Here is a 60948-nt window from a genome sequence, read left to right as displayed (position 1 = left end):
AAGTGCATCATCACTGTGATGAGTGTCACCTGGCTGAAGGTCATGGCAGAAAAGCCTGCTTTTTTATGGCTTACAGTACTGGACTTTTCGTGGGCTGCTGCTGGGGGTAGACTGCTCTCAGCTGCCTCTCAGGAGGCAGGACTCCTCAGCTTGCGGCAACGAGGCTGGGGCCGGGCCGGGGGTGGGGGGAAGGCGGTAGCTCCTGCGCAGCCGCGACAACGGCCCGCGGTGGGGCGCGCGCCCAAAGGAACCGCCCTCGTTGGCGCGCGGCAGTCGCCGACCAATGGGACGGGGGGATGTGATGTGACGGGACGGGACCGGCGCCCTGCCCGTAGCTGTTACGCGCGTACAGCGGGAAGGCGCCCGAGGTTTGAAAGCGGCGTGGCGTGGCGTGGCGGCGGCTTGGAGGGGTCCGGTGGCCAGGCTGTCTCCGTCGTCGTCGCGGAGGCCCAGGATGGCGGAGGCCTTGGTGAGAGAGCGTGGGAAGAAGCGGCGGGAGGCGAGGGAGTGCGCTGCGGGCAGCGGCCGTACCCTTCCATAGCAGTCGGGGCGCAGCTCTCCTCTCACTGCGCCTCTGCGGGCTGTGCGGGGCTGTCCTTCCACCCCTGACGGCGCGGTGAGGCTCTGGACCCCTGAGAAAAGTGGGGCTGGTGTTAGTGCTGTGCCCTCCCTCTTTGCCACGGTTGCTGGCACGAATAACTCCTGCTCTAAGGGCTTGTCTGTTGGGAGACCCATTACCCTTAGGCTGCATGCTGCTGCGCCTGTTGCTGGTCTCTGGAGATCTTACTTTCACGAGTTAGCGTGTAAAGAACCAGTTACGCATGTCTAGCCATGCTAAAAGCGTACTCATCTTCCTCCTATCGTTCTCTGTCAGAGCTAGGCGGGGAGCTTAAGTTTTAAAAGCTATATGTGTAGTGGGGTATGAAGATTACAATAAGCAGACTGTTAAAAGCGCAGTTATGGGAATTTTCCATTTTCTTACATGAACGGTTGCTTGCCAGTTGATGATACTGCACTCTGCTGCAAGGAGAAGTTTAAGCCTGAGTGACTGCTTTGCTGTGGAATATGGTTCTGCACTGTTTCTGAAGTGATTACTTTTGGTCAGTTGTTTTCTTGTGTGACCTAGAGTTTCTTCCTGCCATTTTGAGCTGGTATTAAAAACGTGCAGTGGAATAAATCCTGTAGTTTTGGTTATTATAAGTAATATCCAAAGAGGAATCACAAAGAAGTGTAAAGTAATGCCAGTATGGCAACATAGGAAAAATATGCAGAATTCTGTTGTATTAGGATTAGATAATCTCCACGCTGCATGTGCACTGTATTCTAGTTTACACAAATGAAGAAAGGGTCATGGATTTTTTTTTTTCAGCTAAATATTTAGGGGGGTTTTGAGGCATTTTCTTGTCACATTGGTGAAAAACTGCACTCTGCTTAGGTCTTTAATTTTTCTTAACTTGCCTTTCCTTGCTGTTTTTGTCCTCTACAGTCTTTGCCTGTTTGTAGCTCAGTAGGCTTTATTTCATTTATTGGTATGGAAAGTAATGCTGATAATATTTTTAATTATTACTGCACTGGTTGTGGTAATAGATGACTGGAGTCATGTCTGCCATTCTAATTGCTTTGAACATACGTGGGCTTCTAGTATATGAGGAAGTGCTGGGAGTTAATCGAGACTTTAGTTTTACCATGGAACAGCTGATGTGCTGTCACTGGCTGTCGGTGTGATCTTGCCTGCTAGAAACACAGGGTAAGAATCTCCATGTGAGCAGTTCTCACAGAGCAGCTGATGTGTTGTAAGGTTATGTCCTAGCTTGCTTTGTGGTAGTTCATTCCTTTTTCTTACGTAAAAGATAATTTCTGTAGTCATAAGAGAAATGTTAAGCAAATTCTTAGGCTCTCTGTGATTTCTTACATGTAAGTTTTTTTTGTAATGTTCTCTGACTTTAAATGCGACAGGTGCTTGATGGTTCTTGAGGAAAACTGAATTTCTGGCAGTTGTTACAGGGGTTGTAGCTACTGTGATGTTCTAAGAAAAACTGGGCTGCAGTAGCTCCTACTAGTTTCAGGTGGTTTGAAAATCCTTGAGACTTGCTTACATGGGAAACAGGAGGTTGGTCACTTATTTGTTTTTCTGTCAAGTGTCATTATGCTTATTCAAAATTTATTCCTATTCACAGAATAATTTCAAAAAAGACTACAGAGCAAGATTCTGCCATGGAGGAGGGTAATTTACATTTAAAACTTTATTCTTAGATAAGATTGTAGATAAGAAAACTTATGTTGTGTTTCATTCTAGAGCTTAATGTCAAAACTACTGAGTGTATCTTATTAAAGTGATCACATGATGTTTTCCAAACTTGTATTTCTTGGTGGCGGGAGGAGCAAATTGTGGTGACTGGTAAAGTGCCAAGGATTTCCTTTGCATTCCTTTGCTGAGGCAGCTGACTGTGGTGTAGCTATACCTAAGCTCCCCCTAACTAGGCTGCCTGAGCACAGAAGCAGTAGTCTGTGCAAATGTTTTGCCTTTTAAGAGGTAGAGAAATGAAGCTCACGCAGAGTTCTAGCTCATTTGGCCCTTGCTGGTAAATGTTAGAGATGAGTTTGAGTATTTGTACTGCTGTAGCTTTCTTTAAAGGCACGTCAGAAGTCTGTGAGCTTTTCGTTACTGGAATCCATTTTTAGACATACATTTAATGAGCTTACCAAAGCTTTTAAAGGCATATAATAATCATTATGGAATAAATACTCCATGGCTTTTCTCTTGTTATTTTGGTTTTGATCAACATGGTCTGGCTTGTGGATCACTTCTGCCATTTTCATTTGTCTTGAGGAAGTTTGAGATAGAATCATAGAATGCTTAGGGTTGGAAGAGACCTTCAAAGGTCATCTAGTCCAACCCCCCTGCAAGGAGCAGGGACATCCCTGACTAGATCAGGTTGCTCAGAGCCTCATCCAGCCTGGCCTTGAACGTTTCCAGAGATGGGGCCTCCACCACCTTTCTGGGCAACCAAGCAGCTGAGCTGTTTGCTTGCTTACAGATTTGATAACTCAATCCAATTTTTGCTGCTGAAACTTTAGTAGAAGCACAGAATAACTGTGAATAAGTAGTCAAAAGAGAAGCAGAGGATGACTTCTTGTGTAAAGGGATAGATGTACAGCATACACATTTCATTTCTGGGTTGTTTGAGACTGGATCGCTCTGCAGGCAAGATTACTTGAGGACTGATTTTTAAAAAATTTATTTATTTCTAATAAGAATCTCTGTTCATCCCAAAGCTCTTTCACCTGAGGGCTGTTGCAGTAGTTGTGTATTTTCTTTTAGGTAGAGAGGTTTCTTCATTCTCATCATATTCTATGACAGTGGGGCTTTTTCTTCTGGAAACCTTATTTAGACAAGTTTATTTGCAGATATCTGTGCATGGAAATGGTATGTAAAATATAGTTGGGACTACTGGAAATAAAAACTTAAAATATTGAATAATAAGAACTTTACTACTTTTGTATTGCTAGGGTAGGAATGTTTAGTATTTTTGATTTTAAATGGTTTTTTCCCTCTTCTTTCTAGAAATAAGATTGATGTACAGCCAGGTCAGAACGTACTGAAACTCATACAGGATTGTTTCGAAAGTAAGCTTTTATTTGGTGTTTTGCTTAGTTTGCTGTTTAAAGAAAAAATTCCATTCTTCTTTGTATTGTATTTAGTGGTAAATAAATAGAAATAAAAAACAGAGTTAAAATGATGAAAATAAAGTGTGTATCTCAGTCTTTAAAAGCACACCCTTCCCAGACACTTAGCTGTCTTATGAACTTTTTCCGAAGTAGCTGGTTTCTTCCTTGTTTGGATTTGTGTAACCTTAACGAGCCTTAGCCACTTGTTAAATTAAATGAAACCTGGCCAATTCCAAGAATTCCTTTATTTATGGTTTTTTTCGTTATAGATTGTGGCTGTGATTTCACAATAAGCTCTCCATGTGCAACTCATTGCTCAACTCCTGTTGTCAGAAATGAGAGGAGGACTTCAATACAGAGCCAAAGGGTAAGTTAGTTGTGGCAGTGTTGCAACATAGCTTTGGGTACAGTTTCACTTGGGTACAAGTTTAGTTCTGTAGGATTTAGTTATGAGTGTTGAGTGAATAAGCTCCATGTCACTTGTATTAGTATATAGGCTATAATTTAACCTTCTGTAATAGTTGTTGGTAATTTTTTTTTTTTAGTTTGTTGTCCCTTAATAGTAATTATTCTTTAACTAGATTTATTTAATAGCTTATTTCCTTGGGTTTTTTGCTAATGAAAGATTTTTTTGAGCTTTTTATCCAGGATAGTTAAAATTTTTCATGGTCACAGGTTGAAGTATCTTGCCTTGTAGCTGGTAGTGACAGCTATGGCTGTCTTGGGCTCCATTGGGATTGGTCTCAGTCACTTTGCCAGATATATGGACACAGTTCTTAGCTATCCAATGGATAGTAAAATTGAAATATGATTCTTGTGTAAAAGCAGCTTGTCAACTACTGATAAACAGTTATCTGCACAATAACTTTGTTTATCTGTAACTTTGTTGAAGTGTGGAAACAAGGTGAAGGACTTGTTAATGTGCTGTCTGAGAGAATGATGCCAATAATCTAGTTTGTATATTTAGCTTTAATATTCTGATTCTATTAGTATTTGGTAAAAAATAGGATATTCTACTAATGGCAGTGTTGAGAATGGACATTCTTTATAATAGTGTTTGTTTATTTTAGTCTCATGTTAGAATACCCTATAATCTCAAAGTAATTCCTGCAAAACCTCAGCCTGACTTAATCAAGGTGAATTAAATTGTTTAAATTAATTCATTCTAATGAAAAGAATAAATAGCTTGCCAGTGGACTAGCAGGATGTCTATTCAAAGCTGCAAATTTATTTTAACTGTACACACTGTTTTACCTGTTATTTGAAAATTACAGTTAAGAAAGTCTTATGTGATAGAAAATTGAAGTCTTTATTTAAAATAGAACTTTGCTTCAAATAAGTAAGAATTAAGGGAAGGAAATTATATCATGTCCTGTAGAAATCTGTATTCCTGTCAAAATACTGATTCTTTATCAAATATTTTACTTTGTCTCATTATTTGTTACTGACTACGACAGCCGATGGCAGAGTTAATGAACTCTGTGAAAAGAGCCTGTAATTCTGCAGAGTCTTTATGTGCATTGCCACTAAAACCAGTCAGCAGCAGAGGTTGGTAGCACTATTATTAAATTAAGGTTTTTTTGGGTAACTGTTTCTTGAGTTTTTGTAAGGTTTTGAGTAGAAGAATTAAACCTATTCTATATATATATGGCAGAATGGTCACATGAATCACGCCTGAAGCCTACAATACATGATTACATAGCTGATTCTAAAAAAATAGTGTTTCCTGTGTCTAAAAGAGAGAGAAATAATACATTAAAAGATGCTGAAGCACTATGCAAAAGTCCTACCAAAAGTCCTACCATGTTTTCAGACCCTGAGGATGATCATGAGTCTGTTGGATCACCTCTTCTTGTGGAGGAAGCCAAAAGTTCTCCTCTACATGTGTAAGTAGAGCTGAATGTGGTGGTGGTGGTGGTGTCATGTCCCCTCAATGATGTGAATACTTTGTCCCTCCTTTCTTTAGGTATTCAGCTTCAATATCACCGCCATCACCTCCTCCTGTGAAGGATCAAGATATAGAAAGAGAAAGTGAATGTGAATTTTTAATTGATGAATCCGATGGTGTATCTTTTAATTCTTGGTTTTCAATACCCCGTAAGAAAAAAAAATCAAAAAAAGATGGCTCTGCTACTCCTGTTTCTATATCTCAGCCCCCTGAAAAGAAGACCAAGAGTAAGAAAGGCAAGAGCAGAAAAGTACATGTTGAAGCACTTACTAAACAGAAAATGGATGATTTGGATGTCAGTGTACATGACTTCAGAGGAACATCAGAATCAGATCCAGTCTCTAACAGTGAAGGAAAGGTCCTTAAATCTCAAAGGCAAAAGAGTACTCATAGGGGTAAGTTATTTAACAGGTCTTTCGACTTCTACTTCCAGGTCATATTACAGCATTTTTTTTCTGGTAATTTGTTGGGAAATAAGGATAAAGTAGATGAGAGACATTAGTGGATTTCTAATTGATATTTCAGATGCACAGTTAAGCTTGAGTGTTTATAAGGCAGTGAGACAGAGTGTCTTCATTCTTCCCTGGCCCTTCCTGTTAGGACAGTAAAATTAAGTTAGCAGTGTTGCCTTTTCTTATGAGCAGACAAAGAAGGTAGGTACCCACAAGCTTTTGCTCCTCTCTCCATAGAAAGGAGGTTAAGATATGTGCTTTGAACTGGAGGGGATCAGTTTTTAGGAATTATTTGAGAAGGGTTTTGTAGCAGGAAGCACTGAAAACTGGAAAGCAGATTGAAGGTAACACTTCTGCCTTTTTTTTTTTTAATTTATTTTATTAATTCTTTGGTTTATGCATTCAGATGTCAACATATATCTTCAGCTTTAATAGGAAAAGATATTAATGTCCAAGTGTTTTATGTATTGATAGGAAAGACTAAAAAGGATACACTTAGACAAGGCTCTCCAAAGCAGAAGAAGGACACATCCTGGAAACCAGAAGGCAAAGAACTGATATTGTTACAGTCTGTATTGGAAACAAAAGCATCTATTGCAGAACAATGTAAAACAGTGATGCCAAGTGAGGATTCTCTTAAGCCCTCAGCTGGGCATCAGCAAGAGCGGACTGTGTCTCCAAAAAAGAATCTCAGGTCTTCCATGTATCTGCAGTCAGCTTCAAAAGCTTCTCAGCATTTAGTTCACAAGAAACAAACTGCCAAGCAGAAAATTCAAAAAAATACAGTAGCTAAGAAACTGGCAGAAAGTCCAAGGAAGAAGCTTAAAAAGTCTGGCAAGAAAAGTAGTAATAAAAATCCTCAGTTACAAAGAGAGGGGAGTTCTGACAGTGAACCTGGTGAAGAGCTTGAAAGAGAGCCTGTGAAACTGAATGAACTGTTTACCTCACCCCTGCATCGGAAATCACAGGCTTCTGTGATTCAGAAGTTGCCTAACTCTGAAAAGCCTAAAAGTGTATTGCACGCATTGGAGTCACTTGATGGTGCAAATAACAAAACTCCTGTAAAAGCACTACATCATGTCTTAGACAATGTGAAGAATTCTGAAACGAAATGTTTGCCAGCTAAGTCTTCAAGGAAGATACCCAAAAAGATTCATTGCAGAACCAGTAAAGGTGTTTGCTCAAAGCCTGAGGACACGGAGTCTCAAACAGATTCTGACAGCTCTTCTGTACAGGACGTGGCAAAAAAACCCCAAAAGTTATCAGATGTGAAAATAAAAAGTAACAAAAGAAAATGTAACATGCAACATGGACTACAGTAAGCTTTTAATGTAATACCTTACAAGTGTGGTATAACTTGGTAGATAATTAAACATGTCATGTTAACTTTTAAGCAGTGATGGCGAATTAAACTATGTGACTGTTTCAGACTCTTTGAATAGCTAATAGAGAAACCAAGTAGTGTAATCAATATCCTATTTGCAAAGGCAGGTGTCAAATCTCATGTCTGCTTCTACATAAGGATACTTACACTGGAATTTTTGAAGTGTTCTTTTGAGACTGGAATAGCAGATCCAGTTTAAAAATAAAAAAAAAAGACAAAAAAAGATACACATGCACACACAGCCCCACCACCTGTATAATAACTTTGCTATCAGGCTTGTTACTTTGTTTATAAATTGAGAAAATACAGTGCTTAATTTTTCAACTGTATTTATTTTTGTGCAAGTAATTTTACTAATTATTGATAATCAAAAGAGGAAGTTCCTTTAACCAGTGTAATTGAACTTTTAATCACTGTTCTTTGCATTGCTTTAAAAATTTAAAAAAGTCTTTTTTATTGTTCTGTTCAGTATGTAAAATCATTGACTTACAGGTTTCTTCCAGTAAGTACAACTGACTTAACAGTAAACATAATAATAATTTTTTCTCTTCTAGTGATTCCTTTGCAGCTGAGAGAGCTACAGGTCGTGAAAGGTAATTTCCTGAGTTGTCTATAAAAATTGTATTTAATCCCACTTCTGCCCCACTGAGACAGAACAGCTGTTTGGTACTACTACTGTGTTCTACTAGCGAAGAACCTATTAGAAAAGGGATCGTGATTCATGCCTGAGGTGTTTAAATATCATGCTAATACAGTTAATAAACTAATAAAATTCTTCCTATCATGAATAGGGGGTTATATTAAGTTTCTTGCCTTTGAGGACTTTTTTTCCCTGAGGCTTGCTTCCACATTAGTGTGCGATTATTGACAGCAATACAAGTGCTCCTAAAACTAATAACAACTGTATTAATAGAGTTGCTGTTAAGTAGGGTATAGAACTGTATGTACTATCTAAACACTTGTTTGTGCACGTCGATATGCACATATCTTCTCTTTCATGGGATGGGAACTTAATAACAAAGCAAACAGGAGAGGCAGTCTGTGAATTTATTGAATTTTTCTGTTGTAATTCTGCTGAAAATTTTATTTTTTTAATTATAAGTGAACCTACTGTAGACTTAATTGGACAAATTTGTTGTGTAGGTTTGCTAATCTGGCATTGAAATGCATCTTTTGGAGTTTAGGTGGATCACAGCTGAACTTCATTGGCATGGTAAAAGCACTGAAGGACAGCCACAGTTGGGAGAAGGAAGAAAGGTTAGGGATACTAATGCTAAGGCTGTAAGAGAAGTTCTGTTATAAGTGATTTGATTGCTAGAGAATTTCTGGTGGAGTTATATACATGTTAATTACTGTCATTTTATAGGGGAGATTTTATGACAGAATACATATTACAAATTACAATTACAAACTGTTTTACTGTCCTTTCCTTATAGTATGTAAAACATTTATTTAAGGCACTTCTGTAGTCATGGTGTCTGGAAAATTGTTTGAAAAGTAATGCTACAGAGGAGAGGAGACAATCTGCTTCTTCCAGAAGGGAGAAAAAAGAAAAAAGTTACAAGATTTTTAGGACACCTGTTTAGAGAGAAGGTGTGCACACTAGTTTGTCTGCCTAATAACTGAGTAGAGGAGCAATTGATGAATTTCAGACATGTGATTCTTAACTAGCAGTCATTTGTTTCAGTGTCTAATCAGTACAGATAGATGTTTAGAAGGACCCCCCCCACCATGTGATCTGAAAAAAACTTGAATTTGCTATTCCTGGCAGTGTTGTAATGTTCCTTTGATATTTAACATATTCAAGCAGGTGTATTTTTTTTTCCCTTTGAAGTGGGCCTCTTCTAGAACATTATGACAAAATTGCTTCTAGAAGTAAATCTTGTGAACAGGATAATACATCTTCAGGTAATGTTTAAAGTTGGTATTTTCTTGCATTTTATATATAAGCTTCTTATAAGCTGTAATTGATGGTACAGTAATTTCTGTTGTATTCTGTGTGTCCAGAATAAGAAATACAGATTGTATCGACTGTGGTCACATTTCTGCCCAACTATATGATACACTATGCTAGCTGTATGTTGTGTTAGTTTTGGAAGGACAAATACTACATGGTTTGGCATCAAGCCTACCAGGATAAAGTTATCCTTCTGAAATACTTTGAAAAAATATTTTGGACTCAGTTTTGACCTGTTTGGTGTGTTACCATGTGATGGTACTATGTATGATCACTTCAGGCCACCCTAGACCAAATTGTACAGTCTTACGGACTTGTGGCCTAAAAATATTTTGTTTTTTTTTTTTTTAAGTTTCCTTACACAGTTGCACACATTGTCATAATGAATATGATAAACATTAGCAAAAAGACTTTCTGAGAGCCAGTTGTGAACGTTATTAGTTCATGTAATGCTTTCTTCAGAGACCTAGTTTTGTGTGTGTTCTGGTAAGAAGTTTGTTCTAAAGTTAGTTAGGCTTGAGTGGATAAAGCTGAATGACCTTGCACTTTGAACATTATATATGTAGTTATAATTTGCTGATGTTTGTTTTATCAAAGGAATGGGCCTGAGGAATACTTACTTGAATGTATAGTTTTCATGTAATTTTCAAGCTTACACTGTTTAAAAAGTATTTACATTTACTCTTTATCTACATCAGGTTTCATATCTGCGTAAAGAAAAAAGTATTGGTGGGAACACTAACATTGGGACTTCTGCTTTTATATTACCTTTGGTTGCTTCTAGTGAGTATATTGAATAGAAGTCAGGAATAGTAAATGCCAATAGTGGTGGTTTTTTGAATGTATTTTCAGATAATTCTGAAGACTTGTTTCAAGCAAGAGATCTGCTGTCAGATAACATAGCAAGGCATAAAATAGGTAAGATTATTTAAAAATATCTGAATGTAAGTGCATAACTACAAATGTATTTACAACTTTGCTGAAGGAGATAGAGGAAAACACCTAGAAGTGGGCTCATATGTTAATAAGTATTTACAGATAAGGCTTGTTAGTTCTTTAGGGTACTATAACCCTCCTCTAATTTTTAAGTAACTTTAAAAAACTTCAAGTATTTCTTTTTTTATTACTGTATTCAACAGTTATATTTTTAACTGTCAGGCTTCCATATTTCATTTAATATTGAGTCAAGACACTGCTCACAGTTCAGTGAGAACAGTAAGAGTTTGAATTAGTTTTACACAGTGTAACTGAGGGTGCAAATAACCTGCCTCTTATGGTAGTCTGAGTCCAAATAGGATGGGACAATGGGCATGCAGTGGATTGTAGTCCCATACTAGTCTGGTTTTATTGGTTTTTATTCCCTTCATTGTTATTTTATGCACAACACTATAGTTGTCTACCTTCAAAAACTATATAGTTGTCTGCCTTCAAAAACTATTTAAGCAAGCTTTTTTTTTTATTTACCACTTTATTTTCAGCATTTAAATATTCTTGACTAATTTGCTCTCTGCTCTTAAGGGGGTTCTATTCTTTTTTACAAATACTAAAATACCAATTCTTACTGTATTCATATATGGCAGCTTAGAAAAATTGAAAATTGAGACTATGTAATAAGTAAGTCTGAAGATAAATATCTGAGAAATCTTAGAAATGTATGGGATTTCTCTTGGCAAAAGTGCTCCCCTTCTGGACCTTGGAGATGGGACTTAAGAATCTGGAAGAGGAGGAGAGGCAGCTTGTGCAGTCTCTGTTACTCCTCTCCTGCCATACCCAAGGCAATGCCTTTTCATTGTAGCTAATGAAATTCCTCAGATTTAGGCGGGGTTCTTAGTCTTTGTCAAGAGCTTTATCTTCACAGTTGTAGCATGTTTATTGCTCCTTGTGCTTGAGCCTCTAATGCCCATATGTCAGTGATTCACTAAGATATGTAGAATAAAATCTAATGTAAAGTCAGCATGGTGACTGTTAAAAAGGAGAGTGGAAAACTGATGCATACAAAAGATGACTTTTAGCAATACTTGATTCTCTTTTTCCTGTCATGATAGCAATGTGATATAAGTATCAAGTGCTCACATCCTGATATGGAACAACAGGAAAGGACATCTAATGTTTTCCATTTCTGAATTTTCCTTTTATACTTAATGGGAATGATTTCATCTTTTAAATTAGTAATGCCTTCCAACACACCTAATGTTCGTCGGACAAAAAGGATACGACTAAGACCTCTGGAATATTGGCGAGGCGAGCGTGTAAACTATGCAATGAGGCCTTCAGGTACTAGTTCCAAAATACCTATTTGCTTTCTCCTGATAGGTCAGTAAAGAGAAATCTGTGGGTTGATCTTGTGCCATGAAAGCTTTGAGATGCTTGCTATTTGGTAATTTTTTAAAAAGTAGATTATTTATGATCTCCAGCTATTTAGTGATCTTCTTGTGTAGTCTTTTCTCTCCTGATACCCCTGTGTCAGCTAGAGATGGTATTAGCACAGCATGTTAAGTATCCTTGCTTTAACTGTTCAGGGAAGAACAAAATGGTTTCTCTATACTAGTAGGTTTATTACATGAAAGATTTTGTATGGTACCGGTGTCATAGTTCAGCCCCGATCGGGACAACCGGACACCGGAAAAAGAGACAACCTACCAATTCATTGCCGCATTTCTCTTTGTGTGGGGATTGTTCTTCACAGGAAACACTATAGTATTTTATCCAGTCTCCCTGTTAAATTCCCTAAATGATAGAATATATCTTGTTCTCAGGGTTTTTTTTTTTTCTGACAATTCAGCCTAATTTGGTCCATTCCTAATTAATTAGTCTGCTTGAAAATAGTATTTCTTGTATCTCTAAATTTGATATTTTATCTTAAAAGTTGACTCTCGTGTCATGGCTTTCTGAAATGTTCTTTGACTGAAATATGATCAAATTATTTTCAAAAAGTCTCAAGTTGCATTGCACTTCAAAATACTTTATGTTGAAAAGCCTTTTGGTTTGTTCTGGCTTTCTAAAGCTATCTGAAAAGTTCAACATCAAGGAAATATATTCTTAAGTGAAACCCTCATTAGTTGTGCAAGTCTGCATTCTTGTAAAATTATAATGAGTTAGTGAACTTTGTTTAACTTGCTTTTGTTTCAGGAGGGCTTGTGATTAGTGGAATAGTGTGTCCAGAAGCAGAATCTCACAGGAAGATTAAACAGAGGAAGGGTGGTCACAAGCGGAAACGAGATGAAACAAGTATGAGCACAAACTTTTTTCTTTTGATACTTAAAATAAAAATCTTTAGTCAAATACCCTATTTCTGTAAGATTTTTCTTCTACAAAAACTCGATTCTCTCTAGTGAAAATAATTTTATAATGACGTGTTCACGTAATTTAGCATGGAAAAATCTGTTCTTATTGTATCTATAGCTATGCTGTATAATCTTGTAAAAACTTTGTTCTCACCGTTAGAGGTTGAAGAAAATAAGCTGTATGTCTGTCCTTGTTTAGCTCGTCGATGAGTGATGCTGATGTGTTTAGTTTCATAATGCACAGTTATGGTATAAAAACTTCTGGTCATTTTACTGATAACTGTAATATCACACCTGAAAAGGAAGCATATTGTGCCAATAGAGTTTTAATCTATTGTAGGTTAAATACAAAAACATAACAAGGTAGGTGAAGAGAAAACTTCAAGAACAGTGAATAAAATGGTTAAAAGTGGACAGTAAATCTATGTTTTAACAAACAGGAACAGAAAGCTTTGCTAGAGTCTCTGTACCCAGTAGATAATAAATATGTAGGTAGTGCTCAGAAAAGGGAGATAGAGTCAAAGTCCAAAAGCCAAATTATTTTTGCTGTGCTCTCTGTGGAAGATATTTTAATGCTAAAGAACCATTCTTTATGGGGACTTTCTAGAGCTTTTGTTTGAGACCAAAACATTTCCATGGGAAGTTATAGAACAAATAAAACAAATACTAACAAACGTGGAAAATGCCATATGGTCCTGACACAGTTCTAAAACAAATCAGGGCTGAAATAATCAGTAGGGAAATAAGGAAGAAAACAGTCAATTTTGGTACAAATTTCTGACTTTCTACAGTGTTGCATGTAGATGTTATTCCTTACCTCAAAAAAGAAAGTAGTAGGACAATAGAAGGTTCAGAGAAAGCTTGTCAGAAACAGGGAAGGACTTCTGTACAGGAAGCAACTACATGATGAAGGCTCCTCAGCCCTGAAGAGAATACTGCAGAGGTGTGAGAAAGATCTATAAAATCATGAATGGCATGGAGAAGGGGAATATAAATAAATTGTGGTTTGTTTTGTTGTATTTTTTTTTTTGTTGTTTTTAACCACAAGAACTAGAACATGTGGAAGGAAGATAGCAAGAGCTGGGTTTTTCCAACAAAATAAGGTGACTCTTCGCAGTGTGTGCTCATTGTCCTAGAATACTTGTGGATAAAAGTATTTATCTAGGTTCAAGCTGAGAACTAGATAAATTCACACAAATCTTAACTGTTAATAGCTCTAAATAGTGTGTGAGCTCCACGTTAGAGGCGGAAAGTATTCCGTGAAGTGCCATTGCTCTATTATAGCATTTTTGGAGATGGAAGCGTTCCCTGCTTTTGGCCATTGATAGGAGACAGGATCCTGGCCTAGATCAACCTTTGATCTAAGTACAGTTTATGCTTTAAAATAAATCATTTGCAGTCCATGTAAAACTGAGCTGGTAGTGACTGTTCATACTGTATCTTACAAGAATTAGTGGTTGCTCTGGGTGTATTTGAACTGTCTTCCAGAAGGGATGGATTTCCTCTTAAACGGACATTCATCCTGAGAGATAATCTTTCACTAGTATCCTTGAATTTTAAGTGATGCATATAAGGACCATCAGCTGAGTAGAATTTCTAGGACAAATTCCTAAATTTTATTGATACAATAAAAATTCTAGGTTATACCTATAGCACCTGTTGCTGCTTCTTTTTATAGAGAGATGGTTATGTTGGAATAAAGCTTGGATCAAACACAATAACTTTCTTCCTACCCCTGACTGTCTTGGCATAAGAGTATTTAAGCAGCCATGAGTGTCTATAAAGTGCTATAGCTTGCCTTTGACAGCCTTGTTCTGACTGCATTTAAAGAAATTTCCTGTTCACTGTGGGGCTAAAATTGTCTGCTTAAGAGTTCTGCAGGAGAGCTTTGAGATATTTATTCTGTCATGAACATTCTCCAGCATGTCTTTTCTATTTGGAAAGCATAAGGTTGTCATCAGCTCTTAGGCTATTTTCTTCTCTGGAAAAATCCTTTTTATTATAGAATGAGTTATCTGATTTACAACTTACAGTGAGATTCCTGTAATGGTATTTCTTGAGAAAAGGAAAATTGAACATGTGCTTATTCTTTTGAACACTTTATGTCTTAAGTCTCCTGATGCCCATCAGCAGTAGGTAAAAGGAAAAAACTTGTTCTTCATACTTCATCATGTATTTTATATCCTTATTTAATACCTTCTCAGCACCTGTTGCTAAAAAAGCGCTTCTCTTGAAACACAGATACTTTTGAGTAAATACTGTCATTAATAGCATAGGATAAATAGTTGGCATTCCCCTGGAAAATTATTTAGGGTTTAGACATCCTTTATCTATTTCACACAGAAATAATTCCAGTGAAAATTACACTTTCAAAGAATTGTTATGGATTATTTCCTTTTATTTGAAGAAAGTGTATTCACTGTTTAGTCACTTACTAAAACAAATTTAAGTACTTATGTGTAAAATCTAAAATTGTAGAGAAGTGGTAGTTAAATAATTAAGTTCTAAAAACACAGAGTGATTTTGGTTTTGTTTTTTTTTTTTTTTTTTGTCTCCTCAGGAAGTGAGATACCTGCAAATTTGGATCACACCCTGGCTGATACTTCTATGCCAACCATTGTACTGGACCCAGTAACAAATCAGGAAGTACTTCTAGGTGAGTTGAGGGGGTGTTACCAAGGGCCTTTCTGAGTTATGTAGTAAGATGTTTAGACTAATAAGAAAAAAAATTGCTCATGCCACATTGGGCATAAAAAAAGTGATCTGTTAAAATATTAATTGGACTTCTAGAGAAAATTCTGAGGGAGACACAAAAAGTGTGATTTTTCAGTTAAGTATTGAGTCTAGCTGTTGGGGGTGTTGCACTGAAACAGTATGTAGTGCATGTGATTTAATAACTAGTTACTGAGCAAGTAACAAGACTAATTATGTGTTAGCATTAATGTTAATCTGGTCTTTTTTTGTAGAATGTGTTAACACTGAAAGCAGTCAATCATGCTTCTTCAAAGATGAAACTGTAGAAGTATATAAAAATTTGAATACATCTGCTTTTGCCACTGGCAGATTGATTTTGAAACCATTTAAAGAAAAGGGACACCAGTTTGTCCACATGGATACAATAGTAAGTACGTTTTTTTCTTATTTTACAAAATGGACTATGTAAACAGAAAATCTTAGAATGGTTAGAAGTGGCATACAAAGTTGACAGATTATTCAGGTTATTTTTTTCCCCTATAATGCAAATAAATGCAGGAAACCTTAATGAATCATTTCAGTTGGGAAATCAGGTATAACCAAAGAAAATCGCTAGAGATACTTTGCATGCGTGTCGCCCTGCTTTGCTTTGCATTAAATCTGTATGTCCATGTGTGCTTACTGTTCATATCTTGCAGATGAGATAGAAGTATTAAATAAAATTGACCCCCACCCCTCTTTTAAGTTGTGCATCTTATTTTTCAGAAGAGTGGGGAAAAAGGGATTGCAGCTCTGCAAGCTTCTTCATTTTTTCATCTTTGTTACAACATGTATGCAAAGCAAAGAGTGTATTTTCTTGGATAACTTTCTTAAATATTTGCAAAGGAAACATTGCTAATCTTAAACCCTTTGGCTTTCATTAAGACTTTCTACGTTATTCACGGCAAAATTATTGTTACCTTACATAAGACATCATATTATCTGACTACGGGGGACTGCTTCTATGTTCCAGCAGGTGAGCACATGGATTTAAAACCAGTTTATTGGAGCTGGGTGAGACTGAATTAGCATGCTAGGAAGCAAAACTGAGCTGAATGATGGGAAGAGATAAGTTTGAGTAGAGAGCGGAAAAGTATTAGGGTTATGAAGAAAGGAATGTGACCCAACAGTGGATGTGGGTTGATGACCTAACCTTTGAATCCAATGATACGAAACACTGCTTGTTTATGTGAGTTGGCCTCAAAGTTTTTGATAACACTACCAAATTCTAAGAGTGAATTTCTCTTTGTATTATGATTCTGTTCCTAGCTATAATGTCAGAGAAATTGCACAGTCAACTTAATATCGTGGTAGTTAATACAATTTTTTGGTCACCATCTGTTTGCTGTTTTTTCTACCCAAAATTATGAAAATCCATTTGGATTAGTTCACCGTATTTTACACTTTGTGCTTGATATATAGAAGGTGCAAAAAGCTTTGTTGAATGAGTTGTAATTTCGTGTGGGTTATTGAGAGTTTAGACAGCTCTGATTTTGCCCTTCGGAGATCAAAGCAGAATGAATTCCATATGGGAAGCTGTCCTTTAGTGGGTAACACACTAGTCAGGAGAGTTTGTAGTACTTGTAAAACCAACTGTTCATGAAACTCTAGAGAGCTTTTGTACAGCTTTCTTGTGAAGAGGCTACCAGGCTACCACTTGTTTTTCCATTAACTTTTCACCATGACATTTTGATTGTCCAATCGTTGTTTAATTAATGCTTAATACTCTGAACCTTTTTTTGTTTGTTTGTTTTAGTCTTAAAAATTTAGGGATCTGCAGAAAAAATTTTGTAGTTTGCTTTTTGGGAAAGAAGATTATATAAACTGTTGAAAGTTCTGTATGGCCATAAGGACCTATACTTCATTTGCATTCTTCCCTGCTTCTTGATAGCCTGTCTCAGTATGCATGGATGGGCAATGCAGTGGTTGTGACGGGTGATCTCTTTGTAATTCCTTCAAGTGTGGCTGTATATGAATGTTAGGATGTTGCTCGTTCCTGACATTCAGTGCCTTTTAGATGTTTCTGTATTTGTGGTCATGTTAGTATGCAAATCCCAAGTGAAGATCTGCAGGTAAGTTTCCATGAGCAGTTTTTATTGAGATTTTCTGTAGGAATAAATTAAATTCAGTCACCTTAAAGTCTTACTGTGTTTTTTGAGAGTTGAAGCTCCTTAGATTCTTTTTAGTAAAAATCTTCTCAGCAGAGATGCACTTTATTCTTACCACGGGCTAAAGTAAATTACACTAGCTTTAGTCTTATCTCTTTGAAATGCAATGATATGCCTGTAAGAGTGCCATCCTAGATTGGGACTAATATTCCTTCTGTTAAAATATATGAAATAAAAATACTCTTGGCTGAAGATAGGGCTTCAAAAATTGCTTCTAAAGAAAACTTTCTGTTTTTATTTGTAGGAAATGGATATAACATACGTAATCTTCTGAACAAAGAAAGTGTTCTTCTTTTCACACAACTCAAAGATGACAGGTGAAGAACTTTTCACACAACTCAAAGAAGACAGGTGAAGAACTTTCTGTAGAAAAGTTTGTTGAAACATTGTTCAAGTTTTTCTATGTTTTGAAGTTCTTTATACATACCAAAAGTGTTTGAGTGTGCCCAATTTAACATTACAAAGGACAGAGGACCTGAAATCAACAAAAGAAGAGTTAAGAACAAAACCAAAAGAGCCTCAGTAGTTTACTGTCAAACTGAAATGACATACTGGAGGGCCTCACTCTGCATTGGTTACTGTTCCTCTGTTATACAAAGACAGCAAGATACATGTATAAAATTTGTGGCTAAAGCACATTGTTGTTCCAAACTGTATTTATATGCCTAATCTCCCTAAAGATGTTTAGCACTTGAAAAAATGTTGACATCTTCAGCTAACATCTGATAGTATTAACATGTGCCTGGTACAAACTGCTTAGAATAATCTCTATTTAAATGTAGAGCCATGCTGTTTGCATTCCAGTAATTGTTGTCTAGGAGATGGGCTGCTGAAATGCTTGTGTGTTGGGGTCCAGCTGGCTTCTAATATGTTAGTGATAGGTGTTTCTTTCTTGTCTTGCAGAAGTATGATTCATGCTACAAATTCAAATTGTAAAATGGGAACTTTTAAGTAGGAGCATATCGGTTGTATCTTTTGTATGGAAGCTGTGGCTTGATTAGCCACATTGTGGAATTCTGAACATTGTGGCTAGCTTTATTTTGTGTAACAGCGATAGATCGTTGCCAAATATATTACTTCAGTATCTACTTTTGTTTTGCTTACTGTGTTCCTGGATAATAATGAGGACCTTTGAGAAAACTGTAGTTATCCTGTATACTCCAGAAGCTGAGTCTAGACAGCAGATGGTATACATAGCATTTGTCTACCAGGCCCTTCAAGGTCCTTCTGGATGAAGATAAGGACAAACTACAGCTTTCTGGTAGGGTGCTTTCTCTACGTGGTCATTACTATCGTAGAAGAGAAGAAGATAGGGAAAACTGAATTGGAATCATAAACTTTAAGGACTTGAGGATTGAGTATGGAGCTTGTAAACAGTCTTGGCTGTGATCCTTATGTTAAATCTAAAGTTGAACTGGCTTTAGTGTTTCCCTTTAACTTTCAGCTGCTAACTTCGTGTGCCCTTTGGAAGGGCTTGGACACAAAGGTAACCATGCCTCTGTGAAGGTCTGAAAGACCCTTTACATTAGGAAATTTGAGATAATTGATTTATTTTAATGGTTCTCTTTCAAGCAGTAGTTCCTATGATGTGTTCCTATGACAGTGGAAATAGTAGAAAGTATGTGGCATCTTTGCATTCATGGCTAGGTCACACTTGACTCTTGAGAAGATGAAACTGTGCCTATTGCCATTTAGTTCTTCCTGTGTCGTGATACAAACTATTTGCTGTCAAAGTTCATACTGCACAGAAGGACCTTTATTTTTCTTTTTTTTTCCTAGCCTCAACTTTTGTAAGCAGTTTAAGTGTTAAAATATTTTTTTTTAATCACTTAGTTACAGCTGATCATAATTTGATATTGGCAGCTTTTCTAAATTTTGAGCTTGGATTGGTCTCTTCAAGGTCAGCAAGATTCAAATATTGTCCCTTCTGTGTTGGAGCCATGCCAGCTACCAGATGGGCACACATGCTGTCTCCACTGCTTAAGGGGATTCCACTCACTGAAACATTTAAGTCTTAAGTCTTTCAGCTCCTCAGGCTTGCAGAGGTCTGGAAATTTGCCACTTGGAAAACAGTACTGGGCTAGCATTAGACCAAAGATCCTCTGCTCCTCGCCGAAGCATGTCTCCCAGCAGTCAGGGCATGGATGTAGTGGTCTCTGAGCCCAACAGCTCATTGATTCCAGCTGAAAGTCAGAACAAGACCACTTTTTAGTTCTGTTAAAGGCCAGAAGGAGGATACCCTGCAAATTTTCTTCTGCATTACCTGTCTGTAGATCGGGTAGCAGAAGGATACTTTGTTAAAGGGTTAGTGAATGTGTATGGACTGTGGAGCTCATAGGAAAGTGTGGATGTATGTTGTGATAGAGCTCAAGGCAGCCTGCTGCTTTACAGCAATGTGTTCTCGTTTGGTGGGTTCAGATGAGAAGTGATACATTGCCTTTGTTGTATCAGACACTGATGTGTCTTCCCCCACTGCACTATACTGCAACTTGGCAGCAAGGTTTTGAGTGGATTTCCTTTTAGGTCGTGAGTAAATGATGAGAAATACACCCCTCAGGATGATTTCTTAAGCAGAAGTAAGTGTGCAGACCTTTTCCTGACACAGGCTGAAAAGTGGTAGATGTTCAAGTGCATGTTTGTGTTTTCATAATTCTGTGGCTAGGAGTGTCAACAGAATAGGGTGGATTTGGTGAAGTATGTAACTTTTTTGGCTGAATGGTTGTTTGGGGGTTTTTTTGGGTTTGTTTGTTTGGGTTTTTTTTTACTTCCTAGCTAGTCGATTTCTTGACAGAAATGTCCTGTGTAGTTGCAGAGAACATTTTGTAGTTGGACTACATCTCAAAATGTTTGGGTTTTTTTTTTTTTTAAGTAGCAAAATCAACTGTGCCAACTGTGGTGATGTATCTAGGATGTTGCTTTAGTTTAGCAACAATTCCATTGTTTGTCACTAGATGGGGCTTCAAGCACAGCTGTTTGTTCTCGGCTGGCGTCTGTTCAGTAGGGTTTGGTTTTTGAAAGGAAGGAAGAAGAGTATGTTACAGATGGAGATAAATTCAGTTGAATTCTTTTGTAAGGAGATGTAAATCAGTTTCCATTAACATTAGGACTTGGCACTGAACCTTGCTAAGTTCATTCTATTAGCCTATATATGTTGTGCTAGTTGCAGCCACTTGCTCAAAGTTGGTTTTTAAAACAGCGCACAGCAGGAGTTGAGTTGATCTATGTTGTTCACCGTTTATCTGGATTGCATTTTAAATTTTTTCTTCAGCTTGATACTTGTAAAAAGCTTGCTTCTGTGTTATTAGTCTGAATATAGTATGAGAAGGTGCAGGAGAGTGTTCTGAGTTCCTGGACTCCAGTGAGTGCTGATTTGTGCAGTATGGCAAACAAGAATCGGTTGTTAGTCAGAAGAAGCAGCTGATGTTTCACCTCTACCTTGCCTTGCTTTGGCTCTGTTGTAGCTTTTAAAACGGCTTTTAAATTATTTCATAAACTATAATGACTTCTATGTTCAGCTTAGATGGCACAACTTCTTACTTACACTAGAGTACGGAATGTCACCTGTAATAGTAGTACAGGTCTGAGTCAGGTTTATGCGAAGCTAGGCCAAACTTGGTTAGCCAGTATTACCTGCTGTGGAGTGAAGCTGGGATCATTGTCGTGAAAGAGAGGTGGCCTTTTCTGTTACCTGTGTGGTACATGTACTGTTCCTGGAGGATATCACTGGTTTGGTATATTAATTCTTTGCTTTCTGTCAACAGTAATTGAGAGAGCTGGAAACAAAAGCTGAGTCACATATTTCATCAGTTTAATGTTAGTAGGTACGTGTATTCTGTGGTAGGTATTGTGGTAACAGCTAGAGGCTTATTTTAAGGAGCTTAACTAACAATGTCCCACCACAATAAAAAGTCAAGTTTTTGAAGGCTTTGTCTCCCTTTGAGAAAGAATTGACTTCAGTGGTTAGTATGTTCTTTGGAAAAATTTATCTTTTTGTAGTTTCATTTGGTTAGAAAGCTATTCCTGTTTTACTAAACAAAGCTTTTTGCAGTTTAAAGCAACAGAAGAATGGTTGCAAATCTGTCAAGATGTGTGCACATCTATATTTGTACAACTTTGTAAACATAAAATAGGAAAATATGAGCTGAGTGTTACAGAAAAATAAACAGTGTCAATAAAACAAATGATGCACATATACAATTTCTTCTATTTTTCAAGTACACAGCTGAATTACCTGAGTTACCTGCAAATGGTTTAAAATTAGTATTTGGGCAAGCAATAAACCTAAAGAACTACTTCCTCATTTCATAACAGCTGAAAAGGCATTTCAGCATGAAGGAATGTTTCTAACATTTCTCCTGATGTATAGACTCTGATGCATAATGTATTTTGTAATACAGGATTTACTTTAAGTCTTGATTGATTGCAGATAATACATCTAAATGAAGAGTACATGAAGTGTCAATGGTATTGGCAGCTGTTATAACTGAATGTGTTAGTCTTTCCAAGCTGATATGTTTCCTCTTCAGAATGTCCTATCAGTTCATGGATGTTGACAAATAAAGTTGGAAGAGATCTCGAAGCCAAACGTTTCTCAGGTTGCATGAAAAAGCTTAATTTAGGATTTGACAACCAAAGTAATTCCTACGGTCCAATTCTAAGATGAAAACAGTAGTTAATCATCAGTCAAAACAGTTGGCTGCAGATTAGGGAACATATACATTAAAAGGAGTGCCTGCAGACCTACTCTGTGTCCTTAAGCCGAAGATGATCAGAGAACTGTAGCACCTCTCCTACGACGTCAGACTGAGTGAGTTGGGGCTGTTCAGTCCCGAGAAGAGAAGGCTCCTGGGAGGCCTTATAGCAGCCTTCCAGTACCTAAAGGGGGCCTGCAAGAAAGCTGGAGAGAGTGCAAAGGGTTTTCACTGAAATTCAATAACTTCTGGAAGAGCAGAATGTGACTCTTCTGATTGGTAAGGGAAACCTTTCTGGTGTTGGTGCCCTAAGAACACAGCTGTCTATGCTGGTAACCTACACTCTTCGTTTGGGATTCTAGTAGTGTGATGATCACTTGTGTTTAAGAGCATTAAGTCGTCTTATCTAAAAAAGCTTGCAGGATTCAGCTAATGAACATGCTGTATAATCCACTGAACTAGAGGCCTGAACTTACTGCACTTTATCCTTTCTTTATATTATTATCACTTTTGTGTTGTAGTACAGAGGGGGCAATTACAAGAAATGAAAGTTAATTATGAAGAAGCTTTTTTGTCAAACAGAATCTGAACTTGAAATTTTATTGGTGACAGAGGGGGCTCCCCTAGGGTGCAGTAGCCTATACACTGAAGAAATTAAGCACTTCTCCTGTATTTCTATTAGTGTTAAGTCAGCTCTGAGGCTAATTAATCAAAACAAATTTACAGTTAAGCCCAGGAAGGAATACTAATTAAGTAGCCAGTTAAGAAAAAGTGCTGAAGGAGGGATCAACCTTAAGGGGAAAGTATGAGACTCTCAGTATTGGCCCATGAAGGACAATTAAATGATAATTGCAGAGGACTTTTTGCATCCAGCAAATGCTCTCTGATTTTTTTATTATGGCTGACTTTCTTCATATTAGTAGAAGCAGACATTTGCCTGTTGAGCAGCTAAGCTTTACTGTGCACTCTTGAGGTAATTCGTAGGTAAAGTGCAGAGGTTGCTGCAGGAATAAATTAGAACACAGCTGCCAGACTTGAATGATATTTTAGCTGGTGAAAAATCCTCACTGTGTTTTAAAGACAAAGTAAATGTTGCTTTATTTGCCTCCTAATTTTTCTGGTATATGGAGTCCACCTTGACATCCTGTTTAACCTTTGAAACAAATTACATTGAATAAATTATCAGAATTTATTTATCTTCATTTTGTTCAGTTGCTAACCCCACTTAAGTTCACAGAAATCATTACTTTGTCATGAAATGGTTTCTGTTGCTTACATCCTGCACCTACGCTGCATGACATACTTGTTGTTTCTTCATGGAAAAAAATAAGAAGGGGGAAACTATAATAGTAATGTTGTTTTTACTGAAAATAATTTGACTCCTGAATGACTTTTTAAACTTGAAAAGCTCATTTCTGGTGAGATACTCGGGGTTGGAAATGAGGTGTGTTCCCCAGTACTCCTGTGCTCCCCCTTGCCCATTTCCATGGAACAGTGATGCTGATGAAATACAAAACCTGTCTTAATTATTTGGACACATGCATGGGCTAAGAATTTGCTAAATGTCCACCTTTTTTCTTTTTTTGTGCACTTCTCTGGAACTTGAATTAGTTCAGAAATGACAAAGAAGAGGTCTCCTTATATATTAAAGTGTTCACTGTAATTCCTTTTTTTCATTAAATTCTGTGAGCACACACTCTCAATGTGATGCATGGTGTCCTGCTACACAAGTTGGCAGTTTTCTCCTTGAAGTATCTGTCAAAGGTATGTTTTTGCTTTTGTCTCTTTTTTTTTTTTTCTCTTTTTTCTTTCTCTTCCCCTTGGAGCAGGCTGCAGGATGAGGCATTCACTTGGCATTGTTTCAGCTCAGCTGCTGCTGTTTAAATCTGTTCCTTCATTTTGTCTTGCTGCCTAAACTAATTCCTTGCCTTTTTTTGGATGCATTTCCCTTAACAAAGATTTATTTTTTGTCTTTGTGCTGCTTGCCAAGATTGTATGATTTTTCTAACTCAGTTCCAGGTATTTGAATTATTTCAGAGGTGTTCTTGTGCGTGAAGGTTCCTTTGCTACCTCTCCTTCAAGCTTTGCAGGGCCTGGCAAAGCTCTCAATTTTCTCACTCAGAGAAGTGATGCAAAGCTTCCTTTGGCCTCCATTCTTTGAAAGACTTTTAAGGCTTAGGATGTCACTGGCAAGGTGTTTGTTATTGTCATCATCTGCCATTTTCCAGACTGCAGAAGCAGAATTGAGACCTCTTCAGGCCCACATGGTTGCCTCTGAGTCTCATTCATCTTTTGAGGCTGACCCTGCAGTGCTCAAAGAATCTGTCCCAGCACCATTTCTAGGCTTATCCTAGAGCATCGTAGCATTGTGCTTTTTGCTCCTCTTGGAGCGGTAATTCAGCGTGCTGGTCACTTCCTTTGCCTTGGCACAATCTTGCTGTAGCTCTGCCATCACTTAGGCACCATGCCATACCCTGATTCTGTATTGGCAGGCTAGTCCAAGCATTCCTCTGCCCTTAAATTTTCATTCCTCTTGCCAGTGGGAATGCCTTTTGGCACCAGCTGGTTTTGGCATAGAGGTCTAGCATGGCAGTGCACGCTCATTGCTGGAGATGTGGATGCATATGCCCTCTCACGCCATTGCTGCCTGACTTTTCTGGTTTGCCAGGAGAAAATAATCTTCCTGGTTTTTGATGTTTCTGCTGTGTCTTAAGGAGAAACCTAGACTGAATAAGCTGGAAGAGCTGGGTTGGCCCTTCAGGATCACCTTCATGTATTTCTCTTAGACAGAGCTGACACCTGACCCAGATCATTTGACATATCCTTCCATGTGGAACAGCTCTGTTCACGCAGTTCAGAACCTGCCATCTCTGTTCTATCCTACTTGCCCGTGGGTGGGAGTGTGTATTTGCGAAGTACGTTAGAGTGTTTGTGTACACAACTTGGCATCCTCATTCTTACCACTGTGATTGCTGGGGAGAGCTCAAGAGGTTCAGAAGAGATCAGGAGAAAAGCTCATATGTGGGGAAAGAGAGCTTATCTAAATCTGGGGCAACTGGCTCTAGGTGGTCCATCTTGTACAGAAGAGTTGGACCAGATAACTTCCAGAGATCCCTTCCAGCCTCAACCATTCTGTGAAACTGGAGACTCCCATGCTATAGACACTGCTCTTCTCTAAGCTAGTTTTACACTTGTGTTGCAAGGACCCTCATACTGTACATCAAATGGAGGGCCTTTTCCATGTGACACAGCAGGCCCTGAATGTGCCAACCAGAAGAGTGTGGGGTGTGGCAGAGCACTTGGCCACTGGTGAACAGCCTCTGTTCTCCCTTTCCCTATAGTGAGACATAGTGCATATGTTGTGGTTTAGCCCTAGTCACCACACAATTGTGGGGGGTGGCCACTTACCTACTGGGCATGACGTTTGTGGCATGGAATACTCTTTGGCCAGTTTGGGTCAATTATTCTGTCTTGTCTTTCTCCCAGCCTCCTGCACCTGCACATTAGTAAGACCTGGAAAGCTGGACAGTGTCCTTGGTCTCATTAACAACAACTGGTATTATCAGGGTGTTTATCAACATTCTTCACATACAAAATCCAAAACACACTGGCTACTGAGAGGAAAATTAACTCCATCCCTGCCAAAACCAGGACAGTATTTACCCCGTATTCCATACCATTTACATCATGATTATACACACAGATATCATTCCCTCAATCTATAGGCTATCCCGCCAAAATCTGTTGAGTTCATTTAGTCCATGACTTTGGGCTCCATCTATCATAACAGTCTTTCAGGGCAGGAGAGATGGTACGTAGTGTGGGGTTGTTGCATACTGCATCTGGAGCTCGCAGTTGGTACATCTGGTGTGGCTGCTGTATCATGATCATGGTCTGTGAGTTGAAGATGTTGATCTCGAGGAAGTTGTTGGGTGCTAGTTTTGGTTCCGTAACCGCTGCACATTGCTCAGTTTCATCGAAGCTCGTTCTTCACTGATGAGGGTGGTTTTTGTTGCAGTACGTATAAGAACTATGGAAATGATTATATACAGTTCAAATTATTGGCTATTTTCACCTAAAATCAAATCTCCTTGAGGTACAGATCGGACTTCCATGTCCTCCCGCCTCACCCACCAAGTACATCCAGGTCCTTGAGCAAAAGCAATCCCGCAGGTGAGTTTGCCTTTGCCCAAAGGAGGAATAACCCAGACTGTCTTTCCTAACATATTACTTATGTGCACCATAGGGATGTTATCACCATCTACAGAATGTAAAAGTTCTGATTGGGTAGAGCCAGCTTGATTGATGGATCTCCAGGTGTTGACTAACCAGGTGGCTTTGTCTAAATGTTTCTCCTGATTTTTTTTAAGGTTCTACCACCCATTGCTCTCAGTGTAGTTTTTAGCAGTCCGTGTACCTTTCAATCTTTCCAGAGGCTGGTGCGTGTTAGGTGATGTGATACACCCACTCGATGCCGTGCTTTTTGGCCCAGGTGTCTATGAGGCTGTTTTGAAAATTAGTCCTGTTGTCTGATTCAATTCTTTCTGGAGTGCCATGTTGCCATAGGACTTGCTTCTTAAGACCCAGGATAGTGTTTTGGGCAGTGGCATATGGTATGGGATATGTCTCCAGCCACCCAGTGGTTGCTTCCACCATTGTAAGCATGTGGTGCTTGCCTTGGTGGGTTTGTGGGTGTGATATAATCAATCTGCCAGGCCTCTCCATATTTATACTTCAGCCATCGTCCTGCATACCACAGAGGGTTTAACCATTTGGCTTGCTTAATTGCAGTGCATGTTTCACAGTTGTGGATAACCTGTGCAATAGTGTCCATGGTCAAATCCACCCGTCGATAATCAGCCCAGTTGTATGTTGCATCTCTTCCTTGATGGCCTGAGGTGTCATGGGCCCACCGAGCTAAAAATAGTTCACCTTTGTGTTGCCAGTCTAGATCCACTTGGGAAACTTTAATCTTAGCAGCCTGATCCAGTTGCTGGTTGTTTTGATGTTCTTCAGTGGCTCGACTCAGTTATGTGGGCATCTATGTGACGTACTTTTACAACCAGATTCTCTAACCAGGCGGCAATACCTTGCCACAATGCGGCAGCCCAGATGAGTTTGCCTCTATGCTGCCAGTTGCTCTGCTTCCATTACTTTAACCATCCCCACAGAGCGTTTGCCACCATCCATGAGTCGGTGTAGAGATAGAGCACAGGCTGTTTTTCCTGTTCAGTGGTGTCTAAAGCCAGCTGGATGGCTTTCACCTCTGCAAACTGACTTGATTCACCTTGGCCTTCAGCAGCTTCTGCAACTTGTCTTGTAGGACTCCACACAGCAGCTCTCCACTTCTGATGTTTTCCTACAATACAACAGGACCCATCAGTAAATAGGGCATACTGCTTCTCATTTTCTGGGAGGTTGTTATATGGTGGGGCCTCTTCAGCACGCATCACCTCTTCCTCTGGTGGCTTTCCAAAATCTTTGCCTTCTGGCCAGTCTGTGATTACTTCTAAGATTCCTGGACGATTGGGGTTTCCTATTCGAGCCTGCTGTGTGAGCGGTGCAACCCACTTACTCCATGTAGCATCAGTTGCATGATGTGTAGAGAGGTCCCTTCCTTTGAACATCCAGTCCAGCACTGGCAGTCGGAGTGCCAGGAGGAGCTGTGCTTTTGTACCAACCACTTCCAAAGCAGCTCAAACTCCTTCATCTGCTGCCAATATTTTTTTTTTTTTTTTTTCAATTGGAGTATAGTAGGCCTCAGAGCCTCTATATCCCCGGCTCCAAAAGCCTAGGGGTCAGCCTCGAGTCTCCCCTGTTGTTCTCTGCCACAGACTGCAGGTAGGGCCATTCTCCCCAGCTGCAGTGTAGAGCACATTTTTAACATCTTGCCCTGTCCGAACTGGCGCAAGGGCTACTGCATGAACAGTCTCCTGTTTAATTTGTTCAAAGGCTTGCTGTTGCTCAGGGCCCCATTTAAAATTATTCCTCTTTTGGGTCACTTCATAGAGAGGGATTACAATTGTACTGTAATTTGGGATATGTATCCTCCAGAAACCCACAATGCCTAAGAAGGCTTGTGTTTCGTTTTTGTTTAGTTGGTGGAACCATAGCTGTTATATATATGACTGACCATATCCATTGGAATGTGACGACGTCCATCTTGCCATTTTATTCCTAAAAACTGAATCTCTTGTGCCCCTTTACCTTGCTTCGTTTTATGGCAAAACTGGCTTTCAAAAGGATTTGGATTGTTTTTTCCCCTTTTTGAAAAACTTTTGCTGCTGTGTTGCCCCATACAATGATGTCATCAGTGTATTGCAGGTGTTTCGGAGCTTCACCCTTTTCCAGTGCAGTCTGGATCAGTCCATGGCAAATGGTGGGGCTGTGTTTCCACCCCTGGGGCAGTGTACTGGATAACCCCTCCAAGTGTAAGCAAACTGTGGTCTGCATTCTGCTGCCAGAGGGATTGAGAAAAATGCGTTGGCAATATCAACGGCAGCATACCAAGTGGCTGCCGTGGGCTCCAGTTCATACTGAAGTTCTAGCATGTCTGGCACGGCAGCACTCGGTGGCATAACTTCATTTAGGCCATGATAGCCCACTGTTAATCTCCACTTGATTTTGTCACTGGCCATACAGAATCATAGAATCATAGAATGGTTAGGGTTGGAAGGGACCTTCAAAGGTCATCTAGTCCAACCCCCCTGCAAGGAGCAGGGACAGCCCTGACTAGATCAGGTTGCTCAGAGCCTCATCCAGCCTGACCTTGAACATTTCCAGAGATGGGGCCTCCAACACCTTTCTGGGCTCTATAACTCACATCGTAAAAAATTTTTTCCTAATTTCTAATCTAAATCTACCCCCCTCTATTTTAAAACCATTACCTCTTGTCTTATCGCAACAGGCCCTACTGAACAGCCTTTCCCCATCTTTCTTGTAGGCCCCCTTGAGGTACTGGAAGACTGCTATCAGGTCTCCCCGGAGCCTCCTCTTCTCCAGGCTGAACAGCCCCAACTCTCTCAGCCTGTCCTCATAAGAGAGGTGCACCAGCCCTTTTATCATCTTCGTGGCCCTCCTCTGGACCTTCTCCAACTGGTCCATGTCCTTCTTGTGTTGGGGGCTCCAGAACTGGACACAGTATTCCAGGTGGGGTCTCACCAGGGCAGAGTAGAGGGGGAGAATCACATCCCACAACATGCTGGCCACGCTCCTCTTGATGCAGCCCAGGATGCTGTTGGCCTTCTGGGCCACAAGGGCGCATTGCCTGCTCATGTTAAGCTTCTCATCCACCAGCACTCCCAAGTCCTTCTCCTCAGGGCTGCTCTCAATCCATTCTCTGCCCAGCCTGTATTTGTGCCTGGGATTGCCATGACTCAGGTGCAGGACCTTGCACTTGGACTGGTTGAACTTCATGAGGTTGGCACAGGCCCACCTCTCCAGCCTGTCAAGGTCCCTCTGGATGGCATCCCTCCCTTCCAGCGTGTCGACGGCACCACAAACTTGGTGTCATCGGCAAACTTGCTGAGGGTGCACTCTATCCCTCTGTGCATGTCGCCGACAAAGATGTTGAACAGGGCCAGGCCCAGCACGGACCCGTGAGGGACGCCACTCATCACCTGTCTCCACATGGACATTGAGCCATTGACCACCACTCTCTGAGTGTGGCCATCCAGCCAACTCCTTATCCACCGAGTGGTCCGTCCATCAAACCCATGCCTCTCCAGTTTAGAGAGAAGGATGTCATGGGGGACAGTGTCAAAAGCTTTGCACAAGTCCAGGTAGATGATGTCAGTTGCTCGTCCCTTGTCCACCGATGCCGTCACCCCGTCATAGAAGGCCACCAAATTGGTCAGGCACAGTCTGCCCTTAGTGAAGCCATGTTAGCTGTCACCAACCACCTCCTTGCTCTCCATGTGCCTTAGCATGGTTTCCAGGAGAATCTGCTCCATGACCTTGCCAGGCACAGAGGTGAGGCTGACCGGCCTGTAGTTACCCGGGTCTTCCTTATTCCCCTTTTTAAAAATTGGGGTTATGTTCCCTCTCTTCCAGTCATCAGGGACCTTACCAGACCGCCACGACTTCTCAAAGACGATAGCCAGTGGCTTGGCAACTTCATCTGCCAGTTCCCTCAGGATCCGCGGATGGATCTCATCAGGTCCCATGGACTTGTGTACCTTTAAGTTCCTCAGGTGATCCTGAACCTGCTCTTCGAGTACAGTGGGCAGTTCTTCATCCTCACAGTCCCTGCTTGCACCTTCTACAGCTTGGGTGGTGGGACAGGAACTCTTGTCGGTGAAGACTGAGGCAAAAAAGTCATTGAGAACCTCAGCCTTCTCCATGTCCTGGGTAACCAGGACACCAGTTCCCTTCTGGAGGGGGCCTACATTTTCCCTGGACTTTCTTTTGTCACCTACGTACCTATAAAAGCTTTTCTTGTTGCATTTTATATCCCTGGCCAGATTCAGTTCTGCCAGGGCTTTGGCCTTCCTTACCTTATCCCTGGCCACTCGCGCAGCCTCTTTGTAGACCTCCCAGGCTACCTGTCCCCACTTCCACCCTCTATAGGCTTCCTTTTTTACTTTCAGTTGGTCCAGGAGCTCCTTGCTCATCCACACCGGCCTCCTGGCCTTTTTTCCCGACTTGTTCTTCGTCGGGATGCACCTCTGCTGAGCTTGGAGGAGGTGCTCCTTGAATATGGACCAACTTTCCTGGGCCCCTCTTCCCTCCAGGGCCGCCTCCCATGGCACTTGGCCCATCAGGTCCCTGAAGAGGCCGAAGTCCACCTTCCTGAAGTCTAGGGCAGAGAGCTTGCCATGTAGTTTCCTTGCTGCCCTGTGGATCTTGAACTCCACTATGTCATGGTCGCTGCAGCCATGGCTGTCCTTCAGTTTCACATCCCCCACCAGCCCCTCCCTGTTGGTGAGCACAAGGTCGAGCATGGCACCCGTCCTCATTGGCTCCTCTATTGCCTGCAGGAGGAAGTTGTCATCCACGCATTCCAGGAACCTCCTGGACTGCCTGTGCCCTGCCGTGTTGTCTCTCCAACAGATGTCAGGGTGGTTGAAGTCCCCCATGAGGACCAGGGCCTGTGACCGTGAGGCTGCTCCTATCTGCCTATAGAGCACTTCATCTGCTCTGTCTTCCTGGCCAGGCGGCCTGTAACAGACCCCCACCGTAACGTCCCCTGTCCATCCCCATCCTCTAATCTTGACCCATAAGCTCTCTGTCAGCTCCTCCTCCATCCCCAGGCGGAGCTCCAGCCGGTTGCTGATGTAGAGAGCAACACCCCCTCCTTGTCTCCCCTCCCTGTCTTTTCTAAAAAGCCTATACCCCTCCATGTTGACGCTCCAGTCGTATGTGTCATCCCACCACGTCTCCGTGATGCCAACGAGGTTGTAGCCCTGCTCGTGTGCAAGCATCTCCAGCTCTTCCTGTTTATTCCCCATGCTGCGTGCATTGGTATAGAGACACTTCAGCTGGGCCCCCGACAAAGCCGACTTGCTGGCTGGAGCTACAGGGGTGCTATAGGACCACAGTTTAAGTTCACTCACACTTACCTTCAATCCTTCCTCAGCTTCTGGACCCTTGGTGCTGGCACTGGCGCCATGCTGACAGCAGTGGGCTGAACTGTGCTCCCCCTCCCCCAGCAACACTAGTTTAAAGCCCTCCGGACGAGCCTGCAAGTCTCTGTCCAAACACACTCTTCCCCCTCTTGGTTAGGTGCACGCCATCCGCCCCTAGCAGCCCGGGCTTCTCAAAGCACGCCCCGTGATCTAGATACCCAAAGCCCTGGCTGTAGCACCACTCCCTGAGCCATGAGTTAACCTGCCAGATACGTCTGGCCCTTTCAGGTCCCTGCCCTTCGACCAGGAGGATTGATGAGAAGACCACCTGCGCCCCAGAGGCTTTGACTGTTGAACCCAGAGCCCTGAAATCCCTTTTGATGTTTCTCAGACTGCTGCCAGCTGTGTCACTGGCCCCCACATGAAACACCAGCAGTGGATAATAGTCTGTGGGCCGTATGAGGCTAGGTAGTCTCTCGGTGACATCCCTGATACGAGCCCCCGGGAGACAGCATACCTCCCGAGAGAGCGCATCGGGGCGGCAGATGGGTGCCTCCGTACCTGTCAGGAGGGAGTCACCCACTACTGCCCCTCCTCTCTTTTTCTTGGTAGCGCTAGTTATTACACGAGGCGCGCTACCTCACACGGCTCCCGTGCCTCCCCCGAGGTGCTGGGTCTCACTTCTTCAGTCTGCAGAGCAGCAAAGCGGTTCTGCAGGGGCACCTCGGGGTTCTGGGGAAGCTGCTTCTTCCTCCTGCGCCTTGCCCTTGCAGCTTTCCATTCAGTGGCATCTTCTGCCTGCTTGCTTACGTCGTGTGTCACTGCGGGGGGGGGTTGATTGGTTCACTGGGTGCTGCAGTTCCGGTGCAGAGTGTGCCTGGAACCAAACATCCAGCTCCCTCCCAGCCTCCCTGATGTCCCGCAGCCTCCTGACCGCCTCCTGCAGCTCAGCCACTGCCGCAGGAGCTGCTCCACCCGGGCACACCTTCTGCAGCCAGGGCTGCCGCCTGCCCCTGCCCCGGGAGTAGGGTCCAGGCTCTGCCTGCAGCCCGAGGTCTGCACCGCAGCCTCCCCCCTCGGCTGCTCCGTCTGCACGGAGGCATCGACCGCCGCAGGGGGTGCCGGTGCAGACCTCCCGGCCGGAGCTGCAGCCTTTGTTCTCAGGCGGGTGTTGGCCATGTCGCCCTGAGCGGCGTGAATCACCAAGTGCCCCGGGGCGGCGCCCTTCCTGCGCAAACTGCCGCGCCACGCCCTGTTCGCTCCCTAGGCCCCGCTTTACCCGGGGAGAGGGGCCGGGCCGCCGGTGCCCCCTGGCTCCGCCCACGTCTCGTCAGCCGCTCTCGCGCGAGCTGCGGGCTCCTGGCGCCTCGCTCCGCTCCCCCCTGAGCTTCCCTAATAGCTGAGATACTGGTCTGTGCAGGTGGGGAGAAGGACCTATCCTCTTTGAATTGCAGGAACTCCTGAGACAGTTTCTCCACAGCCAAGACGAGGGAGAAAGAGAGACTTTCTTCATATTGCTGGAGCTGGTTAGCCCATTCATCCATTGTTGGTCCTTCTCCATCTTTCCAACTCAGTACTGCCAACGAATTGGCATATGAAGATGGTACACTCTGTACAAACTTGCGCCATGTAAGCCATATGCACTGGACTTCATCTGGATCTTTGGGTGACTCCTTGCTGTCTAGGTCACTATAAATGACTTCCAGCATGGCTAATTCCCCTAGGTACTGGATACCTCTCTGTGGTGGTCCACTTGCCTGGGTGATAGGTAATATCTTCCTTGAAGGGATATCTTTCCTTCATACTTGACAGGAGTCTCCTCCAGAGGCTGAGAGCTTGTGCACCTTTTTCAACTGCTTTGTTGATGCCCCCCTTCCTAGAAAGAGATCCCAGCTGTTTAGCTTCCTTACCCTCTAATTCCAGGCTACTGGCTGCACTATCCCAGCACCGGAGCAGCCAGGTGACAAGGTGTTTGCCTGGAAGCTGGCTGAAATCTTTTGGTGTATCTCACAGCTCACTCAGGGACAGGGATTGGGTGGCTTCAGTCTCATTTATAGTTCCTTGTCTCCCTCCTCTGCTTGTGATGGTCCTGGTCTTTCCTCATCCCTTACTAAATGAGCTGACTTTCGCTTCCAAGATTTCTTCTTCTGTGTAGGGGCAACCGATACTGACATGGGTTGGTTCTCTTGATTCAGCTGCTGTGCCTGTTGTGGAGGCTGGAGTAGCCGCAGTGCTGGTGGCTGGAGTTGGAGTAGCCACAGTGCTGGTAGCTGGGAGTGGGGTAGCTGTGGCGTCTGTCACAGGAGCTGGAGTAGCCGCAGTATCTGTCAGTTGATTTTCCCTCCCTTCTTTCTGAGGATGCTGCATAATGCTGAGCAGTGTTTGGCAGATACTAGCCAGTGCCCAACACAGAGTGATAAGCTATGCTTCTTTGGAATAGCCATGGCATTTTCCTTTCAAATATTTCAATATCACTTCATCAGGGTTCTCTAGTTGTTTGGGAAGTGAAGTTCCAGACCATTGGAGGTGAGAAGTTCTCTAGGTACCTGCCCATATTTTCCCACATGCTATGTCACCCCTGCCCATCCAATCTCAAGGCAGATCTCTGGGTGATATTTTTAAATAGTTGTTTAATCCTAAACAAAATCTGAAACACATTCAGGAGACATAGCAATAGGAGTATGCTGGCTTGCACATCCCTAGGATATTCAAAATTCTCGAGAGCTGATGTGACTAGCTTGAAGGAAAAAGGGAAGGTAAAAGAGCAGGGGAAAGTATCCTCCCCTGACTTCCCCATAAATTGGTTCTCTGGGGAAAAAAATAAAAAAGTGTGATTATTAATAATTCTTGCGAAATGGTGCTAAAGGTACAGAGTTGCCAGCAATGCCAAAAACAAGGACCAGACTGATTTCATAACCAGTGATGTTATCATATCATAAGTCACTAGTGCCCAGTACAACAAAATGAGAATTCTCATCCATTTTTGAGAAGTGATAAGCAGCACCACAGGAAATACGTGATGCAGTTCAGGATTTACATAACCCGACCACATGAACACTTAGTACAACATTGTGACCAGGGACTCCTCAATAAAAATCTCAGTCGCCGAGGCAACAGCTTCGGAGCCGGCACGATTCGCAGCGGCGCGGCACAGCGCAGCGCAGCCAGGGGATTCCCGAGGCAGGGAAGCTCAGGGGGGAGCGGAGCGAGGCGCCAGGAGCCCGCAGCTCGCGCGAGAGCGGCTGACGAGACGTGGGCGGAGCCAGGGGGCACCGGCGGCCCGGCCCCTCTGCCCGGGTAAAGCGGGGCCTAGGGAGCGAACAGGGCGTGGCGCGGCAGTTTGCGCAGGAAGGGCGCCGCCCCGGGGCACTTGGTGATTCACGCCGCTCAGGGCGACATGGCCAACACCCGCCTGAGAACAAAGGCTGCAGCTCCGGCCGGGAGGCCTGCACCGGCACCCCCTGCGGCGGTCGATGCCTCCGTGCAGACGGAGCAGCCGAGGGGGGAGGCTGCGGTGCAGACCTCGGGCTGCAGGCAGAGCCTGGACCCTACTCCCGGGGCAGGGGCAGGCGGCAGCCCTGGCTGCAGAAGGTGTGCCCGGGTGGAGCAGCTCCTGCGGCAGTGGCTGAGCTGCAGGAGGCGGTCAGGAGGCTGCGGGACATCAGGGAGGCTGAGAGGGAGCTGGATGCTTGGTTCCAGGCACAGTCTGCACTGGAACCGCAGCACCCAGTGAACCAATCAACCCCCCCCCGCAGTGACACACGACGTAAGCAAGCAGGCAGAAGATGCCACTGAATGGAAAGCTGCAAGGGCAAGGCGCAGGAGGAAGAAGCAGCGGCTTCCCCAGAACCCCGAGGTGCCCCTGCAGAACCGCTTTGCTGCTCTGCAGACTGAAGAAGTGAGACCCAGCACCTCGGGGGAGGCACGGGAGCCGTGCGAGGTAGCGCGCCTCGTGTAATAACTAGCGCTACCAAGAAAAAGAGAGGAGTGGCAGTAGTGGGTGACTCCCTCCTGACAGGTACGGAGGCACCCATCTGCCGCCCCGATGCGCTCTCTCGGGAGGTATGCTGTCTCCCGGGGGCTCGTATCAGGGATGTCACCGAGAGACTACCTAGCCTCATATGGCCCACAGACTATTATCCACTGCTGGTGTTTCATGTGGGGGCCAGCGACAGAGCTGGCAGCAGTCTGAGAAACATCAAAAGGGATTTCAGGGCTCTGGGTTCAACAGTCAAAGGCTCTGGGGTGCAGGTGGTCTTCTCGTCAATCCTCCCAGTCGAAGGGCAGGGACCTGAAAGGGCCAGACGTATCTGGCAGGTTAACTCGTGGCTCAGGGAGTGGTGCTACAGCCAGGGCTTTGGGTATCTGGATCACGGGGCGTGCTTTGAGAAGCCCGGGCTGCTAGGGGCGGAGGGCGTGCACCTAACCAAGAGGGGGAAGAGTGTGTTTGGACAAAGACTTGCCAGGCTCGTCTGGAGGGCTTTAAACTAGTGTTGCTGGGGGAGGGGGAGCACAGTTCAGCCCACTGCTGTCAGCATGGCGCCAGTGCCAGCACCGAGGGTCCAGAAGCTGAGGAAGGATCACAGATAAGTGCAAATAAACCTAAACTGCGGTCCAATAGCACCCCTGTAGCTCCAGCCAGCAAGTCGGCTTTGTCGGGGGCCCAGCTGAAGTGTCTCTATACCAATGCACGCAGCATGGGGAATAAACAGGAAGAGCTGGAGATGCTTGCACACGAGCAGGGCTACGACCTCATTGGCATCACGGAGACGTGGTGGGATGACACATACAACTGGAGCGTCAACATGGAAGGGTATAGGCTTTTTAGAAAAGACAGGAAGGGGAGACGAGGAGGGGGTGTCGCTCTCTACATCAGCAACCGTCTGGAGTGTGTGGAGCTCCGCCTGGGGATGGAGGCGGAGCTGACAGAGAGCTTATGGGTCAAGATTAGAGGATGGGGATGGACAGGGGACGTTACGGTGGGGGTCTGTTACAGGCCGCCTGGCCAGGAAGACAGAGCAGATGAAGTGCTCTATAGGCAGATAGGAGCAGCCACACGGTCACAGGTCCTGGTCCTCATGGGGGACTTCAACCACCCTGACATCTGTTGGAGAGACAACACGGCAGGGCACAGGCAGTCCAGGAGGTTCCTGGAATGCGTGGATGACAACTTCCTCCTGCAGGCGATAGAGGAGCCGACAAGGAGGGGTGCCATGCTCGACCTTGTGCTCACCAACAGGGAGGGACTGGTGGGGGATGTGAAAGGACAAGGACAGCCTTGGCTGCAGCAACCACGACACGGTGGAGTTCAAGATCCACGGGGCAGCGAGGAAACTACATGGCAAGCTCTCTGCCCTAGACTTCAGGAAGGCGGACTTCGGCCTCTTCAGGGACCTGATGGGCAAAGTGCCATGGGAGGTGGCCCTGGAGGGAAGAGGGGCCCAGGAAAGTTGGTCCATATTCAAGGAGCATCTCCTCCAAGCTCAGCAGAGGTGCATCCCGACGAAGAACAAGTCAGGCAAAAAGCCCAGGAGGCCGGTGTGGATGAGCAAGGAGCTCCTGGACCAACTGAAAGTAAAAAAGGAGGCCTGTAGAGGGTGGAAACGGAGACAGGTAGCTTGGGAGCACTACAAAGAGGCTGCGCGAGTGACCAGGGATAAGGTAAGGAAGGCCAAAGCCCTGGCAGAACTGAATCTGGCCAGGGATATAAAATGCAACAAGAAAAGCTTTTATAGGTACGTAGGGGACAAAAGAAAGTCCAGGGAAAATGTAGGCCCCCTCCAGAAGGGAACTGGTGTCCTGGTTACCCAGGGACATGGAGAAGGCTGAGGTTCTCAATGACTTTTTTGCCTCAGTCTTCACCAACAAGAGTACTTGTCCCACCACCCAAGCTGTAGAAGATGCAAGCAGGGACTGTGAGGATGAAGAACTGCCCACTGTACTCGAAGAGCAGGTTCAGGATCACCTGAGGAACTTAACGGTACACAAGTCCATGGGACCTGATGAGATCCATCCGCGGATCCTGAGGGAACTGGCAGATGAAGTTGCCAAGCCACTGGCTATCATATTTGAGAACTTGTGGCGGTCTGGTGAGGTCCCCGATGACTGGAAGAGAGGGAACATAACCCCAATTTTTAAGAAGGGGAATAAGGAATACCCAGGTAACTACAGGCCGGTCAGCCTCACCTCTGTGCCTGGCAAGGTCATGGAGCAGATTCTCCTGGAAACCATGCTAAGGCAGATGGAGAGCAAGGAGGTGGTTGGTGACAGCCAACATGGCTTCACCAAGGGCAGATTATGCTTGACCAATTTGGTGGCCTTCTATGACGGGGTGATGGCATCGGTGGACAAGGGATGAGCAACAGACATCATCTACCTGGACTTGCGCAAAGCTTTTGACACTGTCCCCCATGACATCCTTCTCTCTAAACTAGAGAGACATGGCTTTGATGGACGGACCACTCAGTGGATAAGGAGTTGGCTGGATGGCCGCACTCAGAGAGTGGTGGTCAACGGCTCAATGTCCATGTGGAGACCGGTCACGAGTGGCGTCCCTCATGGGTCCGTGTTGGGCCCAGCCCTGTTCAACATCTTTGTCGGCGATATGGACAGTGGGATAGAGTGCACCCTCAGCAAGTTTGCTGACGACACCAAGCTGTGTGGTGCCGTTGACACGCTGGAAGGGAGGGATGCCATCCAGAGGGACCTCAACAGGCTGGAGAGGTGGGCCCGTGCCAGCCTCATGAAGTTCAGCCAGGCCAAGTGCAAGGTCCTGCACCTGAGTCATGGCAATCCTAGGCACAAATACAGGCTGGGCAGAGAATGGATTGAGAGCAGCCCTGAGGAGAAGGACTTGGGAGTGCTGGTGGATGAGAAGTTTAACATGAGCACGCAATGCGCCCTTGTGGCCCAGAAGGCCAACTGCATCCTGGGCTGCATCAAGAGGAGCGTGGCCAGCATGTTGAGGGATGTGATTCTCCCCCTCTACTCTGCCCTGGTGAGACCCCACCTGGAGTACTGTGTCCAGTTCTGGAGCCCCCAACACAAGAAGGACATGGACCAGTTGGAGAAGGTCCAGAGGAGGGCCACGAAGATGATAAAAGGGCTGGAGTACCTCTCTTATGAGGACAGGCTGAGAGAGTTGGAGCTGTTCAGCCTGCAAAAGTGGAGTCTCCAGGGAGACGTGATAGCGGTCTTCCAGTACCTCAAGGGGGCCTACAAGAAAGATGGGGAGAGGATGTTTAGTAGGGCCTGTTGCAATAGGACGAGGGGTAATGGTTTTAAAATAGTGGGGAGTAGATTTAGATTGGAAATTAGGAAAAATTTTTTTACAATGCGAGTTATAGAACACTGGTTGCCCAGAAAGGTGGTGGAAGCCCCATCCCGGAAATATTCAAGGCCAGGCTGGATGAGGCTCTGAGCAACCTGATCTAGTTGGCCATGTCCCTGCTCCTTGCAGGGGGGTTGGACTAGATGACCTTTGAAGGTCCCTTCCAACTCTAACCATTCTGTGATTCTAAAAATGATGAGTGCTTTTATCAACTTTAACACGCTCTAGTCAGATCTGTTGTTACCTCGACCCTTTGAGCCCCACGTTGGATGCCAAAAAGACTGTTGTGATTTAGCCCTAGTCACCACACAGTTTCTCACTCATCCTCCCCCTCCCCAGAGGGCCGGAGGAGAGAATTGGGAAGAAAGGAAAACTCATGGGATTGAGATGAAGACAGTTTACTAAAATAGCAAAGGAAAACTACAATAGTAACAGAATATAAGGATTTTAAAATATACAAAAGGAACAATGCATGATTTCTCACTACCCGATGTCCCAGTGACTGATACAGTCCATCCCAAGCAGCAATCATGGAAACGAAACTGAGCAGCAAGCAAAGGAGCGAAAGGGAGCCAGCAAGGTAGAGGGAACAATGCCAGCGAGCGAGGATGCCAGGAAGGCAGATATCTCCCTCCTAGCCAACTCCCACTTATCTACTGGGCATGACATACTCTGTTTGGCATGGAATACTCTCTTTGGCCAGTTTACTCTCTGTCTTTCTCCCAGCTTCCTGCACCTTCACATCAGTGAGACCTGGAAAGCTGGACAGTGTCCTTGGTCTCATTAACAACAGCTCATATAATCAGGGTGTTTTATCAACATTTTTCACATTCAAAATCCAAAACACACTGGCTACTGAGAGGAAAATTAACTCCATCCCTGCCGAAACCAGGACAGCATACTAAAATGTGTTCCAACTGTCAGCTTTAACATTTTTCTTCTGGTCTTTGCTCTGAGGTGTCCCTCTGTCCTGGTTTTATTTAGTGAGGGGAGGCTAGGGTGGAGCTTCTGTAAGAAGCTTCTAGAAGTTGTTTCCCCTTTGTCCAGTGGACTTGGCCAGGCATAGGGCAGACCTGCTGCTGGCCAGGGCCAAGACAACTGGTAGCAGAATGTTCCCTGATAACGCCTCTGTGATAATGTATTTAAGAAGGGGAAAAACAAGGGGAAAAAAAAAAAAAAGGAAGGAAGAAAATGTGAAGGCACTGAGCAGGGGCAGAGAGGGGGAGGTGTGAGCCTTGTGGGCCCCACATCAGGGCAGGTGGATGCCTGAAGGAGGCTGTGGCCCATGGAGGGCCTGCTGTGGCAGCTGTTCTGGAGGGACTGCACTCCGTGGAAGAAAAGACCCATCCCGGAGCAGTTTCATGAAGGGCTGTAGCCCATGGGTGGGACCCCACAATGGAGCAGGGGAGGAATGTGAGTTCTTCCCCTGACAACGAAACCGCAGTGTAAAACAATGTGTGATGAACTGACCGTAACCCCCATTCCCTCTTTCCCCCTGTGCTGCTTGGGAGTGGGGGGGAAGGAGGTAGACATAATATTAAGCCTGGGAAGAAGGAGGAGTGGGGGGAAGTTATCTTGTTCTCTTTCTCATTATCCTGCTTTGGTTTTAATAAGAAACAAATGGTTTTCCCCAAGTCAAGTCTGTTTTGCCTGTAACAGTAACTTTAAGGATTTCTCCCTATCCTTATCTCAAACCTTGAGCCTTTTTTCTTATATTATCTCCCCCTATTCTCTCGGAGGGTGAGGGGAGTGTGAGAGACTGTTTAGTCTGGTCCCAATTGGGGCTAAACTATGACACCCTCTAAGGAAGACGCATATGTGGGTTTGATGAGAAGTCCACTGATCAGTTTGGGGGAATTAGCTAACAGTTTTCTGCATATATACCCCAAAACATTTTAGTATAAGGTATTTTGATAGTGGGCTGTTATTTTTCACTTGCAAGTCTTAACGGCAGTCTTCATTCTGTATGTGAGCTTTAAACCAGCTTGAAAATTTGGCATCTTGTGCAGTCCAGGCTATGAAGTGGCTGCTTTTTCCATGTAACTGCATATGAAGTAATAGTCCTCAGCTGTCACTTGATGTGGTGAGTTGCATCAGACGTTATTTCTCTCAGTTGGCAACAGTTTTAATTCTTGGACTTTTCCCTAATATCAGCAGGTTTTTGTGGCCTTTGGGACTGTAAATCATAGATTGTGGACCGTTTGTCTAAACGTGAGCTTAAATGAATTAAAATACACACAAGACTATTATAAAAGTAGCGTGAAACTCACATGCACATTGACTCCTGAGGCCTCTTGGTCCTGCACAAAATATGTTTCATATTAGAGATGATGTAAGATCAAGTGTCAATGTCGCAACCAGGTATGGCTTTGACAACTTTGCACAGAGGAACACATTTGTTAGAGACCACTGTTAGTTAAATTAAATTAGGCTAATGTACTCTTTTGAGCATAACTGAAATTATACTAGTATTTTTATTGATTTGCCACTGGAGTAGGTGAATGGTCTAATGTCCTTGTTGCTCTGAGCACAATTTGTGGTTTTTACACTTTACTGTCTAGTAACTCCCTACTTTTATGGCACAGTCAGATAAGCCTTTTTTTAAACTGTATTCACTTGAACTAATTTCTTGTCTTTTTATAATTTAGACCAAAAGGAAGAAGCATGTTATTGGGGACCTCTTCCCCATAACCTTGCCTGCAAATTGAAGGTCATCTAATGCAAAGGAATTCTAAAGAACACTATAATTACCATCCTCTTGGAAATACACCCTAGTTTTAGGGGCACATTTTTTTCATTGATTGTAAAAGATCTTTCTCCAGTGTAAATTGTAAATACATGGTTTGTTACCAATGATTTTTTTCTTTTGTATCAATAAATATTAAATAATACAAATCAGCTTTGATTTCTAAATAATTTAAGAATTAATTTTCTAGTAGTATGTGTGGTTTTGAAAATGCAGGTAATTGCATGAGTTTGACTTGTAAATATTTATAAATAATGTGAGTTACCTTGAGTGGCTTCAAAGATGTCACCAACAGTGAAACCTTTCAACTGTTCTGTTGGAGTTGTTGAAACTCTTAAAAGGAGTTTGAAAGTAAGATATTTTTCATAGAATAGAATCACAGAATCGTTTAGGTTGGAAAAGACCCTTAAGATCATCAGTTCACCCATTAACCAAGCCTTGCCAAGTCCAGCACTAAACCGTGTCCCTAAGTGCCACATCTACATGGTTTTTTAACACCTCCAGGGATGGTGACTCAACCACTTCCCTGGGCAGTCTGTTCCAGTGCTTGATAACCCTTTTCGTGAATAATTTTTTCCTAATATCCAATCTAAACCTCCCCTGGACCAACTTGAGGCCATTTCCTCTCATCCTATCACTAGTTACTTGGGAGAAAAGAGTGACACCCACCTTGCTACAACCTCCTTTCAGGAAGCTGTAGAGCCTCATTTTCTACAGACTAAACCCCAGTTCCCTCAGCTGCTCCTCATAAGACTTGCTCTCCAGACCCTTCACCAGCTTCATTGCCCTTCTCTGGACATGCTTCAGCAACTCAATGTCTTTCTTGTAGTGAGGGGCACAAAATAGAACACAGAATTCCAGGTGTGGCCTCACTCAATGCTGAGTACAGGGGCCAATCACTTCCCTACTCCTGCTGGCCACACTGTTCCTGATGCAAGCTAGGATGTCGTTGGCTCTCTTGGCCACCTGGGCACACTGCTGGCTCATATTCAGCTGGCTGTTGGCCTACTCCCCCAGGTTCCTTTCTGCCAGGCAGCTTTCCAGCCACTCTTCCCCAAGCCTGCAGCGTTGCATGGAGTTGTTGTGACCCAAGTGCAGGACCCAGCTCTCAGCCTTGTTGAATCTCAGATGCCAATACAGATTAGCTTTGAAAAAACAATGCTCTTTGTTGACAGTGACTTTGGTTCCAGTTCAAATCCCTGCTGTTCCTGCCATAGTTATACAGAAACTCTGGGTTGAACTGTTGCAGAATTCTTTTAGTTTTTGGGTAAATCATAAGCACAGCTACATTCTGCTGCAGTATTGTGGTTATTCAGTGCTCTAGAGATTTGTTATGTGATAACTTACACTCTCCTCCACATTCTTTATGAAATTTTCAAAGTGTTTCCATTTAGCTGGAGATGGTGCTCTCTGAGAGTTACCTGTTATGGTGGGTCTCGCATAGTCATCAGAGTGAAATAAAATGAAAGGACCTCCCATCCCTTTGGGAAAATATGGTCCATTAGTTTTTCATTTGCCAGGAGCATCAGTTTTTAATATTTTTCCCTTTCGCTTTATCTCCTGGGAATATCAAGCTGCATAGATCTATTATTAATTCCACACCAATGAGCTCATTTTCTCGAAAATCTTTACTGTGGGTATTAAAAGTAGGTCTCCTTAGGAATGATTTAAAATCCAAATTGGACTCCAGTATACTATGCATGGTGCTGGGTGATGGTTGTTGCATTTCTTTTTGGTGGTTGTGGTTGGTTGGTTTTTTAAAAAGTATCTATCTTTTTCTTGTCTGAACTCACTGTTTTTGTTATAAGCGAAGTGTTGTAGAGTTATCCAGCATTTAAAACTTCAGAGTCCGGATCAGTACTGAAACAATTCCAGAACCAAAACAATTTTCGGAGGTGAGAGGATGAGGAAAAATCTTCTCCTGAACAACAGTGTACTATGCTATGAATGTCAGTGTATGAAGTCATTTAAATGTTGCAGAGAAGAGAGGAAGGGGAGGTTTTCCACTCCTGGAAGTTTCTATGAGCTCTGTTTATAACGTTCAATCCCACCAACCCTGCCCAACCAGCACTTGTTAGCATCTTGCCAGCGAGAGCCTTGCTGAAGTGTTGGCTTTTGACTTGCAGTTCTCATGGTTCTTGAAGCCCTGTCTCACTTCCAGTATTTGCCATTACCTAAAGCAGCAGAGAATCCAGCTCAGGCACTCAGCTGTCTGCTGCCTCTTCTGCGTGCCTGGGTAAGCACATGCATGTCCACAATGCTTGTGGCCCTGAGATGTGCAAAATGGGAAGGGGAGGGTGGCACTTCCTTCTTGCAGAGGTCCCAAAACTGATATGACTTCAGTGCTGTTCTGTTCCGGTCAGCTGCTGCGTAGGTCGCTTTGTAGAATTCCAAGTAGGACATGGATCTGGGGACTCTCTTTCCTTATCCTGACTGTTCAGATGAAGTCATGCTCTTGTGCTTGTGGTGTGACACAAGGAATCGTTATTGGTTTTCTTCACTGCAGTGTTTCAGAGATGCTTTCATCCAGAACAGTCCATTATAGTTTCTTGGTAATTGGATCGAATCAATGCATTGAACAGAAACAGAGCAATAACCATATCTATAATGTACTGTATTTTGATAAGCAGGAAGATTGTTAATACATCTTTTTCTTTTACCTACCTTAACCTGGAAGAATCAGAACATGTGCCCTTCCTATGCCAATTAGATTCAGTCATAACTTCACAGAGGGAGAGCAGTTCCAGTAAAATCATTACGGTGACCCAATACTACCTTTTAGGAAGCAAGGTGCTGCTTTATCTTGTATGTTTGTCTTGTTTCTTTTTTTTTTTTTTTTTTTTTTTGGAGGGCTAGTGTGGTGTGGTGTTTTTTTCAGTTCCCCCAGTAATCATAGATGTACTGTTTCAAGTTTGTCATGTCCCTGGCAGGTCTAAAAAGTTTTAGGAGTTGTAAGAAGTGATAAACAAGTAAAAAGTGCACCATTCACATTTCTTTTGCATGTAAAATAATTCAACTTAATTTTTTCTTCTTAGTGGGTAAAAAGCTAAGTACTAGTCTTAAAAATTATCCTGATTAGCTGGCTTTCTCCGCTGCACAGTGGGAGGAGGAAGGTTATCTAGTGGCCCAGGACCAAGGAAAGGTGCCAGTGGTTATACTGTAGCCCAGCTGCAGGCGTTGTATGCAAGTTACTTGCTCCACGTGTGCTGTGAGCTCAAGCATTACCAAGCCAGTTCTGAGCTCATGTGCTCATTTGTGCCTTGAGACGTGGTGGATGAAAAGCTAAACGCTTGTACCTGAGACTTGAGAACAGCCTCAGAAGCTCCACATTGTCCAGTGGTGGTAGAAGAGAATGTTAAAAGTCACATTTATTACACATCTTTGGCAGCTCAGGGTTGGTTTTACCATGTGAGTCTCTTGTGTATTCCCAGTATCTTCAGTTAAAAGGCTCCTCCTCTCCTGTAGGAAGCAACTTGGTCACACTGCTATCCGGTCTGCTGGCACACAACTGCAACTACTTTCTCATGTGAGTCAGTTATTACTAAAATAAGACTCTCATTCCTCTGCAGATAATCAGGTTTAACTTGTCTGTTAAGGATCATGTGATTTTTATTTTTATTTTTTTCCCCTTTTCTGTTTTGAACTAGGTATTATCATATACATGCCTAAATGAAAGAATATGTATCAAACCAGTGCAAAATGTTTTGCAGCCTAAGGAATTAAGACTGTAAAGCAGAATTCATTTTATTGTGCAAAGAAAGCCAAAGGATGAGGTGTGGAAAGCTCTTCTGGCCGCCTCGCTAGACAGTGGGGAAAGCTTCCCTGTGCCACAAGAACCTTACTTTGTTTCTTGTGCTGCCCCAGCCTGCTGAAGCTCTGCCACACACCAGTCCTCCTGCCATCCTATCTGCTTTCTACTGCTCTTTCTGAGATCCTAGTACGTGCAAGAGGCAGAGAGAAGCCTATTGCAGGTTCAGACTGATTGTATTTAATATTTTTTTTCCTTTCCTCATGAAGGAAATAAACATAATGTAACTAATCTGTAGGATTTACAGATGGGAGTTCAGCCAGCCCTGAGGATTCATGGGCTCAAAGTCCTGTGCTTGATTATTTTACGTTTATGGCATAAAATCAGGCTACTTTAGGATACTCTGCTAAATGTTGCGGAAAAAAAGGCACTTGGGCCAGCACTGAGCCAAGAGGACTCGAGCAAGAGGTACTGGTATTTACTGTCTGGAGTTTCCTTGCTGCTGGTTACATTTCTGTCTTGCACTCACAAAAAATGTTAATCTGGTGACTTTTGGCAGCTGGTGTCTCTTCTTGAAGGTAAACAGGCAATGCAAGCAATTTGACCAGAACAAACAAGTCAGAAGACTGCACTTGGCTTTCAAAAATGTTTTGGTTTTTTTTTCAGATTTGTTAGATGGCTCACATCATCTCACTCTGAATCAATTAATGCTGTGCTGTTTTGTTTTGGTATGGGGGGTTCTGCTTGTTTGCTTTTTTTTTGACAGTTCAGCCTCCAAAGAAGATTCTAATGACGTCCCTGTACTCTAGACTAGCATAGAGGCTGGTAAAATGAATGCAGGAGCAAATGGACAGAAAAAACCAGTTAAAATACACCAAAACTATGTTTTGAATAAGTTTTTTTTCCCAGGTTTGAGAGTGCCTGTTGCTCCTTTCCCTTTTCCTGTGTCCCGAGGCTGCTGAGTGCCAAGTCTCTGCAGAGGATCAGCGGCACATCCTTGGAGATGGATGCAGGGCCATTCTTCTGCTGAACACCAGTCAAGCAGTCCACTCGTGATGTGTACGGTACTGCCGTCCGCCTTCCACCATCTCAAGGCTGCTGTGATGGATGCTGTTTCCCAGGGAGCAAACATTGCCACACTGTCCTGGGCTCCAGAAGGCAGGCGTTGGAGGAGGGAGGAAACCAAGGCAAGCTTACAGGGCTGTTGGAGGGATGCACAGAGATTTATACTCAGTCTAAGGAGACTAGTATCCAACAGTGATCTGCATCCCTTCTCTGCTCAGAGGTATCTGTTCACTGTTGGTGCGCACAGTTCTGCTGAGGGCGGTGTTTGCTTTTTAGCTGGCTCTGTTTTTGAGAGCTCTGCTGTGTCGAACAGGTGACTTGCTCTTTTATGTTATCCAGTATCTGCGCTGAGCCTACTGCCCTCCATTGACTTGTCTTTTCAGAGGTTTGTTCCTGTTATGATTCATATTTTTAATTAATTGAGGAGAGTTGTCATCTTGTTTATATCCACAAGGAGCTGTGGGTTTTGAATCACTAAATTTATACCTAGGCAGTTTTCATTTTGAGAGCCTGTGTTTACAGAAGCTAGCAATGGAACTCCTTATTTTAGAGTCTACTTTATAGCCAAACTGCTGCGGTCTGAGTGCTACAAGGGTTAACATTCAGTGGAACACATTCAGTGGCTCGGAGCTTCTAGCTCAAATATCAACAAACTTAGTGCCTCTGCAGGTGAAATTTTATTTCTTTTATGGCAGACAGTTAAGAGGTTCATCTGAATAGGAACATATATGGAAAAGAGCTAATATTTAACTCAATGTCTTCCCTGAATGATAGCAATACCAAGACTGTGTGTATTTAATACAGAATAGTTGTCCTTTTTTAGTGGCATGCCTTGCATCCCTTTGTCAGGTATGTATTCAAACTGTGTATGGGGAATGGTATTTTTTTTCCTGTGTTCTGTAAATGAGGTTTTGTGATCTCAAGATGTTGCTTCTGTTTTCCACTAGAGGCCAATAAAATGTAGGACAAGGCTGCTGCAAGGCTTTCAGCAGAAAGCCTCATCTTTTTTTCCCTTCCAGACCTGTTGCTCAACTGTTGTATTTCCATCTTGATGATTATTTCTTCTTTTAGAAATGGTTCTCCCTCTAATGAAGTGGAATTCAAATGCTAAATCTGCCTTCCAATATTTTGTTCTCAAAGCTTTCAAGAAGTTAAAGAATTGTCCACTTGATTTGTTCATATGTATTCCTTACACATTTTCAATTCCTAGCTGTTAACACTGTAGCAGTCTCCATGCAATAAAGGGAACATCAAAAACACGATGGAAACAGTGGGTAATACCAGTGTTTTGGCCTTTTAAGAGTTTCAGTATGCCTTTAGCTACTACATTTTACTGGAGATCTTTCTAAGTTTTGTGCTTACCAGCGACCAAGCCAATGATATCCAATTCCAGCTGAGGGGCAGGGTCCTGTCTGTCCTCTGTCATCAGTCTGCACGAGTGCCTTTGCCTCCAGACTCCTTGAGCCAAATCTCAGTCCTGGGTAACAGCACTGCTCTATTGCGCAGTTACTAGAAGGACTGGGACAGCAAAAGTCCTCAAATATGAGGATAGTGGTAACCAGTTCTGTGTCACAAACAGGAGAAGCCATCTGGGACGACACTTGTTGCCATGAGAGCTACCCCATGTTGCTTGGCTCAAATCAGCAAGGAATAACTATGTCTAAGATGCTGGTTAAAGCCAGAAATGTTTACAGCAAGATGAAGGTGCATTAGCTTGGAAGATTGTTTAGGATTTTGTTGCTGTCCAGCAGGGGTCTCATGTGAGCAGTGCCTGTGTGTAAGCTTTCCCCGCTGCTGTGCTGCTGGGCCTGGTTGTAGCACTGTGCTCTGGCTGCTTCTGCTAAACCCATGAGATTTCTCAGGATGGTAGGGAAGTTGACTTTAGAGGGAGCAGGGCTTCTCCTTTTGGAGGATATGCTGCTATGGTGGTGTCCTGGTTTTGTGTAGTGGTGGAGGCTCCAGTGGCAGCTTCTGTGAGAAGCTGCTAGAAGTTTCCCCTTTGACCCGACTGAGTCAGAGCCTCTGGACAGAGCCAGACCAATTGGTTACAGTGATAACTCCTCTGTGATAATATATTTAAGAAGGTGAAAATAAAGAAAAAAAAATGAAGAAGCAGAAGCAGGGGCAGAGAGGGGGAGGCACAAGCCTTGTGTGCCTTGTGGCCCTCACCCTCTGGCCTTGGGCAGCCGTCTGGGCCCCACTTGGCCCAGATGGCCTGGCTGAGAGAAGAGAAGAGAGGAGATGTGAAGAGAACCTGAGAGGCATCTGCCTGAGCCTAATTGTGAAGAATTTCCTGTGAGAGGAGCGGCTGCAGGCGCCAACGTCAGTGAAGAAGGAGGGGGAGGAGTAATGTTGCTCCTGGCAGAGATTCCCCTGCAGCCTGTGGTGCAGCCCATGGTGAGGCAGGCTGACCCCTGCAGCCCATGGAGGTCCACGGAGGAGCAGAGATCCACCTGCAGCTCATGGAGGACCCGACACTGGGTCAGGCGGATGCAATTGGAAAGCAATTGCCATTGCTTTCCAGCTGTGCATCTTCTCTTTCTCTCATACGTGGATATCAAATAACGTGTTGGTGGGAGTCAGTGTTAACGTTAAATGCTTGGTACCTGTTTTGATCCTCTTTGTGTCCATTTAGATACGCCTGAAAGATTAGGACCTTATTGTACAAGGTGCTGTGCAAACAAAAAGAAAGAATCTCTTCTCTACAGTTTTTATATTCTAATTGACAAGGGAAAAAAACACTATATATATGTGTTTCTGTGCTGCTTGAAACAGTGGGGCCAGGGCCTCTAGGGACTCTTATAAACCAAATCAATATTGATAACTCTTAATTTTCTGGAAGAATGGTGTTACACAGTGACTTTCTTGCTGGAGCTTGAGCTACAGTAAAACAGGTGCATAGTCTGAAATGCGAGCCCCTAGTTCCTTGGCGGAGTTTCAAGACAAGCGTATCTCTCTCTGCTGAAGTTTGCCACATCAGAAATGCTCAAATGAGAAAACGGACTTGGGGTCTTTAACCTCAAGGCGCTATTTCACTTGGCAGGTGACAGTCCCTTTCTGCCCCGCTGTTTTGCCTTCATGTGAAATGAGCAAGTTGGAAACTTGCACTTTAGCCCCAATGGTGGAAGAGCCCTGGATGAGGGCAGGCGCTACAAGCCCAAGAGATGCTGAGCAGAGGCAATGACTCTTGCATCATTCATGCATGTGCAAATGGAAGATATTTTAAATGTTTTTTTTAATATGTTAAATTAGAGGAATATTCATTCCTGTTTTCTCAGGGCAGATATTAAATCTGAAGGCTGATTATGCCCAGGGAATAAGTTCCTGCTCCTTGTAGCATGGGCTGATTTCAGGTGGAGCTGGCAGCCCTCCGGCCGTGCTCAGGTTATGGCACAGGGAGGTGGCAGCTCACCTCAGCTCCCATTCACCAACAACTGCATCGGGGCTCATTTCAAGCTGCTCTGACAGGGAAAATACTATTAGGTCAGTGCAGGTAGTATTTTATACTAGGTCTTTTATGCCATCTCTAATATCCAAGTCAGTGGGATGCTTGCAAATGAGCAGGAATGTTTGATCCCATCCTGTAATTTTGTTAACAGTTTTTCCTTATATTAATTTACATTTGGATGATTCTGTAAGAAACTATAGCAGAATTTAATAACACTAATATTAAAAAACAATATCAGGTCTGCATATTTCCATCTGATTTTAGTTTTTCTCTTGATTAAATTATGCATTTTTAACACAAGCCCTTCATTTGTCTACAATAACATGGCACTGTAGCCCTCTGTGCAAAGCAAGCACATTTCAGTGTCCCCTTCGCTGTTACTGCTGCTGGATGCAAATTTCCTTGGTTCTCAGTAACATTTTTCTGTATCCATTATACCACTTGCCTTTGCTTGTCTAGCATAAAAGGTCATTGTAAATCCTGATTATTTTTGGAAGTTGCTCACACACTTATTTCCTAGACTTGATATGTTTCATCTTCAACCACATCAGAAATAGATTTAATAAAAAATGAAAATTTGTCTGGGAGAAACTGTTAGTGATTCTTTCTGTTTGTGGCATTCCCCGCCCCCCTTCCCCCTACCCAATTGTTTTTAACAGATACACACAAAAAAAAAACCTCCCTGAATTTGAACTGTTTTTCATTTTGGTTTGGAGGCCTGAAGTGGAATAAAGTTTTCCTTCTTCACCTAACTGTAATCTTTAAGTGATTCTCCAAAGCCAGCCTCAGCAAAATGCAGTTAAAATGATAATGAGAAAGCTCAGAATTTCACTGAAGTCAATAGCAAAACATGTGTTGAGTTCAGTGAACCCAGGACATCATACTGCTGGGGTTACTGAGTAAGTACATCTTGTTCCTGATGCCCTCAAGGTTTATTTGAGGTATATTTTTTTGTATGAGGTTGATTACAAGTTCTATATTTTCCATGTAAAAAGACAAGATGGGCACCTTCACCTTGTTCACCTCCGCATTTTCTCATCAAAACATTATGTTGGGCTGGAGAGTTGAAAAATGGTGACATCTCAGCTGGGGTTCAGTCTCTGCTTTTCCACTTGGCTGTTGTCATGCCTGACACTGGCTTGGTACCAGCCCTGACCCTGTTTGCTGCAGGAGGATTATGCAGAGGTGTGAACCCTTGCCCAGTGTCCCTGCCAGCATGTACACATAGCTGTGCTTTAGGTTAGGGTTCAAGGTGTGCTAGAGTCCAGTTCAATGGGGCCTGTCGGTGTTTCAGGGAAGACTGGTGGAGGAGACGCTGTGAAATCCAGCTCTTCCTTCACGTCCATCAAGACTGTTTTAACAGCTGCAACCCAAATAGCTCCTGTGTTCTGTGTAAGAAGAACATTAAAGCAGATGGACTTGCTTAACTCCAGTTTGGACAGGTATAGTTTGAACAGTTTCAGGAGAGGAGGGGGGAGAGAAAGAAAGAAAGAAAAGAAAGGAAAAAAAAAAAAGTAAAAATATTTTGAAAGAGAAAAGGGCAAAAATAAAGTTTTGAGGCCCTAAATCCTCCATCGGCCAATATTGCATTTGTGTGATTTCAGAGAAAAATATAATGTAGAAAAGTTTATTGCGAATACTTTTTCATGAGGGAGTAAGTGGACAATGCAAGAAAGAATTTTCTGGCCCTGATTCTGATTGCATGCAAGTATTTCTACTGTTTTTTTCCTTAAGTGGGACTGATTTTTCTGGTATATTTCAGGTAACTCCTCTAAGGAGGTTGTTTACAACACTGATACTATCCTAAGGCACATTGAAACGATGGTGAAGGTGGGCTGATTTTGCATCTCTCCCTTTTTGGGGACCAATATATGCATACTGGGCTTTTGCTGTGAGCTCTCCTTGCCCGTGGTTTAGAAAATCCACACAGCCAGGTTATCTGATTAATTAGCCAATGCTGCTTTTTGGTCAGCGTTGTGTTTCATCCCCAGCTAAGAGTGATCTGAACACTGGAACAGGTTGCCCAGAGGGGTGGTGGATGCCCCATCCCTGGAAACGTTCAAGGCCAGGCTGGATGAGGCTCTGAGCAACCTGATCTAGTTGGGGATGTCCCTGCTCCTTGCAGGGGGGTTGGACGAGATGACCTTTTGAAGGTCCTTTCCAACCCTAACCATTCTATGATTCTATGTCTGAAATGCTGCTGGTTTTACAGCTGCTGTGGTCATTGCGAGCTCCCTGCCCCTTTTTAAACATTCTATGGTTCTATGATTCTATTTCTGCTTGCTGGGTGCTATACAAATCAGCCCCTTAAGTAATGCCATCTATCGAGCATGTTGTCCTTTGTGTGTTCCCTTCAGTGCTGTGCCCATGAGATCACATATTGTACAATTGCTTGCTGAGATTTTGCAAAAACATGGACAGGACATTATGTCCCAAACCCGGAAGAGAATCCCAGTGCAGAGAAATTTCCAAAGAGACATATCTAGTTTGGGATATTTGTCCCAAAATAAGTAATTTTGGCTCAGCACTGCACACTAATCCTTCCCCACGATCAGAGTCAGAGCTGTGACAACATGCCAATTGAAGACAGACATAGATCATGTGCTCTGAGCATGAATTTGGGGGCTCAGAGGGGCATGGTAGGATGGACACAGCTCCAAACTGCTGGCAGAAACAGGAATTAATTTCTCATGGCATCCATCACCATCCTCCAGCAGGCCTTGCATGGGAAATACTGGTGTTTTTCTCCAAAGCATCAACCTTTTTCATCTCACAACCTTGTAGCTTTTAGGCGCAGCACTTGGTATGTTTATTTGGTTCTTAGATCTGGCAAAATTAATCATAATCTGCAAGAATTGTAGAGAAAAGACACGGAACCACTTTGCCCGGAAGAGTATAATTAAGACAGTTTGGCTCAAAATAATGCATTGCTCCTCTCAGCACATGCTGTGTAGGTAGTAAAAGCTAAAAAAAAAAAAATAAATTTCTAAAATCTCAAAAAAATACTTATATGGTAAGATTAAAAAGCAGGTAAGAAAGCAATGCATTGGGGAGGAAAAACAAGGCTGTGAAACAAACATTAAGTGCTTTAGGAGGAGGACTTGATCTTAGGTGATACATGTGGTCCTGTGTGAAGAGATGGTGCTGGAGAACTTATCTGGGGCTCGTACAAAAATCCCTGGTCACCAGTATCCTCAGTGCCAGCAAGCATGAGTTGGAGCCATGCTCTACTCGAGAGCTTAGATAAAGAGCATGTTTCTCTGCTGGGGAATTTGGGTGGTGTAAATCTGTACTCTTAATGTGTTTGAGTCTTGGGGGCAGGCATTCTCCTGTTGCGAGTGCTTTTCCTAGGGGTAGATAAAAGCCTCCCATAAATAAAGCTTTGAAGTCTTCCAGGAGAGGTTAGCAATACAAATACAGGCACGTGAAGCTCAGCGTAAGCAATAATTCCACAGATTTATATTAGAAAGTAGATATATAGGAGCAGCATTGCATGATAAATCAACGTATCTGCCTCCTTACTGGCTTTTATGATAGGCATTAGCAGTAGCTACTGTCACAGAGATCGTAACTGCTTTATTTCAACTGTCTCTATAAGACGTATTCAAATACAAGCAGTTGTTACTATTTTTTAAATATAAACTCTTTTCCCCTGCATTTAGTTGATGACAAAAGTGTTCCTATGAAACATTAAATTCGAGGGGAGGGACGAAGGAGGGAAACAGTACTTTCCTTTGTTTTGGCAGGGTTTTCTTGGAGCCTTGGAGGCAGCTGACATGCATTGCCTAGTGCACCAGGGCACGGCTAACGCGGCACCTCCCTGCCAACGGCGCGGTTTGGGCTGCTGATGGGAGCATGAGGACCCACTGACCTCTCTTTTAGGGTTCTGAAGTGAGTTTTGCTGTTGTGATGCTGATGCCAGTGAAACACAGTGTTTAGTCTTTCTCAGTTGTCTCCTTGAGTAAAATGATTATGCATATAATACAGATGTATAAACTAAAGAGATAATTGGTAAATAATGAAATTGCCAACCAAATTATTTTAATACAGGGTTTCAGAGGCTGTTCTGTCTTAAAAAAAACCTGTTTCCTTCTTTCTAGGCTAGGCTTTCCAAGACAATTAAAGGACTTTTGCACCTAAACTTAGAAATGTAAAGGTTCATAACTGCTATTGACTTAAATACCTGTGGGAAACCAGGCACTCAGCTCTGATTGGGAACTCCCTGGAGCCCTTTATAAGCTTTGGGAAGAGGAGGTTTTTATGTTGGTATCAAAGTAGTGTGTACTTGCACCCTTCTTAACTGCTCGCTCAACACATATCTTGCAGTGGACAACTTGGCGAGTTGAATGCCAAAAAGATGTTTTATTTTAGAGCTGCCCTTTTTGGATTCACGTTGTAGGCAAGACTGGAAGCAGTTTAAGACGGTAGCAGTACAGAAGATGAGAAGTAATTTTATCCACTGTTTCATCTTCTTCTGGTTGTCCTCCTCCTCTTAGCTACATCCGTGGCAATCCCACCCCTTTCAGATTGTCCTGCCTTCTATAAAACAATCCTTGACCACCCTGGAGAATAATCAGACACGTAATTGCAATCTTACTTCTCTGTGGTTAGTCCTGCAAAATAGTGCTTGGTCCATATGCTGCTGCTGACACTATAGAAATGATGCTATGGATTAATTACAGCTGGGGACACAGGGAGGGGGGAGCTTTGCATGCATTGCTCTCCCACGAGGTGTGCAGTTGTGAAGCGACCTGACACGTCTGCCAGTGCTGTCTGAGAAACTATTAGCCAGTTACTACCTCCTGTGCTCAAGAGCTGCAAGCAATTTCACAGTAATAGTTTCTCAGTTTCTTTCATGGAGGCAACCGTGGTGCTGAGATACTGACTTAAATATGTATCACGGAATGGCATCCTTAATAGAGGCTTTACAGGAACAAAATGTATGTGGGTAATCCACAAAGGCTAGTTGCAGCTGACAGCTTCGTTATTGCTCTGAAGATGCATGGCAGACACTGCAGTCCAAGAGCAGGGAGCAGCCACAGGAATGGATAGCTTTTATTCAGGTCTTGGGAATGATTCCTCAGCCCACCTGCATGGGCTTAGGGGTAAAATTGTAAGCAACTATGCAGGGAGTCACAAAAAGTACATATGACTGGGAGGCTGGGGCCCTCTGGCTTGCAGAAAGGACTACAAGCTGCTTTCCTCTGCAAACACAGAAAGAAGGGAGACTTTTATGCAGCAAAGTTGGGCTGAGTATGTAAGTTGCCTAGTGTGGTCTGACATAAAAATGAATAATTTGCCTTTTTGGTTTTTTTTTTTAGTGAGAGGGAAGCTGAACTTGAGAGCAAAGGCAGTTTGAGCATGTGCGTGTGCAGAAGTAGGTTTAAGGCTCGTTGCAGGTGAATGAGGTAGGAGAGCATTCTGGTACATCTTAGGAACTTGATTTAAAGCGTCTGAAAGCTTAAATGCCATTTAGTGCCCTCGGAAAACTACTTGAATCCTCAGAGCAAGGGCAAGCTCTAAATTTTGACACCACCATCAGGATGTGTACCCAGCACCTGGAGACATTGGGTCCTGCTGCACTGCTTCTCCTTAGCAGTATTCCCTGCCCAAATGGAGGAAAAAAAAAGAAAATCCTCTAAAGGACTTGGCCGTGGAGGAGTATATTAGCTGGCATTATTTTCTTGGTCATCAGGTTTCAGTGATTCAGAACAAGTAGCGATGTCTTGCTGTATGGCTTTAATGATGGTTGCTGTCAGAGAAGTGAGCCTTAGGAAAGGACAGGGCTGTAACTTTATTTTAAGCTGGATAGGCTGTAGCTGAATCTCCTGAATCCTTTTCAGCTTTGGAAGTGGTTTTCCCCTATCTCTGCCTTCTACCTGGCACCTTCACATTGTTTGCCCTAAAAGGGGAATGATACTTTTAATCTCGAAAATGCCTTTTAGAGCTTTGGAGTGGATCATTTTAAAGTCAACAGTGTCAAAAGCACATTAATGAGAGTATTCACCATAAAGCAGTTTTATTTCTGTGCATAACTGATAAACATGACTGTGAGAGAATACAAGGGAAAAGAAGTGGGAAAATAGTCTTGCTTGGAAAAGCAAACAAATTGTGGATCCGTGATGAAAAAGGTATTGTGTTATTATAACGGTAAAGCCAGTTGTGAATTTTCCAGTGAAACATCTTTTTTTTTCTTTTTTTTTTTCTTTTTTTTTCTTTTTTTTTCACTGGGAGAACGCTCATTTGGCTCAACTGGAGCTGAATATCCTCAAAGGTTTTAATGACATTTTGCTGGAAAACAGGCGAACTTTTTGCCGGAGCACCCACCTGTATCCTGAGCGATCCTCCAGGGTGGAGGGCCAGGTGGCAGCACCATCCTCTCCCTGGGGTGCTGGCTGCCCCTATTCCCCTTGCTACCCCCAGGCCCCACTTTCCCATTTCTAGGCAATGCTGGAGGAGGGGATGCACAGAGACAGGTTTGTAATAAAATGGCAATATTTTTTTTTTTTCTGGATATACTTTAAAAATTGAATTAAATGAGGAAAACAAGATTCTACCTGGAGCTTTATGGCAACAATTTTGTGGCACATGGCATATGCTTTTTTTTTAAACTATATGTTCCTACCTAACAATTTGGGGTGTAAATTCATGTCCCAACACTTTGCCTGGTGTTTGGAAAATGATGACTAGTCAGAATACACCAGGAGAATAGCATTAGCTTATTGGATAAGCTTTTAAAACAAAAATGGTAGCTGATGCTCATCACCCTGGCTTATTCCTGTGCAGACACAGGGTAATGCAAAATGAGGGAGGGCAGAAGCAAACAAGACTGTTGCCTTCTGGCAGGCAGAAAAATTAAAGAAAAAAACAGTTTAAAAATTAAGAAAAAAGCAGGTCAGGTGGGTTCTCAGGCATCATCCTCTTTTGCTTTGACATTTGCCTCTATCAGAGTAGAAGACCTGAAAGCCTGATATAAATTGCATTTCTGTTAATGGTGATAAGCGTGTGCTATCACCCTTCACAAAAATGAACTGGAGGGAAAAAAAAAATCAAGCCAATCATTTAAAAAAGGCACTTGTTTGGCTCTTAAGGAGGTACAATATGATTATAAAAGAAATCAATAAGCTTTCAGACTTTCTGAATGTCATCGCAAATGATTAGATTACATGAATGTGTCTGAGCTCACCCCTCTCTGGCCCCAGGGAAGTCCAGTGTGCCACATTTGGACTGAATGGGGTGCACCTGGCTCAGAAATGGGAATTTTTGTCATCATTTCTGTACCATAAGGATGCTTATTAAGAGAAAAAGTGACTAGAGCTGTAACACAGTATGCAGCCATAGTGATACTTGTCTTTTAACACAGGTAGAAATCAGCTTCCAAGAGCCATTAGGATGTGAACGAAAATGTGTTAGCTCTAGTGGATATTCCTGTGGATTTGAGGCTTGTGTAAATAGCATCCCATAACAGGTGCACTGCAAAAGGGAGCCATGCTGAACTTTGCAGCTGACTTTTTGGAGGTGTTTGTCATCCTCACATAAGTACTTCAGCCATAAAGGCAGAGAGACTCATCATGAGTGGCAGGACCTGATGAAAGTTGATGTCTTCTTGCAGATCTGGCCTTGCTCATCGGAGTCTCTACCACCTGGGTCCCCTGTAGCTATTCAGGCCTGTGAAAGGCCAAATCAAACAGGTTTTAGGGAGGAGAAATCCCACTTCCCCACATCCAGCACTGTGGTGCTGAGGAGCTTAAAAACATTGAAATGTGAAGCCAAAAAAAATTAAAGAAAAAAAATGTAATAATGCATTTATATTACTACCATGCTCTGGGCTCCACAACAATTTTAACTTAGTTCCCATGAAGCTACAGAGTAGTTTTGACTGTGGATGTGTTTACTTTAATATTGTAATAGCTGTGTGTAAAGTAATTGATTTGTTGTATGGCAACTATAACCCTATATTTTCTAATACTGGGGTTCAAAATGTTAACCTGAATGAGTTTTTTTGCCACAGAGCTTGCATTCCATTTATTTCATTTCTAGGGTGTGAAGTTTTTTCCTCCTTTAGCAAGAAACATTGTTCCAACTGTTGGATTTGAGAATGCATTTTCAAGACAAAAGGTTTTAAAAAAACAAGATTTTCTTGCTACAATGCTGCACTCCTCAGCACTGGTGGCAGGTTAAATACATCTCTAATTGTGGTAAGCTGTAAGAAATGTTAACTTCTAAATTGAGTAATTTTCTTTACTGTCTGATTCTTTACTCTGAACTGGTTCAGCTACAACTTTGGGAGATACCGAAACAGAAATAAGTACCCGTGATCAAACTGTGCAACAGGTTTGAAAACTCCACCCAGTTAGTGTAATCTGTGTTTTATTAGGACTAATTTTGGAAAGGATTGGAGGCAGCATCTAAATCCTGTAGCTTTAAACTCAAAAGGAGGACCTCACTACTGGTGTTAATGGGAGGGGCTGGGAGATGAGTTTCTTTGAAAACCTGGCTTTTTCTCTCAATTAACTCTCTCTGTGAGCAGTCCTGCCAGGCAATACCCTAGGAGATGTGTAATTGCACTCTTTGGTTGCAAAAAGAAATCGTTGTTCTCTGTCCTTCTTCGTTGCACTGATCTTCCCCTCCCGCTCTTGTTGGACAAGAAGATTAGTATTCTTTGCCTCTCTTTTGAGGCCTTTCTGAAATGGCCTGTTTTTTTTTCCTTTCCCCTGCAACCTCTTTAGCCTTTCCTTTTTTTTTGTGGACCTGTTACCAAAGTGAGAGGTAGCGCATTACATAGCTTCAAGAAACCATAGGAAAAAAAAATGTTTGGCAGGGAAGTTTAAAAAAAAAAACCAAACAGGAACTTCCCCATTACCCATCCTGCTTTAGAATGAAGATTTCAAACCAGTTTTGCTCTCAGCATTGAAGCCTCGCTCCTCTTTCTTCTCACTAAATACTTCTTCATTTCCAAGTTTGTTCCAAGTTTCTTTCTAAAGATATGTAGATGATCTTTAGCACTAACAAGAAGTTAGCAGAGAAATCAATGAGAAGAGAAGGCTCAACTCTTCATGCAAATCGGAGCTGAGACAGTTAAATATTTATATGGGAAGAAAGCAAAGCCCTCCTCGCTTCTGTGTCACTTCTGCAGCAGAATTGCTGAGGTGAGGACAATGTTTGCTATAAAAGTGGGGTTTTGGGCTGATATTTTATTTGCAAATGTGTGCTGAGCTTTGCAAGCAGTTTTGGGTGAAATAAAGAAGGACAAATATTTTCAAGAAGTGTAAGGAAACAAGGTGAAAATTGTGAAATAAAGAAGAAATGCCCTAGTTTTTAATTTTGAGAACAAATTATTTCAGCCAAGTGAAAAGCCTATCATGAAACATGGAATGGAAAATTTTGATTTTGAGGCAAACAAATTGTTTCGGTTAACCTGAAGTGCGTCGTATGGTGTTGCTCACATTTTATTTTATACATCTTGAGTTCTTACTAACATGGAATAATTTGGAGGATTCTTCTAAAAGTATAATAGATTTGGAAAAGATTTGCTGCCATATGTAGCTTCCCTTATATGGGAAGCATGCAAATAAGGAAATGTCCTGAGGAGCTTTGTACAATTTTCACCCATCATTGTTTTCCTTGAACAAAACAATCTTTCACCATATGCATCCAAAAATTTAAGCAAGTGAGTAATTCTGATAAAGTTGAGACATTTGGATGTTTAACTTCTGGTGTAGGATAGGGATGAGAGACCACAAGTGTCCTCCGAGGCATTTATCGAAGCCTGCGTAAGTACAGTAAGCCAGTGGCCATGAGTTTGTGGTCTGTGCCATTTCTTCTCTGTGCCATAGAGTGCCTGGCCCACAGCAGTATCCATAGCGTAATGCTTTCATATTGCTACTTGATAAGCTGATGCCCTGTGGATCTGATTGTAAGACCATTCTGCTTTTATATTTTGAACTATCACCGACTTGGCTCAGGTAGACCAAAGAGCTTTTTGTTGGTCTCCTGCATTACCTTCCCTGTGCAGCCAACAGCTAAGCTGCTATAGCCATGTCAGCGTTAAGCTCAGCATATTTATGGTGCAAATACTTGCATGGTGATGTTTTTTCAGCCATCTGTGGAGGCTGCGGGTACCTTGGAGATGCCTGGAAGAAAAGACGCAGGTGAAGGGTAATTGGAGGAAAAATATCATTAAGAAACATTCCTAGAAGTACTCCATGGGAAGCAGTGTGGGTGTCCTGGGTTGCTGGTGAGTGATCAATGAGGAAAGGTCATTTTATTTGCCAGTTCTTGTCCTTTGCAGGGCAGATCTGCAGCTGAATTGCAGCTGGGTAGTGCTTCCCATGCTGCAGATGAGGAAGGCTACTTCCATGGGTCAACAGGGCTGTAGAAAAACTTTTTCATGTCTTGGCTGAGATGGTGTTTAATTTAAAGGAAAAAATATTTCTGGTCAGAACGGATGTGTCCCTCCCCTTAAGCGAGGGTTCGGTGATGGTTATCAGATGCTGCTTAAGAGGTACGGATGTAAAAGCCATCTGTAGTCACAGATATATGTGGTTAAGTAATGGAGCAACATGCCAACACAGCCGGCTGCTCCCTAAATGCATTTTCTAGCCAGAAAGTGTTTGATTCCATTTTTTAATTGCTTTGCGGGTGCTAAGCGGAGCTATTGCATTACCATCAATTAAAGCACTTTTCCGCAAGGCTGCTTGGGTGCTACTTGGCCCCAACATGTAAAGCAATGCAGGCTCACGTAGCGAGTGGGCTGACC

General features: G+C 42.9%; 1 protein-coding gene across 1 annotated transcript; it reads left to right on the top strand.

The window, feature by feature from the left end:
• Positions 1-424: 424 nt before the first annotated feature.
• Positions 425-18901, top strand: CENPC (centromere protein C). Its single transcript, XM_086746736.1, has 18 exons — positions 425-469; positions 2178-2224; positions 3566-3627; positions 3939-4036; positions 5127-5217; positions 5324-5555; positions 5636-6012; positions 6544-7387; positions 8008-8046; positions 9288-9361; positions 10263-10328; positions 11580-11684; positions 12540-12638; positions 15255-15350; positions 15661-15815; positions 16313-16403; positions 17840-17912; positions 17947-18901. Exons 1-18 carry the CDS (start codon positions 455-457, stop codon positions 17948-17950), a joined length of 2568 nt encoding a protein of 855 aa, XP_086602862.1. The 5' UTR covers positions 425-454; the 3' UTR covers positions 17951-18901.
• Positions 18902-60948: the final 42047 nt, after the last annotated feature.

Source organism: Chlamydotis macqueenii, chromosome 4 (genome assembly GCF_036417535.1).
Source record: "Chlamydotis macqueenii isolate bChlMac1 chromosome 4, bChlMac1.mat, whole genome shotgun sequence".
In the NCBI taxonomy this organism is placed as follows: Eukaryota; Metazoa; Chordata; class Aves; order Otidiformes; family Otididae; genus Chlamydotis; species Chlamydotis macqueenii.
Note: the sequence above shows the minus strand (reverse complement) of the source record. Positions and strands in the feature narration are given on the sequence as shown.

What these genes read in the sequence shown, in the direction of transcription:
- CENPC (XM_086746736.1), top strand. An exon ending in AAATCAGGAAGTACTTCTAG is followed by an intron (nt 15,351 to 15,660) that starts GTGAGTTGAGGG and finishes CTTTTTTTGTAG; the next exon opens with AATGTGTTAACACTGAAAGC. An exon ending in TTGTCCACATGGATACAATA is followed by an intron (nt 15,816 to 16,312) that starts GTAAGTACGTTT and finishes GCTTTCATTAAG; the next exon opens with ACTTTCTACGTTATTCACGG.